General features: G+C 55.6%; 4 protein-coding genes across 9 annotated transcripts in view; 2 read left to right on the top strand and 2 right to left on the bottom strand.

The window, feature by feature from the left end:
- Positions 1-5,265: 5,265 nt before the first annotated feature.
- LOC311192742 (uncharacterized protein) lies at positions 5,266-12,439 on the bottom strand. 5 transcript variants are annotated; one of them, XM_084265310.1, is made up of 10 exons: positions 12,291-12,439; positions 12,006-12,202; positions 9,890-9,945; positions 9,545-9,675; positions 8,760-8,835; positions 8,149-8,221; positions 7,189-7,285; positions 6,563-6,647; positions 5,832-5,927; positions 5,266-5,579 (listed from the first exon to the last, which is right to left on the bottom strand). In XM_084265310.1, exons 4-10 carry the CDS (start codon positions 9,574-9,576, stop codon positions 5,517-5,519), a joined length of 522 nt encoding a protein of 173 aa, XP_084121436.1. In that variant the 5' UTR covers positions 9,577-9,675; positions 9,890-9,945; positions 12,006-12,202; positions 12,291-12,439; the 3' UTR covers positions 5,266-5,516. The 5 variants fall into 5 exon arrangements, with proteins under 5 accessions (XP_084121436.1, XP_084121432.1, XP_084121434.1 ...); XM_084265306.1 differs by having other exon boundaries at positions 7,189-7,501; XM_084265308.1 differs by lacking the exon at positions 9,890-9,945 and having other exon boundaries at positions 7,189-7,501.
- A 240-nt stretch (positions 12,440-12,679) lies between these two features.
- LOC311192147 (endoribonuclease YbeY-like) lies at positions 12,680-13,381 on the top strand (the record flags this gene model as incomplete). Its single annotated transcript, XM_084264571.1, is given in 3 exon segments — positions 12,680-12,739; positions 12,742-13,077; positions 13,292-13,381. Coding segments are annotated over 3 exon segments (486 nt in total).
- Positions 13,382-21,751: 8,370 nt separating this feature from the next.
- Positions 21,752-36,200, bottom strand: LOC311192148 (lanosterol synthase-like; the record flags this gene model as incomplete). Its single annotated transcript, XM_084264572.1, is given in 18 exon segments — positions 21,752-22,247; positions 23,090-23,726; positions 30,127-30,239; positions 30,518-30,598; positions 31,020-31,085; positions 31,637-31,742; positions 31,943-31,985; positions 31,989-32,039; positions 32,371-32,520; positions 32,648-32,698; positions 33,364-33,435; positions 33,886-33,913; positions 34,050-34,147; positions 34,575-34,693; positions 34,995-35,103; positions 35,310-35,514; positions 35,724-35,870; positions 36,088-36,200. Coding segments are annotated over 18 exon segments (2,685 nt in total).
- A 28,307-nt stretch (positions 36,201-64,507) lies between these two features.
- The window catches only part of POFUT2 (protein O-fucosyltransferase 2), a gene marked incomplete at its 5' end in the record, with an annotated part of 12,220 nt that continues 8,035 nt past the window's right edge, over positions 64,508-68,692 (top strand). Inside the window, 6 exons of one of the 2 annotated variants that reach the window (XM_084264680.1) lie at positions 64,508-64,846; positions 65,186-65,254; positions 65,353-65,744; positions 66,234-66,484; positions 66,699-66,843; positions 67,952-68,062. In XM_084264680.1, coding sequence (XP_084120806.1) covers positions 64,508-64,846; positions 65,186-65,254; positions 65,353-65,744; positions 66,234-66,484; positions 66,699-66,843; positions 67,952-68,062 — 1,307 coding nt within the window. Of the gene's footprint in view, positions 64,847-65,185; positions 65,255-65,352; positions 65,745-66,233; positions 66,485-66,698; positions 66,844-67,951; positions 68,063-68,692 lie in introns of those variants that run through there. The other variant, XR_014617324.1, reaches the window with a different exon arrangement.

A 68,692-nucleotide genomic window follows, 5' to 3' on the forward strand; every position in this document is an offset into this window, starting at 1 on the left:
ACAGGATCCTGGGGCTGGGGCTCCTGGTGCCATTATGCGCAGCGGCTGCCCTGCGCTCTGGGTCAGTGTTTGTGTCCGTCTTGCAGTTTTGTGTGGCTGGGTCCTGGTGAAAGGGTGGCTGCAGAGCTGGCTTCTGCAAGGAGCAGCCAGAAGCTCTATACAGGCCCTACAGAGCAAACACCAGCCAACTGAAGGCCGGAGTCGCTGCTGACCAAGGCCGAGCCCATCAGCGATGGTCACAGCGCCTCTGGGAGTCACAGTGAGGAAAGAAAAAAAACATTAGCAGCTGCATTTGGCCCCCACAGAAGGGAGTGAGAAGGTGTAGGAAGCCATGCAGACACCAAGGCCAGAGAAGAAGTTGGAGGGGTGTGGGGAGGCGGGAAGAATGAGGTGCTCCAGGTGCTGGAGAAAGTGATTCCCCTGCAGCCTGTGAAGAAAGCATGGTGAAGCAGGCTCTCCCCCTGCAACCCATGGATAATGAGGGGGCAGGGGCGTGGGCAGAGATTCCAGCTACAGCCTGGTGAGACCAACCCACGCCGCAGCCGGGTTGCTGGGGGACTTGTGTGTGACTCTGGGGGGGACCAGGCTGGGGGAGTCTGGGCCTGAAGGTCAGCACCCCATGGAAGGAGCCGTGCTGAGGCACGTGGTGAGGAGATGACCCGCCAGAGAGGACTCACACTGGAGAAGTTGGTGAAGGACTGTCTCCTGTGCGTGGGTGGGACCCCACGGTACAGCAGGGGAGAGGGGTGAGGAATGCCCCACTGGGCTAAGAAGGAAAACACCTGGTGAGGCGCTAACCCAAACCCCCATTCCCCCAGTCTCTGCCCCTCCCCGCTCCACACTGGGGGGCAGAAGGGAGTGAAATGCTGCCTAAAGGTCAGTCTGCTGAGAAGGGAGGGGTGGGGGGAGCTGCTTTAAGCTCCCGGTGTCACTGGGGGTGCAGGGCCGGGCCCTCAGAGAGTCTCTGTCCTTTACCCCGTGCTGAGTCTGTCCTGCCCGTGCCGCTGACTGCGGGATGGGCTCTCCCTGCCCTTATCTCACTCCTCATTCTCAGTATCTATTTCCTCCCCTGTCCGGTTGGAAAGGGCAGTGGCAGAGCGGCTTTGGTGGGCGTCTGGCCTCCAGTCGGGGCCAAACCACCGCAGTCGGTTCCGACAGAGCCCGGCGGGTCGGGAGAGGCCGCCCACCTGCCCGCAGCTCCCGGCGAAGAGCAGGAGGCGGCGCCGCCGTCCCTGGCGCCCGGCCGAAGGGCTGCAGACCCCGCGCTGGGGGCGAGGGCCGGGCGCGGGCGGGCAGGGCCGGGGCGGAGGAGCGAGCGCGGGGCAGCCCGGGGCCGGACGGCCCAGCCAGCTGGGCCAGGGGACGCAGAGATGTCTCGGCAAGCCCTGTCCCTTCTACTCTCCCGCTGGCACCTGCCACCGCTTACTGTCAGAGATCAGATCCCAGAGCAGAAGCGTTGGCCCCCAGCCAGCATGGATAATCCTACACAAAGTAACATTAGCTACATACAAAGGCGGCATGAACCGAGGCCTAAAAACTGACAACCTCTGTCTCAACCCAAAAGAAGGCTGGCTATAAAGACCAAGACACAGCAGCTCCATGGACTAGCTGAGCACTCAGTCGGCGAGGAAGGCTTTAGGCAGGCAGTCAAAACATAACCCTCCTACATAGTGCAAAGAAAAAAGTCAACCAGCTCATTGCCAGTGCTTCGTACCTGTGTGCCCTCAAAGCCTTCTGCATGCTTGTTATTTGCTGTTGATCTCCCTGGGATGGCACTGAGCCAGTACCAGCCTGGAAGAACCAGGAGATGGTACAGAGCACAGGGCAGGATGTGCGAGCAGGCCAGCGGCTGCTCACCTTTGGGACCTCTATTTCCCAGCTAAGCAAGTCGGGCTTGCTGGAGATTTCTTCAGGCTTTGAGTTCTGGCGAGTCACCGTCTTCCGCACGGCACAGCCACTGCCTGCAAAATCCATGGTTTTGACTGCCTCTCTCGCCTCAACGCTCGCTGCTGGGGCTTCTTCCTGCTGCTCTTCAGTGGCTGTTTCTTCTTCTCCACTAGAGCTGTCAGACTTTTTCCTTTGGGAGTACAGCCACCAGCAGCCAGCAAGTGCCAGCACTCCAGCTATGGCACACAGGAGGACTCTGTGGAAGCGCCCAGCCATTTTACACAGTCTCAGCTCTTACAGCTGGGAGGAGAAACAAGGAAGCACCTTACAATCGTCACCGGGAAAGTAACACAAAGGCTGAAGTTTCCTAAATGCCTGAAGGGGTTTCTATGAGCACCAAGAGGGTCGTTTTCCAGCCGCCCCTTAAATTCACGTCCCTACCAGAGAGCACACAACAAGTTCCTCACCTAAGACTGGGGATATCTGGACATTTTGCACCACTAGACTTCTGGATGTTACCTGACTTCACCTTTACAGTTCAAACAATTTCACCAGGCAGAATCAAGGAAGACTAGAAAGCCCTGGGGGCGGCAGTGCAAAACACTGGTGCCCAAGTTGGCTTTTCCTCCTTTTTCTGAACTGGCTGGGAAATCTCACACCTCTCAACTCCTGGCTACACGGTTGGTACTAAGGCCAGGGGTTTGGCTTTGACGACAAGGGGATGTTCTTTGGTGACTCCAACCCGTTGGAGAGGCACAGGATCCACCTGTCTGGGAGGGGCCCTCAGGAATCCCAGACCCAGGAGGTAGGATAAAGTCTGGAGAAAGGGAGGACTGAGTAAATACTGGCTTTACCATCTCTACCATCACCCAGCTGAGCCATCAAAGAGAAGACTTAAGAAATGAAGAAGATAAGAAAAGGAAATTCCTCCCAGCCACCCCCAGCCACCCAGTATTAGAAAGGGCAAAACCAGTTAGGATTAAACAATGCCCCATTAAACCCGAGGCAAAACAGGGAATTAAAAAGTTGATCGATAAATTTCTGAAAGATAGGATTTTAGCAGAGTGTGAATCAAAATATAACACACCTATAGATTGGTACAGGATCTAAGAGCAGCTGTACCTTGCACCCAGTAGTGACAAATCCTTATACTTTGCTGACTGCCCTGAAGAAGTATCACTGGTTTACAGTGCTTGATTGAAAAGATGCTTTTTTGCCTACCCCTGGAAAAAGACTTGTAAAGTATTTGCTTTTGAGTGGTAGAATCCACACAGGGTGCAAGGTACAGCTGACACGGACACGGCTGCCCCAAGGATTTAAAAACAGCCTGACCAACTTTGGCAGCCAACCTGCAAAGGAACTGGAGACCTGGCAAACGAGAAGACAGTGACTCTGCACCCAGAACAGCTGCTCATGCAATACCTGGATGGTATTCTAATAGCTACCGAAGAGAAGTCGGCCTGGATACAGGTAACCAGTGGACTGTTAAACTCTGGGGGGCTTCATGGGTACAAAGTATCCAAGAAGAAAGCTCAAACTGCAAGTGAAACTATAATATATTTGGGCTTGGAGATTTCACAAGGACAACAAAGGCTGGGACAGACTGAAAAGAGGCAATTTGTGGTGTTCCAGAGCCTCGGACTGTCCGTGAGCTGACAGCATTTCTGGGAATAGCAGGATGGTGTCAGCACTGGATCATGCATTATGGCCTAACAGCCAAACCACTGTATGAAGCCCAGGAGTCTCCCCCTTTTATATGTAACAGACACCAACAAAAGGCTTTTTGGAAACTTAAACTAGCCTTGGTGACAGCACCAGCCTTGGGATTACCAGGCTTAACTAAAGACTTCCACTTGTTTGTCCACAAACGGCAACATCTGGCTTTGGGAGCTCTGACACAGAGAATGGGAAGCTGGGAAAGACCAGTGGGATGCTTCTCCAAGCAACTGGACTCGGTAAGCAAAGGATGACCCTCTTGCCTGCAGGAGTGACAAGAACCATCACGGTCAGTGTTCCACATATGGTGGTCCCAGTGTTGGAACAAAAGGGGACACACTGGCTATCCCCTAGAAGGAGAATGAAATACCAGGTAGCTCTTACAGAAGAAGATGATGTAACCTTGAAAACAACTAACCTTGTGAATCCTGCAGTTTTCTTGAGTGCTTCACAGGAAGAAGAACAACCTAAACATGACTGTATCGCAACCACTGAACATACATACTCCAGGTGAGAGGATTTGAAGGCTGTTCCCGATGAGGTTGCTGAATGGGAGCTGTTTACAGGTGGCACAACTCTGTTCAGAGTGGAACTCGCCACGTCGGATCTGCAGTAACAACTGAGAATCTGGTAACAGAAGCAAACACATCACCCAGTACAGCTGCTGCACAGAAAGCACAACTGATTGCAGGGACACCAGCACTGGGATGGAGTAAAGGAAAGAAAGTAAATATATGGACAGACTCAAAACATGCCTTTGGGGTAGTCCTTGTCCATGGAGCCCAATGGAAAGAAGGACTACTGTCCTGGTGGGGCAAATATTAAGCATCAAAAGGAAATTTCACAGTTCTTGTTGGCGGTTCAAGAACTGCTCCAAGCAGCAATCCTGCCCTGTAAAGCACATCAGACTGGAAATGTAAAAATCGCAAAAGGAAAAGTTCTGAAGGATGGTGAAAAACTCTCAAGAGTCAGGTAATATTGCCTCCCTTAATCATGGGGGAAATACTGCAGATAAGACATCAAGAATGGCACTGGGGTGCAGAGGCCCTGGTGATGTTCCTAAAAAGGCACTTAGTGCCAGTGTGAATGCTAGAAATGGCCAAGTCAGTAACGGCAAAGTGTGAGGGGTGTTTAAAAATCCAGTAGTACAAAAGAAAATTCAAATGGGTAAGTTAAAAACAGGGGCAAATCCGGGAAATTATTGGCAACTTGATTTTGTAGAGTTACCTAAATGTAATGACTATAAGTATTTTTTGGTTGAGGCTGACACTTACTCTGGATGGACAGAAACCTTTCCCTGCCATAGAAGTCAAGCCAAGGAAACAGTTAATTGGCTCCTACAGGAGATTATCCCTAGATTTGGAATACATTTTGGGATGCCATCTGATAGAGGACCACATTTTGTGGCTACAGTGGTACAGAACGTGTGCAAAGTTCTAGAAATGCCCTGGGATTTGCATGTCTCCTGAAGACCACAGTCTAGTGGGAAAGTGGAGGGGTGCAGCCAGAGAGAAGCAAACCATTAAAAAAAAAAAGCCCCAAAACCAAACCCCCTTCACGGGCCCAAGTAAAGGAAAAGGTAAAAAGGTTTTATAAAAACAATTATAAAAAAGAAAAAGAAAAAAAAGAAAAAATCCCAAAACCCCAAAATGATTGTTGAAATATTGTTTATTGGGTCAATGCTGCTCTGGTCCCAAACAAACAGCTTCATGCCAGCACGCTCTTTTTATATATAATTAAAATATTTATTGTAATAAAATAAATAAATATTTATCTTTTCACAAGTAACAAACAGACAAAAACAGAACAAAAAAACCAACCCCAGGTTGCAGGGACCTGGTCAAATGTCAGAAGAGAAACTAAACCAAGAGTCAGCCTAAGGGGATCACAGGGTGACTGCTGTAGTGCCTGTCTCACAGCAGCAGCTGGTGGGTTATTTCCCGCACCACCTCCCTGCAGAAGTGAGGCACGTGACTCTGGAAAGAGAAGGAAAGAGAAAGCCGTTAACGTAGGAAGTCAGGGCAGCAAGGAGGCACAAACACCCAGGTCATTAGGGACAGGGAATGCAGCTCTGGCCTGCTGAGGCCACCCTGAAGTGCCAACCCCAGCAAGCGCGCGCCCAAGGAGACGTACAAACCCTCAGCCCCTGCCCCAGGCTGCTGCCTTAACTCCCCCGGCTCTTTTATCTGGGGCAAAAAGCTCTGGAGCTGCTGACAACCTTCGCTCACCTGAGGAAAGGTGATGGGTTCGTCTCCGCAGATACCGTCTGCGTATTCGCAGGCGAAAACCCCGCAGCCACTGCCGTTCTTTTGCTGAGGCATCTCCTAATGAAGGCAGAAGAAGGCAGAGGATGTTCCCTTACCTCAGAGGACGAGCAGCAGGTGTTACCCACAACCAGCCCTGCGCTAACCAGACCCAACTCATGATGCACTTCCCACACCCGCAGGCTTGGAGGTTCCCACCCAGGTCTTGGCACACCCAGCTCTGCACAGCGCCATGCCTCTGCAATCAAGGCTTGAGGCCTTGCCTTCCCCTGTGAGGGAACTTCCAGAGAAACACTGGCGCCAGCCCCTGCTCTGTCACACACCGGGCTCTGTGCTCCAAGGCAGAAGAAATCACCATCTCAGAGCTGAGTTTTGCAGCCTACATTCTCTGACAATGGCTCAACAGACCCTTAAACCGTGCAGAATGGGGGCAAAGCCAGATTCACCTTCACAGGGCAGACTAATTAAACAAACCCCAACCCCTCAAACAGCAAAGAGAGCACTGGGCCAGTGAGAAGAGGCTTTGCTTGGAGAGTTCAACCCAGCGTGGCTTCCCACTCCACTCACAGCTGGAGGTGGTGCCATAAAAACAGGAGAAGCTTCGGGCTAATGACTTGGACTGAACTCAGACAGGTACAGACCCTCGCCACAAGGAGCCACAGTTCAAATTCCAAACCCAAGCAGTGCTCACTTACGTGAGGCTCCACGCTGTGAAGAGCCCACTGCAAACAATCCAGCTCCACCCTTCTTTTTTCCCAGCTTTCTTCTTGCAGGAATTTGCTGTTTAAACCAAAAGAGAACAAAAGATCCTCTTTATCTCCATCATTTAGTCCCACAAAAAGCCAGCTGCTGAAGGAGACTCCCACAAAAGCAGAAGCTCATTTAGGAACTGCCCAAACCACATGTTGTCAGAGGAGGAACAGGAGAACCAAGCAAGGAACTGCAATGCCCAGCATGTACCCACATAGCGGGTGCACCTCCAGGAAGAGGAAATACAAAAGCTTTTGGGCGGAGGAAGTTCCCTGGCCGGGGTTTGGGACAGTACAAGGTGTCTGCTCTCCAACACATGCTATTACAACCACCAGCTTACATGGATTCGAAGCTCTGCTGTCACAGAGAGAGTCACCAATAGCATGAAAAAAGGACCAAAGAGCACCACATAACCACAAGCCTGAGTTAAGTAGCGGGCACCCAAGGGGGTGCAGTAATGTGTCACCCTCCACAAGTCCAGACAACCAGATACTACGTTGTCATCCTGCTGTGTGGTGCAGCTACAGTCTACCTACCAAGTGGGACAGATACGGATCATGGGGATACTCACCGGTCTTTTGTGTCCCAGATGGAAAAGGATCTCCTCCATATTTTTGTTTGTCCAGGTGATAATAGTTGGCACTGGTTCACTGGAGAAGTTTGGAAGGCTGGACAAGGAGGGAAGATGGAGCAAGGATGGAACACCAGAGTAGGATGGAATACCAGAGTAGGATGGCACGCCGCAGTAGGTTGGCACACTGGGGTGTGTTTTAACTTCAGAGTCGATTGGAGCAATGGAGTAGATCGGAGGAGGGGACAAGTCTGGAGCAGGAGGGAAGGATGAAGCATTGGAGAAGACTGGAGCAGTCGAGGAGGCCGGAGCACTTTGGTGCAGGAAAAAACAATAGAGAAGAACCACAGTGTTTATAAGCACGGCATTTGTTATTGACACGTATCAGTGCACCGGAAAGGAGACAGTTTATTCCTACACAACTGTTTACATGCGAGTGGGGAGCCACAGCTCAAGCAATAGAAATACCCAAAGTACAACCTGACTGTCAAATCCCTGGATGGAAACATCCTGCACTGGTGTCACGACAAAACACAGTGGGCATTTCTGTGTAGAGGCCCTTCATACTCAGCTGGGCAACTCTGAACTCAGGCAGACCAGAGGGGAAGGAGTCAAATTTGTTACCTTAGAGTACCCCAAAGAGAAAACTTCCTCTAAGTTTTGCGAGAAGGACCAGGGGAGGAGGAAAGGAAGAGAGAAAATCCTGGCATTCCCTGTGTTTACATTACATTTCACGTTCCCAGATTAAAAAAAAAAAAGCATCTTCTCTAGTTGGGAGGAGAGGAAGGAAACATAAAAAGCTACCGAAGACCTCCCTTAGGATAGCGGCCCAGGAAACCTTGGAAAAACATCTCTGTGCAGACACAGAGACAAATGTTGAGCAGCACGGAAGAAGTTCAGGAGTGAAATGGAAAGCAAACCTTTCAGAGAAGAAAGTCCAAGCAAACAGAAGGGTTTTACCTGGCACAAGGAGCTGTCTTGTCCCAAAGAGAGAGTGTTCTGTTGCCCAAGGGAGTCCCACAAGGCATTTGATCTATGAGAGAAGAGTGTGAGCCATCAGTCACTGGAAAAGGGAACTGAGGAGGTTGATGAGGTTATGGTGAAGAGCTTCACCAAAGGTCAATGTTTCCTTTCTCCCCTACGTCCCCACATTCCCTGTGTTCTGTTACTTTAGAACAGTCTCAGATTTTCTTATTGGCAACTGCAGCAAGTTGCGCTTGGCACGAGGTATCGCCAGGCTGAACCCCAAATTCAAACCCAAAAAGGGTTCTGGGGATCTAACACCTCAAACCAAACCAATTTCCTTCTGGCCAGCTGGCAGCAGCTGTATCACAGCTGGAGCTGGCTGCATCCAAGGCAGCTCTGGTACTGAGATGCTGAGCTAAACGCCCGGCCCCGACCCAGCAGCAGCGCAGGGATGCAGGGAAGAAACTGAGTTCCCACTCCAGCACTGCCAGGCGCTACCGAGGTGCGATGCTGCCACAACCCGTACGTGAGCCGAGGGGGAGAGTTGCACCACACGCCAGGAAGAGCACAGAAGAAACAAGCTCACGCCTTGACGTCAGCCTTACCAGTCTGCACCATTTCTTCTCCTGGCACAGAAATTCTTGGTCTTTTCGCTGGAGGCTGAGAAGAAAGGGATTGAGTCTGAAACAGAAACAAACAAAGCACCACCCTGAGTTTAACCTGAACATGAGCCCAAGCCAGCAGAAACTTCCAGAAAGGGAGGCAGTTCTGGTCCGACTTAGGGACTGGGATTTGCTGGCTCAGAGCGCGGCAGAAGGATCTTTGCAGGATCTCTGACCAGCACACTGCCCTTTGGGTTTGATTGTTAATAGGGGCTCTCCTAGGCACAGGCTTCCTGCCCAGTTCCCCTCGGGCAGCTCCTCAGCATTCCAGAGTTCAGCTCTGACTCTGGCTCTGGCTCGGGGAGACCTGAGCCCCTCAGAAAGGTGTTTTGTACAAACAAAGAGTCAACAGTGCTCTCAGGGACAAATAAAAGAGCACGATGGTTTCTTATTCCTCTCACCCTACGGGGCAGTAAGAAAAATAACACTGCACCACCCAACCAAACTACGGGGTCAAGCAGCTCGGGACTCGTTTTTACAGAGCCAAAGTCCTAGGGGAATCTTCTCCCAGCCTGGTGGACACCGAACCGAGCAGAGAGGGCTTTATCCAGAGGAAGCAGGCGATTGTTCTTGCAAGGTCATGTATTTTGGGTGCTCCTTCCTCAGTTCCATGTGCCAGAGCAGAGCACGAAAACCCCAGTGAGGAAAACCCAGCACACAAGAGGCACCTGCTGTCAAGGGAAAAGAAGAGCCTATGGCTGCACAGGTTCAGGAAAGTTGCTGCTAACCTCTCCTGCAGACTCTGCTTCTGGAGCAGCATCGCTGCCCGAAGCCCAGTGTTTCCTTGCTGCCCTGGCTGGTATCTTCACTGCAGCAGAAACCTCTTCAGCCTTCTCTTCACGCCCAGAGATGGCATCATCTAAACAACAAAGGCAGGCCACGTGACAGCGTGACTAAAGAGGGGGTTAGGACTGCCATTTGCATGGAAGCCCACCTCCTTGATCCCACCCAAAGCAGTGGGATTCCTTCCAAGCTGCACGTCCTTCTGCAGTTTCAGACACCCCTCAGTTTTCGAAGGGACGCCAAACCTCACAAGAACCGGGGCTGTGAACTACCTCTGTCATGGGCGGTACCTGGTTGTAGCTTTGGCAGTTCCTGCCAGTCAGGATGTTCCGCTGGCGGCTGAGGGCTGAGGAAAGAAGACACAGAACAGGGATTTACAACCCTGGGTGAGCTTTGCACAAGCAAACTTCCAGAGCTAATTGCTGTAGTTCCCCTTCCAAGCCCCCCCCCGGATCATCTCAGACTCACACACAGCAACTGCAGAGCATCCCCCACCTCTCCCAGCCAAGGCACCGCTAATTATCCTGCAACAGTGGGATAATTCCCTTCTATTGATGCTTCTTCATGTGTTACACTTGTTCCCAGCACCAAACAAATGGCTTCGGCTAACGTGGAACGGGCTATTTTTTACTCTGCACAGGTTACCCCCCACCCCCACTGCCCTTCAGCAAGGCAATGCCCGTGTACACAACGCTGAGTTACTCTCCCCGGGGGTTTCACCACCCACACCCGCAGTTTTTCCTCTTTCTCCCATGGGAAACCTCAAGGGGCAGAAATAACGACCAGCCTGCGGCTGAGAGTTCCGTGCAAGTACTCCCACAGGGGACCGGGGAACACCTTCGCCCGTCCCAGCCAGCGCTGCTGGAAAACCTCTTTGCAGCGGGAGTGCAGCTGAAGCCACCTAACGCGGTTTCCCTGGCACCACTTTGCCCGCCATTCCCAGCGATGGGTCGCCGAGGGAAACCGGGTCTCCCGCTCACATCGTGCCACAACAGCCAGCAGCGCCTGCAAAGGCACCTTCCTCCCCTGGGAATGTGCTCTGCACGGCGGATGGGAACTTGGGAACTGCTCCAGCGTCTCTCTCCACAAGACGCTCCCTCTCCTCAGGGACACAGAAGCCACAGGCACGGCATGGCCATCGCTGCCCATAGCAGCGGAGCTGGAACAAGATGGATCTCTAAGGGCCCTTCCAACCCCACAACCATCTGTTACTGGGAGCTCTGGGACACTGGCACCGGTTAACACCTGGGAAGGCGTCCCCGTTTCTCCACAAGTCCTACGCCGGAACTCCCCTCCACCCGCTGCACCCCCCTCACACACACAGAAAGCCCTTTACTCCTACCCCACGCACGCTCCCAGGGCCCGTTTCTTTTAAGACTCCCCGCTGGCCTGGCCTGCCCTGGTCCGGCCCGGCCCGTCCGCCCCTCCCAGGGGTGTGGGGGGCAGCCCCTCCATTGGCTCCTACCGCTGCCTGTCTGGGGAGGGAGAGCCCAGGGAGCTGAGGGGCGGCTCTCTCCTCTCTCTCCGCCCTCCCACCGCAGGCTCCGCGGCCCGAGGGACGGAGGTGGGTGGGGAGAGGCCGGCGGCCCGGCCCCTGGGCAGGTTACCCCTCCGATCTCCTCCCCCCGGCTCAGCGGGTGAAAGTACGGATGCTCCCGGGACTTACCGAGCCCTTTCTTCATCGTACTCCCGGAGCTCGGTGCCTGTCTCCGCTCCCGCTGCCGCAGTAGCGACCGGCTCAGCCATGGCCGAAGGCACGACTGAGCGAGAGCGGCGGGTGGGCAGGACGCGGTGCCCCGGGAAACGGAGCGGGGAGTTGGGAAACGTTCAACGGCCGCCCGGGACTGGCCGCACCGGCTGCCCGGGCAACGGCGACGCGCAACCGGCCGCCGAACCCACCAAGGCAAAACTCATCAGCGTCAAACAAGAGGAAGATCAATTCCTTTGAACGGTGCCCACAGGACGACAATTGTTGCTTTCCCAAGAGCTGCAGCAAGCTGAACGGCACTCGAGACCGACGTTTCTAAGCACAGAACAGGGCCAGACCCCGCGGTCTCTGAACTGGCTCCCCAGTACACCTCAGCACCGATGCAGCAGCGGGATGCCCAACCCAAGCAGGAACGCAGCCACGGACGCAGCTCAGGGGTGGGTGATGTGAGTCAACAAACGGGCAAGACCCGCTTGGATTTGGGGCTGGAGGCCAACATCCCAACCGGAGCCAGGCAGAGCTCGGGCAGCTGGCACGCCTCAGGGGCGGCTCAGCACCCTGCTATCCCTGGCCGACACGGGGCTCACGACAGCTTCTGCCCAGGGCATAAACACACGGTGCTACCAAACGGGTGGAGCTCTCGCCCCAAAACGCCCAGCTCTGCGGCTGCTCACCCGCGGGTCGCTGCCGATACTCACATGATCAAAGAAGTGGAGAATGGCCATTTTCTTGCTGCGCCTGGTCATGACCCGCTGGACTTTCACGACCTGGCTGAAGTGCTTCTCCAGCACCGTCCTGTCGCTGAGGTCATCGGGGATGTTCTTGCACTGGATGGCCACCAGCTCGCCGGGCAACAGGGCCCCCGGCCCCTCCATGCTCTCGCTGCCCCGAGTGCCTGCCAAGAGAGGGGAGGCAGTCACTTCGGGCCGTGGGGTGACACCCGGCTCCCCCGGCCCAGCCTGCCTTCCCGGGGCAGCTCCCACCGTGGCGACCGCTCCCGTTCCTCCTTCCTCTTCAGGCCTCCTCGAAGAGCGGCCGCGGGCCCTTCTCCTCCGGGCGGCCCAGGGCGGCGGCAGGACGCGAGAAGGAGAAAGGACCCCCCACCACCGCCGCCTCCGGGCCCTCGCCCTGCCCTGGGAAGCCGCCCAGGTCGGTGTGGGGCTTGAAGCTGAACCCCGCGTCGCCTGCCGGGGCCCCCTGCTGCCCGAAGGCGGCGGCGGCCCGCCCGAAACGCAGAGGCGGGGGAAAGGCGGGCGGCCCGCGGAACCCGCCCGCGCTGTCCAAGGGGGCGGCACCACCTCTCCCCCGCGAGTGACGCCGCGCAGCCGCGGGCGACAAGGGGCGGGACGGAGAGATGCGGGGCTCCGCCGCTATGAGCGTGGCGCTGCGGAACGCCCAGCGGGCCGTGTTGGTGCCCCCTGCGGGCCGTGTTGGTGCCCCCTGCGGGCCGCCCTGGGCGCCTCCCGCTTCGACGTGGGGGTGGTGTGCGCCGGGGACGGGCTGATGCGGCGTCTCAACGGCGCGTATCGGCAGCGCCCAGAGCCCACCGACGTCCTCTCCTTCCCCTTCCACCGGCTGGCGGCGGGGGAGCTGCCGCGGCCGAGCAGCCGGGACGAGTACGACCTGGGGGACATCTTCCTAGGGGTGGAGTACATCCACCCGCAGTGCTGCGCCACCGGGGATCGGTTCGGATCCCGTGGTCGGAGTTCTTCGATCTCCCAAGCCTCAACAAGAACATCCCTGTCATTGAGTACGAGCAGTTCCTTGCAGGTGAGAGCATGGAATGGTGTGAGCTACAGCTGGCTAAGTACCTGGGGTGGTTTCTTCACAGTCTTTATCCATATTTATGAAACAAAAAAAGGTTAAAGGTGACAGAAGGAGGGATGGAAAGAATTCTGCTGGGGTGAAATAACCCAAATATTTGGCACCTTCATCCTGTGGGGTTTTTCATGCTCAGGAATGCTTTGCTTTGCTTCCTATTCAGAGTCAGGTGGACCCTTTGTTGAACAGATTTACATCCTACAAGGCTACGCAGAAGGATGGAAAGAAGGAACATGGGAAGAAAAATAGATGAAAGACCGTGCATTGATCAGCTTATGTACTCCAGAGACAAACATGGCTACTACAGGTAACCCCCAGCAGTCCTTTCAGGCATCTTTTCAGTTGCGTTCAACGAGGCATTTGCCTGCTCTAACAGAGCAGACTCGTGTGGTGATTGTAGTGCTGCCTGTGACTCTCTCCATGCTCGGGGGTCACTTTGCTTCTAAAACCCATCGGTGATAAAGTGTTAGATTGGTGCTGGATCCAATTTGAGAACGTTGTTGCTTCACACAAAGCCATTACATCGCAGTCGCCCGCCGCATGAAGTTTAACAGGGCGAGTGCCGGATCCTGCCCCTGGGAAGGGGCAGCCCTGGCTGCACCCCCAGCCTGGGGGGTCAGGCGCTGGTGACCAGGGATAGAACCTGAGGGAACTGTGTGAAGCTGCACCAGAGGAGGTTCAGGCTGAGTGTCAGGAAGAGGTTCTGTGCTGAGGGGGGAGTTGAGCGCTGGCACAGGCTCCCCAGGAAAGGGATCACAGCTCTGAGCTGGGCTGAGGACAAGAAGCTTCTGGACGATGTGCTCAGTGCCATCGCTGACTGGGCTGGGCTGTGTGGAGCCAGGAGTGGAACTCCATGGCCCTGTTGTGTCCCTCCCAGCTCAGGAGATTCTAGGATTCTAAAGGAGCTGGCTGGTGTATTTACATTTATGATCCTTTCCAGGGGATGATTCTGGGGCTATGAGGAAACACGGGGCATGAATGTCTCTTGTCTGTATGTCCAAGGATCTGCCTCTATCGTGGCTCCCATCCTTCTGAGGAACACTTCAGCACAGTGAGTTGCCTTGTGTTACTATTTATCGTTGCATCGTGTGGCCACACAACACAACTATTGCTGGGGGGAAGGGCAGGGAGAACTTGCAGGCTGTGTCCCACTGCTTCAGTCCTTCATCACCGAGCTACTGTAACCCATTAAAATCATTGCAGAAGGAATGTAGGCTAAGGAACACCTCATTGAGATTGATGCTGCAGTGCTAGAAACAAAGAGGGAATAGCGCTGAGCTCCTTCGTGTTCTTTCTCATGTGGCTGTATGTCCTCATCACCCAGAGGCTACCTTTTCCTTCCTTTCCCTTTTGGTGCTGGATCGTGAGGGAACAGAGTGGAATCAGGGTTTCATAGAACCCCAGACTGGCTTGGGTGGGGACATACTCAGAAGTCCTCAAAGTGCTCCCCTGCCATGGGCAGGGACACCCCTACCAGCCCAGATTGCCCCAAGCCCCATCCAACCTGGTCTTGAACCCTGCCAGGAAGACAGGGGCAGCCCCAGCTTCTCTGGGCACCCTATGCCAGGGCCTCCCCCACCCAGGAAGGATTTCTGTCTCCCAGCCCCTCTCCAGCTGCCCTCCTGCAGCAAAAGGCCATTCCCCTGGGCCATGCCTTTTGTTTGGGAGCATTTGGTAGAGGTTTAGCATTTTTGAAAGGCAGACACTGGTGGAGCTGGAATATGACATAGGACACAGTATAGGATATTGTCCTCATTTCAGAAAGCCCTGTGCTCCAGGGCCAGAGGGCTGCTTGTGGGCTGCATGGGGGGTTCCAGGCCAGTTGCATGATTCAGTGCTCATACGTTTCTTCTGGGAGTTACTGCTGGACATTCAGCACTTTGGAAGGTGGACGCTTGTAGAGCTGGGAAATGAGGTGGGGCACTGTTAGGACATTGTCCTGGGTTAGGAGAGTGCAGAGTCCCAAGGTCAGTGAGGCTGCTTGTGGGCTGCCTGGGCAGGGGAGGTTCCAGGCCAGGAGCATCTTTCAGTCCCTACTGCCTGTGGCATTCTCAAGTGGCAGCTAGAGTGTGCCGGAGGCAGGGAAATGTCCCTCCTTCCTTGTTTCCCCGAGTGTTTCAGCCAGGAGGTGTTCTGCCTCAGTCGTCCCCAGGATCGATGGGTTTCTGAGGGAGTTTTAAGGCTCTCGTGGCCAAGCTCAGCTGGCAGTTGAGGTCTGTGTGTACCTTTCCCATTCCTACTCTGTGGGCTGGCTGAAAGCGCCGTGTTTGTGACCCCCAGGCTGAAAAGCTCTTCCCCTTGCTGCCCTTCCCAGGAAGCTGCTGCTGGATCAGCGCTGTCGGAGCTCGCTCTGCCCCACGGGGAACTCCCAGGAAGAAGGAGCTGCGCGGCTGCTTGGGGTAGAAAGCAGCGACGCTCTCTGGCAGCGGCAGGAGAGGAGGACAAGGAACAGGATGGTACCTTCAGTTGGTGGAGATAACTAAAGCTTTCAGTCCAGGCTCCATCTGCTCCTCCTGGTGTCCACGCAAAGGCCTCCAGCGTGCCACCAAACAGGAGGAGTGGGGCAAAGCAGCGCTCTCTGGCACTGAAGCAGCAGGTACGTTCTGACTCTGAGCTTTGCCCGCCTGGCTCTTGTGATCTCCTTCCCTTGGCTGTGGCTCCCCACCCAGCCCTCTGCCAGGGCTGGCTGGCTGCCCTCCCTGTCTGTCCTGCGGCCTGTGGCAGCTGTTTGGGTTTGGTGCTCAGCAGGGGGGAGGGAAAGGTGCGTGGTTTGTTTCAGGCTTGTGGTTTCTGCTGGGTTTTGGAGGTATTGAGGTTCTGTAGGGGGTTGTGTTGGGCCTGGGGTTAGTGGGGTCAGTGCAGGACTGTGGGGTTGTTTTAGTTGGATATGGGTGGTTGGTGGGGCTTGTAGGGTTTTTGGAATGTCAGGGCTCCAGGGGTGTCTGTGGGGTTTGGGATTTTTTTGTGTGTTTTTGTGTCTCTGATTGCAGCTTGTGGGTTTTCTGGCTTGTGGGGTTGTTTAGGCACAGGAGGGCTTTGGGGTTCTGTTGTGGGTTTTGTGGTGTCTGGGCTTTCCGGGTTGGTTGTTTGGTTTTTCAGTTGGGATTTTGAGGTTTATCGGTGGGCTTGGGCATTCGATGGATTTTTATTTATTTAGCACACTGAAAATGGAGTGCAGATTCTGCTCTGCCTTTTGCTTCCTTATCAGCAAACACCTGCAGGCTCAGCTAGTGTCACACATGGGCCTTAGAGAGCAGGTTTTGTGCTCCAGTGTCTCCTTTGGGAACGGTGACGTTGATACCGCCTCTGATGGAGAGGAGGGGCTCAGCTGGGCTTGTGCTTTGCCCTGGCAGATGCCACCCTGGAGAAGGCCGTGCACAAGCACCCAAAACCTATTGAGAGAGAAACTACCTATATGAAGAATCACCAACTAAGGCACAGAGCACTGTTGCCCCCATGGACAAGGAACCTAAGCAGTGGGACAGGAATCCTACCGAGATGGACAACTATCAGCTTCGACAACCATCAGATCAGGGACACATTTCATTTCATTATCCACCACTCCCACCCACACCTCATCAATCCCCATCAAACTCATCAATACATCACTGTCTCCTGACGCCCGAGACACTCTGCAGAGGCTGCTCGTCCCAGCCTGGGTGCGTAAGATGGCGTCAGAATGGGAAAAAGGGTGACATCAGGGTATTTTGATTCCTACTCACTTGCGGGACTTACTGGGGAAAAGTTCATGTGGGAATGAGCGGGTGGTGGAGAGAGTTACTAGTGGGCCGCTGGGAGGTCAGCAGCCGACACCACTGACACCATGCTGCGCAGCCAAGTGCCTTGCCAGAATTGCCGTAGAAGTGGGAGAACTGCCCCCCACACACCCGCCACCCACCCACCCACACGGACTGGATGTGACAACTCGCGTCTTGCAGTGTCGTTTGTTTGAGGACTTGCTTTGCAGTGTTTGTTTGTATGTGCTGCGGGTTCAGAGATGCGTTTATCCACTGAGAGCAAGGTTCCTTACTTAGCAGAAGGATTTTTGATAGCGATCATTGAACTTGGAGATCTTACTTTAGAAATTTGACCTGGAAAACAGAAAATCCCCGTTTGGGCCGATTAATGGCTACTTGCTTGGAAAAAAAATTGCCCATTTGCAACGTTTAATACAGGAGTAACTGACTCCGGGGCTTCCACAAGGCATAAAAATTCACCAACTCTGTGCCAGGCTTATGTAGCCTAGGCACTTGCTCCAGTATCAAAAACGCATCCTGGTCTAATCTTTTATCATTACATGGATGAGAATTTGATTTCAGAAAAAAGCTTGGACATTGGAAGTTTGATTCATGAGTTACCAGCGCAAAGGGATTAGAGATTACTGTGTTTTCTGGCAGTGGGAGCTACTGCACAAACGGGAGAATCCAGTAAGTGTGCTCTGCTATAGCAGCATTACACTACCCCGTTAAATCAAACTGGACAACAGCTCAGAATATATGGCACGAACATTGCCTGTGTTACAGGGACACCACGTTTGTCTACAGGCAAAGCCATGGTAAAACATATGAATCAAACTCTCACAAAGCTCTTTATATTTTGAACTAGTTATGTCACTCACAGAACAGTTTGGTAGCTCCAGTGGTGAACCGTGCAGTAGGTTTCAAACAAGGTTTGAAAAAAAAAAAATGGGGGGGGGGGAGGAGAGAGAAAAGTCAATGTCAAGTGTTACTAAGAACACAGATTGCAGTCAGTGCCTGCAGGAAAACTTGAGGCTGATGTTATCTGCACTTCTGACACTCCTGATTGGCAAAGCAAACAAATGCAACAGCAAAGGTATCAAGGCACTTACAATTGGTTTCATGACTGGGGAATCTCAGGATGGATATTGTCAATGGTCAAATTTGGATTATTGGATGTGGTAATTATGGTACTTGTCTTACATTTACTGTCATGTTCATTGAGCTTTCTGCAAAGGGCCCTTGCAGAGACCTCAAAAAGCAGTTTTTGTAACACAGATATTAAAAAGGAAGAAATTGGCAAGGAGGACAGTGGGCCTGCCGGCGGCCTAGCTCTCCTCACAGAAGACAATATCCTTGAATTCCCGTAAGACAGGAAAATTACTCATGCTGAGAGGTATTTGGTAATTACATTCTCAAACATAGTGACGATTAGCTATAAGATATGCTTCTCAAAACTCGTGATAAGTACTAATTAATCACTTTGGTGTGAGCAGTATGTGTAGCCAATTAGCAGTTTTTAGCTTGCCACGCTTTACAGAATGGTTTTCTGTTTATGGGATGGTTTTTAGATTCAGTTAAATAAGGGCTTATGTTTTTGTCAGTTATTTTTGCCTTAGCGTTATTTTTGCCGTGTATGTCACAGTATTTCCCAGACTGTGTAGCCTCAACCAATTATTAGCAATAGTGAGACAGATGAACAGAGCATCTAACCAACAGCAATGTAATGTCACTTGTATACTGATACAGAAACATATATAAGTTCTGTGTGTGTTCCAATGAAGGAGCTCACTTGATCGTATTGATCCGAGTTGATTCCACTAACCAGGCGCTGCTTGTATAAAAAGAAAAAGGGGGAATTGTTGCAGAATGGCTTGAGAAGCAAGGCCATGAGCCTGTGGAGCAGTTGTCCAAGCAGCCGCCTGTGTAGCTTAGTAAGACCGGGCCCCACGCCGTCTTGGTGGGAACAGAAGGGTCAACAATACCTCTTGCCCCGGCCCAAGAGGTAGTAGGGGCAGGGGAACCAAACAGTCCATTCTCACCTGTTGTGGTATGTGTGCTGCATATTGGCGAACGCTTCCAGACCAAACCAGGTGCCATAGGTGAAACAAACCTCCCAGCTCCTAGGAAGAAGGGGACAGCAGTACTGTCACGGGGGCAAGGCCCCAGGTAGAGGCAGGCTGCCATGTGCCCATGTTCACACCAAGAACAGAGTCAGGCAGAGAGCTGCAGCCTGCCTTCCCCTACAGCGCTGGCAAGAACCTCTGAGCCACACACTGCCAACCTCTCCCTTGGGCACGCTTTTCCCACAAAGGGACCTGGGCCAAAGCCAGGCACCCGCTGGGCACACAGCAAGGCCAGTCCCCTGTGCCTCTTGCGGGGGTGAGCCAGCCCCACTCAGTTCCCCTTACCAAACACCTCTGAGGGGTTCAGCAGCTCCAGGAAGTGGCCTCCTCATTTGGTTTCATACGTGGCAAAGCCTCCATCCAAGTTCCTCATGCTCAGCAACTGCCCAGACAAGCAGAGGTTGGGGAGGGTGGGGATGGTGGGACTGGCTCTCAGGCAGTACCAGCCCAATGTGGCCCCAAGTCCAGAGCAAGGACAAAGTCAGACCCAGGAGGCCACAGCGTTGGCAGGCAACCAAAGTCCCAAACAGCACTGACAGGCAGGCACAACCTGGAGCATCACATACGTAGTTTTCTATCACAGTAAACACAGTGTTGCCATGCCAGGCTATGGGCCTTGTACTAGCTTAGTAATACCAGATCTAACAACCACTCGGGTGCTGGCTTCTCTTACCTTAGCTTGAGTTATCTGCCCGTATTTGTGCTCCACTCACCACATTCACAGCATCAAAGAGGCGCTCAGGTGGGACAAGCTTGTCTATGAAGGGGCATTTCTCCTGCAGCAGCATAACTGACTTCAGCCCCTCTGCCGTGCAGTCTGCCACGATCCAGCCACAGTCTCGGGTACTGAAGGGGAAGCCATCCTGGAAAGGGGTCAGGAGAGCTCAGCACCTTCCCCAAACCTGTTCTGTTCTTCTGAGGGGGAAAGATGCAGTCCTGTCCACGTGTCAGTCAGAGGACTCAGGTGTGCACATGTTCCAGCCATCATACCTCATTCATACGGCGGTAATATTTCTCGTAGTTGGGTGGGTTCTCTGGGATCTGCAGGAGACAAGAAACAAATGAGGGCAGGCACGAGGTGCCTGGCTGCAAGAACCATGGGCTGAAACCACTGCACGTGCAGAACTGTTTGGGACTGAGCACCACCTGTCTTCTAGTGAGGCAGGTGGACAGGGAGGGAGGTCAGCTCTGGAGCAGGGAGTGCTGAAATCACAGTTTGGACTGGTTTCAGCAAGTGCTGCTAAAGTCCCCTCTCTGAGCACTTTCCTGCCAGGGAGCCACCTGCTTCCAACACTCCCATTCGCAGCAAGACCTATGACTGCATCTGCACCACGCTGCTGGTGGTGGCAATCGCCAGCAGGAACTGAGCTCACATGGTCACTAACCAAGGACACTGGGTTTCCCAGAAGTCTGCCTCAAATGTGTGGGATCCAGAGAGGAGGAAAGGCAAAGGAGCCTAAGCCCTCGGTGTTCCGGCCTCTCTTAGCCCAGGCAACCCACCCAGAACACCCCTGGGCCTGGCCAAGGTCCTCTCCTCAAGCTGCACACATGGCTTCTAGCAATGGGGAGCAGAAAACAGGAGACAGTTCTTAGGACTTTGCTAGTTCAGCCCTTCAGAAGGCACCAGATGCATCCAAGAGGGCTCTGAGAAGCAGCCAAGTCTGCCTAGCCAGCACGTGAGACAGCACACAACAGGCTCTGCTCACCTGGGTGAACCGGAGGATCTCGCAGGCGTTTTGCAGGCAGGAGGTGAATTCAGGCATCTCCTGGGCTTCTGCCTAGAAACAGAGGTGCTTGGTCATCTGTCAGGAAGGAGTTGTGGCCACCAAACATGCCCCTCAGGGAGAACTGGATGTGCTGGGACCTTTCTGACCTGCTGATCTCAGTGCCATTAATGTCCATCCCTTCATACAGCCCTTTCTGTAGGTCTGCATTCCTACTTCATGGAGTTTCCACCACACAACTGGACAGTGAGAACTGAAGCAACAACTCTTGCTGGCATCACTGAGAGACCACATCAGGGGCTTACGTGGGTAATTCCCCTCAAAAAAGCATGCCCACCATAGTTGGCTATGCACCCCAGCAGCCAGCAACACCCTGCCCCAGGAACACCCCGTCCCTGTCTGCCCCCCCAGCCTGCAGGCACCTCGCACCCTGAGTCCCTCCTGCCTTCAGTCTCCTGTGTCCCTTCAACCTTCACAGGCGTCACCTCTCGCTGTGCAGAGACTTTGCTGCGGATCTCTGGGCTCAGTTCCAGCCTGGACATTTCTCAGGTGCTGCAGCATCAGGCCAGTCTGTGCCCACCAGGTCAGCCTCAGCCCTGCCTTGGGTGACAGCGAAGGTGGTCCGGAGGCCGGTGCCTTCCTTTGTCCTACCGCCTCCAGCTCCGGGCCACATCCTTAAAGCCAGACCCCAGCGCTCACAGGATCTTCCTCCCACTCCAGTGCACCATCCGGAGAGAGACTGGTGGGGAGTAGTCTGAGGAGGTGCTGGGTGTTGTGCTGGCTGTCTGGGGTGTGCCGGGCAGGGTGCTGTCCTGTGGGGCACCCCTCAATCTGATGGGCCCTCCGCGCCAAGCGGGGCCATGCGGGACCACAGCCTCCCTGCGTGGCGGACCCTGCGCAGGGTCTCAGGCAGGAACGAGGCCATGGGCCTGTGGATCTTTGTGGGTGCCGGGCCTGATGGGCTGGAGGCCACCGGGGAGGCGTGGGGTGCCTTGTGCTGCTTCAGCACAGCCTGCTCTGGCTGGGCTTTGAGGTGCTAGACGTCGGCACGGTCCGTCTGCAGGCAGCCAGTGCTGGTCGACGGGCCTTTGGTCAGTGGCTGATGCAGCATTTTCATGGACTGTGTCACTGCCAGGGGGAAGCTCCGCAGCCTCATCTCCAGGCATCGCCTTGCAGTGTGCACCCAGAGTTTGCTGCGGATCTTTGGGCTCAGCTCCAGCCTCGAGACTCTGGCAGTAGCTGCAGCAGCAGCAGGCCAGTCTGCACCTGCCAGGTCAGCCTCAGGCCTGCCTTGGGTGGTAGCGAAGGTGGTCCAAAGGCCGGTGCCTTCCTTTCGCAGGACTGAAGCTGCAGCTGCAGGTCCCATTGCTGGTTTCGCTGCCTCCTTGTCCAGGCTGGGAAGGGCTGTCTGGGCCAGGGATAAAGCAGGAGGCCTCGGGAAGTCCTGCCTCTGTGGTAGCCTCTTATTAGGGAGGATGCTGTCATGGAAGATCATCCTCCGCACTGGTGGCTGGCAGTCAGAGCTGACGTTGCTGTTCACAGAATCACAGAATCACAAGGTTGGAAAAGACCTTTAAGATCATCAAGTCCAACCATTCCCATCCTAAGTTAAACCATATCCCTGAGCACCTCATCTACCCTTTTTTTAAACACATCCAGGTGTGGGGACTCAGCACCCTCCCTGGGCAGCCTGTGCCAGGCCCTGACAGCTCTCTCAGGGAAGAACTTTTCCCTCACAGCTGAGCTGACCCTGCCCTGGCACAGCTTGACCCCACTTCCCCTTGTCCCACCTCCTGTCCCCTGGCTGAAGAGACCATCGCCCACCTCTCTGCACCCTCCTGGCAGGTACTTGTAAGCAGTGAGAAGGTCTCTCCCCAGCCTCCTCTTCTCCAGGCTGAGCACCCCCAGCTCCCTCAGCCGCTCCTCAGAGGATTTGCCCTCCAGCCCCTTCCCCAGCCTGGCTGCCCTTCTCTGGACACGCTCCAGGACCTCCATGTCCTTCCTCCCAGTTTAGTGTCATCTGCAAACTTACTGAGGGAGAATTCAATCCCTTCATCGAGGTCATTGATAAAGATACTGGACAAAACTGGGCCCAGGACTGAGCCCTGGGGGATGCCATTTGTGTCTGGCCTCCAGCTGGATTTAGTTCCATTCACCACCACTCTTTGGGCCCGGCCATCCAGACAGTTTTTAACCCAGCTGAGGGTCCACCTGTCCAGGCCAGTGGCAGCCAGTTTCTCAGTCAGAATGCTGTGAGAAACCGTGTCAAAGGCTCTACTGAAGTCCAGGTAGACCGTACCCACAGCCTTCCCCTCATCCATTAAGCAGGTCACCTTGTCACAGAAGGTGATCAGGTTAGTTTGACAGCATCTACCTTTTGTTGGCACGCCGTGAAGCACCCAGCTGCTTGTTGCTCACACAAAGGTCCGTGAGAGATGTCTGTGTGGCGGCCATCTTCGTGCACAGGGGTGGAGGAGACAGTACAGGCTCCCGAGAGCTGTGCTGGCTGCGAGGCTCCTGCTGTGTGTGCGGTGGCAAGGGCTGTCTCTGTCCTGGCTGGCTGAACTTCGGCAGGACGTGGTGGCCCTGCTGCTGCGCTCCTTGCTCCAGGGACAGACGCACTGGCAGGGGCAGGGCCCGCAGCTGCACCTCCAGTCTTTTCCTGGCCACATGCATACTGAGAGCCGACCAGGCTGCGCCAGCATGCACGGGGCCGAGGGAGCAGACGCATCCCAGCTCGGCCAGGGCTGCTCTGTCCGGGATCCAGTCGATGTTTTCCAGGCTCTCAGCAGTGCTGAGGCTCTTGGAGGAAATGGAGTTGTAGCTGTGGCAGGCGCAGCAGCAACGCTTCACCTGATGCTGCCACGGCGCCTGCCCTATGTGAGGGCCCAGCGTGGTCGAGGAGCCGGGGCCTGATGAAGTCCTGAACCAGGGCCGCGCCAACAGCACCGGTCGCTGCTGGGCAGCTCCACCACAGCGGGGGCAGCGCTGGTCTGCCTGCACTTTGGCATCTGCAAGACAGGGAGGGGTGCCTGAGCTACAGAGCTGGGGACACTGGTGGGTGCCCCCCAGAGACTGTCCCCCTGGCTGCTCCAGGGGCCAAGCCCAGTCCTGGGGACATTCCCAGGTACACCCAGGCCACAGAGTGGACCTGCAGGGACTTACCAGGCTTCAGCACTGCTGCTCGCTACCACCACCTCCAGCATCGCTGGCTCAATCTGCTAAGCTGTGGGCAGAGAAGCAGAGTATAGCATGCACCCAGCAAGGGCCAGCCCCTGTCCCCACCAGCCTCCAGTGGTCCCCTTGGCCCCAGGTGGCCTTGTACCTGCTGGTATAGACTGCTGAGAATTAGGAACGCGCAGCCCCGGCAAGAACGTGGAGCGCTTCACCTGCCCAAGGAGGCAGGAACGCTGCCATGTCAGGCGGTGAGGAACCAGCCCGGGCTGACTCACCTCACCTGTGCCTGCTGCTCAGGGAGCGGAACTCTGGGCTGGCTGGAGCCAGGACAGACAGCATGTGCTTGCTGGAAGGACCTGGCCACAAACATGATGCCAAGCCCCCAGGCTGTGAGAGAAGCCCAAATAGAAAATAATCTTAGAGCTGAAAACTCAGCTCATCTCTTCAGCAGAGCACAGTTACAAACACCAGCCAGCGAAGCCTCGCCTCATTCCCAATGGCAGCACACACGTAATGCAGGGACACCGTGGCCTGGCAGCGCTGCCAGCATGCCTGTGGCAGTGTGGCTTTGCCATTAGAAAATGCTACTCGGCCAGCGGCACTCCTCATGCAACTGACATCACAGACACCCCAAGCCACCGAGAGCAGGAGCCAGCATGCACTCAGGTGAGGCTCCAGGCAGCTGAGGGGCTGTGACCTCACGCTGTGGCAGGTACGGCACAGCCTCCGAGCCTGGTCCTGTCACCCGTCCAAGAGCACAGCATGAAGTAGCTGGCTTAACACTGGTGGTGACAAACTTCACCTGACAGACCCAGACAGCCCAGGAAGTATTTGCCACCTCTCGACTCGACCTCTCAGTGCCTCAGTTACCTGCCAGCGGCCTTTGCGTCTGCCCCTTCCAAACACTTGACTCTAACCAAACCCAACCAAGCCCCAAACCCAACATGTGAGCACCAAACACTGCTCCTGGCCTGCGACCCCCCACGGAGCCCACAAGCACCTCTCTGACCCTGGGGCTCAGAGCTTTCCTAGCCCAGGAACAGGCCTAACAGTGCCCTCTGGCCTCTCCAGGCCCCACCAGCACAGCAGCCCAAGGCCAGCCAGTCGCTAACACACCAACGGTGTGAGGACCCAACGCTGCTCCTGGCCTGGAACCACACATGAGAAAACCCACAGCTCACGCGGGGCAGAATGCCCACATCCCCCAGAGACCCACTCAGCCCCGCACACCGCCTGCTAACGACCGCACAGTGCCTGCACCAAACCCCTCCCGCTCGGAACCAGCCTGCGCCCCGCATAGCTACGCTCAGGGATCTGGTTTAGCTTAGGACGGGAACGGTTGGACTTGATCTTAAAGGTCTTTTCCAACCTTGTGATTCTGTGGGATTCTGTGTCTATGGTTCTTCTATGACGCTAGACCCCAGCAAATACATCATTTTGCCCACAGGATGCAATAATCCCATGCTGTGGCACAGGCTGGCCAGCTGCCTGGCCAAGAGCTTTGCAAAAGAATGGACTAGGGCTCCTGGTAGGCAACGAGCCCAAGAGAGCTCAGCCAACGGCACACAGGGTTATTTGGGTTGGTATAAGCATCAGATGGAGGGAAGTGGTCGTTCCCTCAGCAGCAGTCAGCTGCTTCCTTGATTATATTCTTCTGAGGCCAAAGGCAAAGGGCAAAGCAGTTGTAGGCCTCAAGCCTGGCTTGCTTGTTGGTGGAGACGGTGACCGTACCAGTGAGGACAGGTGACCCAAGCCAGGTTACCGCATGCTGCTGTGCAAGCAGTGTGGGGCACACACCGGGGCAGGTTACAGGGAGACCAACACACAGTCAAGTTTCATTTGCAACACTGTTAGCCATTTATTAACCCACCAGTCCACACCACTTCCAGCTGACACCAAAATGTGAAATACCATAGCTGGAACCTTAGAGGCAGCCTGCTGCACTGGGAGAAGGCCAAGAGCTCAAGGGATCCAGGCTGCGCCCTGACGCTCACTGTCTCAGGGCTTTCTGCTTCAGTTTCTCCTTTTTCAAAGTGGGAATGATGCTGGTTACTTCACCTGGCAGCCTACGGGAAGCTGGATGCCACCAGCTGGGGAATAGGACAGTAAGGAACCTGAGCAGAGCACTCCTCTTTCCCAGCTGTGGGGGAGAATGGGTGCCCTTCTCCTCCCAGCACAGGCTCCAGAGCAGACAGCACTTCAGAGACGATCAGTGACTCACAGCACAGCAAGGATTGTGCAGCGCACCCATCAGAATGCTGGGTACAGGCTAGGCCCCAAATCCCACACTCTTGCCCCAGGCAGCCAAGCTGGACAGCACGAGGGGAAGATAAAGGCAGCTTGGCAGCTTTCTCTTCTCAGATCACCAAACTGGTTGGAAAAGGCACTTCACTGCCTGCCCCAGGAGGCAGAATACACCTGGGGAAAACCCTTCTGTCCTAGTTTTGTGTGGCTGGGTCCTAGTGGAGGAGGGGGGGCTGCAGGAGTGGCTGCTGCAAGGAGCAGCCAGAAGCTCTCTGCAGGCCCCACAGAGCAAATACCAGCCAGCTGAAGGCCGGAGTTGCTGCTGCCCAAGGCCGAGCCAATCAGGGATGGTCACAGTGCCTCTGGGAGTCACAGTGAGGAGAGAAAAACCCATCTGCAGCTGCTTTGTGCCCCCAGAGAAGGTGTGAGGAGCTGTGCCGGCACCAAGGGCAGTGAAAGGGGGTCGGGGGGGAGAAGGTGCCCTAGGTGCTGGAGAGAAAGATGCCCCAGCAGCCCCTGGAGGAACCCATGGTTGTGCAGGTGTCCCCCCACAGCCCATGGAAAAGGCCCAGACCCCACCTGCAGCCTGTGGAGAGGCCCCACACTGGAACAGGGGGAGAGAGACAGGAGGTGCTGTGACCCATGTTAGAGCAAGCCCCTGCCAGCACTTGCAGCCCATGGAGAGAGAGATGAAAGAGAGAGAGGAGAGATACGAGAGAGAAAGACAGAGAGAGAGAGAGATCCACAGAGGAGCAGGTTGGCTGGGGGGGACAGCTTGATTAAAAATTATGAAAAGTCTTTAAAACCCCTCCTTTTTGTGGAGCAAAGAAAGAAAACTGATAGCAAGCCTTGACAACGCTTTTGATTTACCTACTTGGGAAGCTATTGGAGCTCAAAGCTAAGTCGTTACTAACTCTCTGGAAATTAAATAAAAGGACTTTAGCGGAATGTGTTGTTGCTACTTCAGCCTTTGCAGCTTTAGCACCAGTTCTGGTTTCTACAGAACCCATTTAAAAAGGGAAAAAATCTACTATGGAGAATGTGTTTTTGTTTCTGGGTGCTTTTTCACCTACCCCAGTTACTATGCTAAGTAATAATGCCGTGTTATCAGAGCAAAGTGATAAATCTGTCAGAACTGACCGGGAAGGGGAGCGGGTAGTGCGCGTAAATCTGCCACCACGGCCTGTGCCCCCCCCACTACTATACCTTTGGAAGGAAAAATGTGGAAACAAACGTACAACCGACTGCCTAACTTTTACTGAGCCTAAAACACCCCATGACGCAGTTGAAAATGTTGACTGGCATCAAAAACTTCAGCCTGTCCTCAAAAAGCAACAGCATGCCCTGCTGTGGAAGGGTTTGCAGAACTGCCCACTCACCCAAAACCTACTGAGAGAGAAACTACCTATATGAAGAATCACCAACTAAGGCACAGAGCACTGTTGCCCCCATGGACAAGGAACCTAAGCAGTGGGACAGGAATCCTACCGAGATGGACAACTATCAGCTTCGACAACCATCAGATCAGGGACACATTTCATTTCAATATCCACCACTCCCACCCACACCTCAATAATCCCCAGCAAACTCATCAATACATCACTGTCTCCTGACGCCCGAGACACTCTGCAGAGGCTGCTCGTCCCAGCCTGGGTGCGTAAGATGGCGTCAGAACGGGAAAAAGGGTGACATCAGGGTATTTTGATTCCTACTCACTTGCGGGACTGGGGAAAAGTTCATGTGGGAATGAGCGGGTGGTGGAGAGAGTTACTAGTGGGCCGCTGGGAGGTCAGCAGCCGACACCACTGACACCATGCTGCGCAGCCAAGTGCCTTGCCAGAATTGCCGTAGAAGTGGGAGAACTGCCCCCCACACACCCGCCACCCACCCACCCACACGGACTGGATGTGACAACTCGCGTCTTGCAGTGTCGTTTGTTTGAGGACTTGCTTTGCAGCGTTTGTTTGTATGTGCTGCGGGTTCAGAGATGCGTTTATCCACTGAGAGCAAGGTTCCTTACTTAGCAGAAGGATTTTTGATAGCGATCATTGAACTTGGAGATCTTACTTTAGAAATTTGACCTGGAAAACAGAAAATCCCCATTTGGGCCGATTAATGGCTACTTGCTTGGAAAAAAAATGCCCATTTGCAACGTTTAATACAGGAGTAACTGACTCCGAGGCTTCCACAAGGCATAAAAATTCACCAACTCTGTGCCAGGCTTATGTAGCCTAGGCACTTGCTCCAGTATCAAAAACGCATCCTGGTCTAATCTTTTATCATTACATGGATGAGAATTTGATTTCAGAAAAAAGCTTGGACATTGCAAGTTTGATTCATGAGTTACCAGCGCAAAGGGATTAGAGATTACTGTGTTTTCTGGCAGTGGGAGCTACTGCACAAACGGGAGAATCCAGTAAGTGTGCTCTGCTATAGCAGCATTACACTACCCCGTTAAATCAAACTGGACAACAGCTCAGAATATATGGCATGAACATTGCCTATGTTACAGGGACACCACGTTTGTCTACAGGCAAAGCCATGGTAAAACATATGAATCAAACTCTCACAAAGCTCTTTATATTTTGAACTAGTTATGTCACTCACAGAACAGTTTGGTAGCTCCAGTGGTGAACCGTGCAGTAGGTTTCAAACAAGGTTTGAAAAAAAAAAATGGGGGGGGGAGGAGAGAGAAAAGTCAATGTCAAGTGTTACTAAGAACACAGATTGCAATCAGTGCCTGCAGGAAAACTTGAGGCTGATGTTATCTGCACTTCTGACACTCCTGATTGGCAAAGCAAACAAATGCAACAGCAAAGGTATCAAGGCACTTACAATTGGTTTCATGACTGGGGAATTTCAGGATGGATATTGTCAATGGTCAAATTTGGATTATTGGATGTGGTAATTATGGTATTTGTCTTACATTTACTGTCATGTTCATTGAGCTTTCTGCAAAGGGCCCTTGCAGAGACCTCAAAAAGCAGTTTTTGTAACACAGATATTAAAAAGGAAGAAATTGGCAAGGAGGACAGTGGGCCTGCCGGCGGCCTAGCTCTCCTCACAGAAGACAATATCCTTGAATTCCCATAAGACAGGAAAATTACTCATGCTGACAGGTATTTGGTAATTACATTCTCAAACATAGTGACGATTAGCTATAAGATATGCTTCTCAAAACTCGTGATAAGTACTAATTAATCACTTTGGTGTGAGCAGTATGTGTAGCCAATTAGCAGTTTTTAGCTTGCTACGCTTTACAGAATGGTTTTCTGTTTATGGGATGGTTTTTAGATTCAGTTAAATAAGGGCTTATGTTTTTGTCAGTTATTTTTGCCTTAGCGTTATTTTTGCCGTGTATGTCACAGTATTTCCCAGACTGTGTAGCCTCAACCAATTATTAGCAATAGTGAGACAGATGAACAGAGCATCTAACCAACAGCAATGTAATGTCACTTGTATACTGATACAGAAACATATATAAGTTCTGTGTGTGTTCCAATGAAGGAGCTCACTTGATCGTATTGATCCGAGCTGAGTCCACTAACCAGGCGCTGCTTGTATAAAAAGAAAAAGGGGGAATTGTTGCAGAATGGCTTGAGAAGCAAGGCCATGAGCCTGTGGAGCAGTTGTCCAAGCAGCCGCCTGTGTAGCTTAGTAAGACCGGGCCCCACGCCGTCTTGGTGGGAACAGAAGGGTCAACAATCGGTCAGCGTATTCTTGTGTATCATAGAGCATGGTCACAAGATGTGGGAGCAGGAGGTGTGATGAGGATTCAGTGGTCCTGGGACTGAGAAAGAGACAGGATTCCCAGGCTACAAGATGGGTGGAGTATTTATTGTAAATGTAACTTCTGGTTAAGAGCCAATTAATATACAGTAAGTATAACACGTGGTAGGAACAGTGTAAAAGGAAGTCTGTGCTTGCAATAAGTTGAAGTGCTTTATCAATCCCATTGATTGGCAGCAGTCTTCCCTCTCGTCGCGGCACTCTGCACGTATGTGCGCTGCTCGCATGATTCCAAGTCCTCTCCCCACCCGCCATCTGCCATCTGCTTGGAGAGGAGGAACTGGCAGGCCCGGGCCACCTCTTGGCATGCAGTCCTGCGTGGACAGGGCAGAGAATCAGACAGGGCTGGGGTGAGGGATCATTTGCATGCCCATGTCTCCCAGCCACACACAGGAGCTGTGCTCTGCCCTGCCCTCAGCTTGAGGCTCAGGCAGGGAGTAGCCCCATCGTATTGCAGGTATGGGATTTGTGAAGAGCAGTACCTGGTGCAGAGAGCCCATGTGCAGCCAGGACATCCACCCAGCCCCACCATGGACTCTTGCCCCGGCCCAAGAGGTAGCAGGGGCAGGGGAACCAAACAGTCCATTCTCACCTGTTGTGGTATGTGTGCTGCATACTGGCGAACGCTTCCAGACCAAACCAGGTGCCATAGGTGAAACAAACCCCCCAGCTCCTAGGAAGAAGGGGACAGCAGTACTGTCATGGGGGCAAGGCCCCAGGTAGAGGCAGGCTGCCATGTGCCCATGTTCACACCAAGAACAGAGTCAGGCAGAGAGCTGTAGCCTGCCTTCCCCTACAGCGCCCCCACCACCATCTAGTCCCAGCTCCCTCAGGCATCAGCACATCACCTGGGGACAAGGGGAGCTGGAGCCACCCTAGACTCCAGGCCTTGTCTGGGTCTTGTGCAATGCACAAGGTGCTTGCTCTGACTGGAGTGGAGGGAGAGGAAAGGGGAGCAAAGAACAGGAGCTACAGAAGGGATCAGCCCGTACTTGCCCTTCCCACAGATCCTGCCAGCCAGGAATGCTGGCCATCAGGGTCCCTGTCACACTAGGGCAGGTGGGGAAAAGCTGGGCACTGGGAACACTGCTTACCCTTCCCATGACCCATCAGCTCGCTGCTTCTTACGACAGTAGTCCAGGCCCTTCTGCAGAGTCTCCCTGGTCAGCAAAAGGCACCCACTTCAAAAGCAGATCAGACTCAGTGCCTGCTTCATCGCGGGCATCCATGAGCCCCTCTGGGGCTGTGATGGATCCCATTATTAGAGGGTTCAAGAGGCAAGGCCATCCAGACAGGCTGCCACGTTGTTAGGAACTGGGAGTCAAGTCAAGCACCAGTTGGCTGCTTTTCTGCCTCGTGCCAGCATGCAAAGCAGAGGACCCAGCCTCTAGCCAGCTGCAAGATCAAGGCAACTGCAAAGTCAAGAGGCAGGCAGATCTCCAGTCATTTCCCCCTGCCTGGTCCCAAACAGCCTATGCCCTGCTCTCTGAGAGAGGCTGGGTCCCAGCTTCTTGTGCGGGGCTCTGCTTAGGAGAAGTTGCCAGCATGCCAGCTGTGCACACCCCAGGGGCCACCAGAGGGACTGCTCCATGGCAATGCAGAGGTCCAGGCAAGACCCACAACGATGGTCAGCATGGGCTGTGCCAACAGACGCCCTGGCAGGCACCGTGGGACATTGCAGGCCTGCCCACTTCTCAGTGCAGCGCCTCACCTGATCTCCAGGGCTCTGTGCTCAGGAACCTTGTCATGGAAGTGTCTCAGTGCCTGCATGACAGCCGACGTGCACTCCACATAGGTGTAGTCAATCATGATGTCACCTGCCAGCAGGGGAAGGGCATCAGTGCAAGAGCCCTTCTGCTGGCAAGAGCCTCAGAGCCACACGCTGCCAACCTCTCCCTTGGGCACGCTTTTCCCACAAAGGGACCTGGGCCAAAGCCAGGCACCCTCTGGGCACACAGCAAGGCCAGTCCCCTGTGCCTCTTGCGGGGGTGAGCCAGCCCCACCCAGTTCCCCTTACCAAACACCTCTGAGGGGTTCAGCAGCTCCAGGAAGTGGCCTCCTCATTTGGTTTCATACGTGGCAAAGCCTCCATCCAAGTTCCTCATGCTCAGCAACTGCCCAGACAAGCAGAGGTTGGGGAGGGTGGGGATGGTGGGACTGGCTCTCAGGCAGTACCAGCCCAATGTGGCCCCAAGTCCAGAGCAAGGACAAAGTCAGACCCAGGAGGCCACAGCGTTGGCAGGCAACCAAAGTCCCAAACAGCACTGACAGGCAGGCACAACCTGGAGCATCACATATGTAGTTTTCTATCACAGTAAACACAGTGTTGCCATGCCAGGCTATGGGCCTTGTACTAGCTTAGTAATACCAGATCTAACAACCACTCGGGTGCTGGCTTCTCTTACCTTAGCTTGAGTTATCTGCCCGTATTTGTGCTCCACTCACCACATTCACAGCATCAAAGAGGCGCTCAGGTGGGACAAGCTTGTCTATGAAGGGGCATTTCTCCTGCAGCAGCATAACTGACTTCAGCCCCTCTGCCGTGCAGTCTGCCACGATCCAGCCACAGTCTCGGGTACTGAAGGGGAAGCCACCCTGGAAAGGGGTCAGGAGAGCTCAGCACCTTCCCCAAACCTGTTCTGTTCTTCTGAGGGGGAAAGATGCAGTCCTGTCCACGTGTCAGTCAGAGGACTCAGGTGTGCACATGTTCCAGCCATCATACCTCATTCATACGGCGGTAATATTTCTCGTAGTTGGGTGGGTTCTCTGGGATCTGCAGGAGACAAGAAACAAATGAGGGCAGGCACGAGGTGCCTGGCTGCAAGAACCATGGGCTGAAACCACTGCACGTGCAGAACTGTTTGGGACTGAGCACCACCTGTCTTCTAGTGAGGCAGGTGGACAGGGAGGGAGGTCAGCTCTGGAGCAGGGAGTGCTGAAATCACAGTTTGGACTGGTTTCAGCAAGTGCTGCTAAAGTCCCCTCTCTGAGCTCTTTCCTGCCAGGGAGCCACCTGCTTCCAACACTCCCATTCGCAGCAAGACCTATGACTGCATCTGCACCACGCTGCTGGTGGTGGCAATCGCCAGCAGGAACTGAGCTCACATGGTCACTAACCAAGGACACTGGGTTTCCCAGAAGTCTGCCTCAAATGTGTGGGATCCAGAGAGGAGGAAAGGCAAAGGAGCCTAAGCCCTCGGTGTTCCGGCCTCTCTTAGCCCAGGCAACCCACCCAAAACACCCCTGGGCCTGGCCAAGGTCCTCTCCTCAAGCTGCACACATGGCTTCTAGCAATGGGGAGCAGAAAACAGGAGGCAGTTCCTAGGACTTTGCTAGTTCAGCCCTTCAGAAGGCACCAGATGCATCCAAGAGGGCTCTGAGAAGCAGCCAAGTCTGCCTAGCCAGCACGTGAGACAGCACACAACAGGCTCTGCTCACCTGGGTGAACCGGAGGAACTCGCAGGCGTTTTGCAGGCAGGAGGTGAATTCAGGCATCTCCTGGGCTTCTGCCTAGAAACAGAGGTGCTTGGTCATCTGTCAGGAAGGAGTTGTGGCCACCAAACATGCCCCTCAGGGAGAACTGGATGTGCTGGGACCTTTCTGACCTGCTGATCTCAGTGCCATTAATGTCCATCCCTTCATACAGCCCTTTCTGTAGGTCTGCATTCCTACTTCATGGAGTTTCCACCACACAACTGGACAGTGAGAACTGAAGCAACAACTCTTGCTGGCATCACCGAGAGATATTTGCATGACCACATCAGGGGCTTAAATGGGTAATTACCCTCAACAAAGCATGCCCACCATAGTTGTCTCTGCACCAATGCAGGAAACAGCTGCACGCTGTCCTGATGCTGGAGCTCAGGCCCATAGCGACACCGAGCTATCCCATTATTCCATGGGCTGCCCCAGTATGCCAGGGTCCCTCTGAGTCACAGCTGAACTCCTACAGCACTTCACCTGCATCTTCATGCCGTCAAGGCCCAGCCTGTGGCAGAAGAGAGCACAGTGCTGCAGTGCAGGCACAGCCAGAGTGCCAGGAAGTGGGTTGGGAGCCCCAGCGTGCTCACTGGACAGGGATCAGAGCCCTACACTGTCCCATGTGGGTGGCGCTCAGCCCTTACCAGAGGTAGGCAGGGGTCCTGGAAACGTGCTCTTGAAAAGCTGAGGAGTCCTTCCCATCCACAAACCAGCGAACCAGCATGTTGATGGTCTTGGAAATCTGCCGAGAGCAGCACTGTCACTGCTTTGGAGACAGCTTCTTCCAGCCCCAGGGACATATCTCTCTCCCATCCAGCATTAAGGCATGTGGAAGTGGTCCCAGGCTTGACCTCAACGGCTCCATCTGTGGCATCACTCAGCACAGCTAAGTTAATGGGCAGGTGCCATGAGATTATTCCAGAGGTTCACCTCAGATATTTCCCGGGACCACAAGAAGTACCCCTCACCAGGGCCACAGCTATCTGCGTGCCTTCCATGCCCCGTGAGCATTAGCTCTCCAGCATTAGGAGCGGCAGGAGCTGTGCTGCAGCAAGATGTGGTGATTACAGTTCCATGCTACAGTTGCAAAGGACTGGGGGAGGGGGCACAAGCTGGTCCCTAAAGAGCAAAGTGAAAGACCTTTAGCAGATCACCAGCAAGTGTCCTACCGGCCCAATGCTGATGCACTTGGTGAACCTGTCATCAGCTCTGATGTGGTCGTACAGCTCTGTGATGGCTCGCTGCCACAGGTGAGTGCTGTGGTTGGCTTCATGCGCATTCATAATGGCTACAGGAGAAGACAGGGACCAGATTCACTTGCTGTGGCAGGGTGCACCTCTGCTCATGTGACGACCAGTGAGGAAAGCATGGGAACTGCTCTGTCCCAGACATGGCCACAAGGCCCTGCTGCTCTCAAGGGGGAAGAAGCCCAAGTTTCATGCAATCCACATCCCCATCCCAGCTCCAGGATGTACACCAGTATTTGGCAGTAGATCCTAAAGAGCCCCCACAATACAAGGCAGCTTCAGTCCCAGCACCACCAGCTCACCTGGCAAGGGCCCTGCCACCCCTGTCAACATCGTTCTCACCATAGGCAATGCCCAGCAGCCAGCCGTGCGGGGTGTACACACCACAGGCAGCAACGTTGTTTCTCTGGGCTGGCCAGTCTATGCTGGCATAGTCTTGCACGCACAGCTCCTGGTGTAAGACAGCAATGGGTGTCAGCCTGGCAAGCTGGGAGCAAGCAGCCACAGGCAGCTTACTGTTGGAAGCTGGCTCCACTCCCTGGACAGAGGGACTGTGCACGTATGAGAGCTGTCACTTCACACTGACTGGCCCACAAGGACATGGCTGGCAGGGCAGGTGCTCCTTACTGGGGAGCCCCACCAGGGTCAGCTCCTTACCTGCCGCAAGCTCTGTATGAGCTCGTCCTCTTCTGCTGACAGGTGCCTGGCGTAACAGTAGCTCATGGGGAGGTAAACGTGGCGGCAGTGACACCAGAGCCGGGACGGGTGGGCTGGGAACCACGTAGGAAGCAGCCTGTTTGCGACAGAGAAGGTGCTACTGTGATGAACAAGGAGGGCAAAGGTGGCATGAAGAGATGATGTGCTGACAGGGCAATGCCTGGAGCAGGGCATGTCTTTCCCTATCCCCTTGTAGAGCTGCAGGAGAAAAGAAAGAAATAGCCTTCCCAACAGGGTTGCTCCCTCCTGACCAGGACCAGCAGACACCGCTCCTGGCTCAGCTGACACAGGGCAGGGAGGATCCCAGACTCAGAGAGGAGGGAGGGGGGAAGTCAGTTCAGGGGACTTCTCTATTCCCCTTTGCTGTGCAGGTTGACACGAGCCCGCACAACATCAGGGTCATCTGGTCCAACTCCCAGGATCCTCAGGGCTACGTAGTTGAGCGCTGTACCAAACACTGTCGATTTGTCTTCCACATGCCCTTTCTGTAGGTCTGCATTCCTACTTCATGGAGTTTCCACCACACAACTGGACAGTGAGAACTGAAGCAACAACTCTTGCTGGCATCACTGAGAGACCACATCAGGGGCTTACGTGGGTAATTCCCCTCAAAAAAGCATGCCCACCATAGTTGGCTATGCACCCCAGCAGCCAGCAACACCCTGCCCCAGGAACACCCCGTCCCTGTCTGCCCCCCCAGCCTGCAGGCACCTCGCACCCTGAGTCCCTCCTGCCTTCAGTCTCCTGTGTCCCTTCAACCTTCACAGGCATCACCTCTTGCTGTGCAGAGACTTTGCTGCGGATCTCTGGGCTCAGTTCCACCCTGGACATTTCTCAGGTGCTTCAGCATCAGGCCAGTCTGTGCCCACCAGGTCAGCCTCAGCCCTGCCGTGGGTCACAGCGAAGGTGGTCCGGAGGCCGGTGCCTTCCTTTGTCCTACCGCCTCCAGCTCCGGGCCACGTCCTTAAAGCCAGACCCCAGCGCTCACAGGATCTTCCTCCCACTCCAGTGCACCATCCGGAGAGAGACTGGTGGGGAGTAGTCTGAGGAGGTGCTGGGTGTTGTGCTGGCTGTCTGGGGTGTGCCGGGCAGGGTGATGTCCTGTGGGGCACCCCTCAATCTGATGGGCCCTCCGCGCCAAGCGGGGCCATGCGGGACCACAGCCTCCCTGCGTGGCGGACCCTGCGCAGGGTCTCAGGCAGGAACGAGGCCATGGGCCTGTGGATCTTTGTGGGTGCTGGGCCTGATGGGGTGGAGGCCACCGGGGAGGCGTGGGGTGCCTTGTGCTGCTTCAGCACAGCCTGCTCTGGCTGGGCTTTGAGGTGCTAGACGTTGGCACGGTCCGTCTGCGGGCAGCCAGTGCTGGTCGACGGGCCTTTGGTCAGTGGCTGATGCAGCATTTTCATGGACTCTGTCACTGCCAGGGGGAAGCTCCGCAGCCTCATCTCCAGGCATCGCCTTGCAGTGTGCACCCAGAGTTTGCTGCGGATATTTGGGCTCAGCTCCAGCCTGGAGACTCTGGCAGTAGCTGCAGCAGCAGCAGGCCAGTCTGCACCTGCCAGGTCAGCCTCAGGCCTGCCTTGGGTGGTAGCAAAGGTGGTCCAAAGGCCGGTGCCTTCCTTTCGCAGGACTGAAGCTGCAGCTGCAGGTCCCGTTGCTGGTTTCGCTGCCTCCTTGTCCAGGCTGGGAAGGGCTGTCTGGGCCAGGGATAAAGCAGGAGGCCTCGGGAAGTCCTGCCTCTGTGGTAGCCTCTTATTAGGGAGGATGCTGTCATGGAAGATCATCCTCCGCACTGGTGGCTGGCAGTCAGAGCTGACGTTGCTGTTCACAGAATCACAGAATCACAAGGTTGGAAAAGACCTTTAAGATCATCAAGTCCAACCATTCCCATCCTAAGTTAAACCATATCCCTGAGCACCTCATCTACCCTTTTTTTAAACACATCCAGGTGTGGGGACTCAGCGCCCTCCCTGGGCAGCCTGTGCCAGGCCCTGACAGCTCTCTCAGGGAAGAACTTTTCCCTCACAGCTGAGCTGACCCTGCCCTGGCACAGCTTGACCCCACTTCCTCTTGTCCCACCTCCTGTCCCCTGGCTGAAGAGACCATCGCCCACCTCTCTGCACCCTCCTTGCAGGTACTTGTAAGCAGTGAGAAGGTCTCTCCCCAGCCTCCTCTTCTCCAGGCTGAGCACCCCCAGCTCCCTCAGCCGCTCCTCAGAGGATTTGCCCTCCAGCCCCTTCCCCAGCCTGGCTGCCCTTCTCTGGACACGCTCCAGGACCTCCATGTCCTTCCTCCCAGTTTAGTGTCATCTGCAAACTTACTGAGGGAGCATTCAATCCCTTCATCGAGGTCATTGATAAAGATACTGAACAAAACTGGGCCCAGGATTGAGCCCTGGGGACGCCACTCGCGACCGGCCTCCAGCTGGATTTAGTTCCATTCAGCACAACCCTTTGGGCCCGGCCATCCAGCCAGTTTTTAACCCAGCTGAGGGTCCACCTGTCCAGGCCAGTGGCAGCCAGTTTCTCAGTCAGAATGCTGTGAGAAACCGTGTCAAAGGCTCTACTGAAGTCCAGGTAGACCGTACCCACAGCCTTCCCCTCATCCATTAAGCAGGTCACCTTGTCACAGAAGGTGATCAGGTTAGTTTGACAGCATCTACCTTTTGTTGGCACGCCGTGAAGCACCCAGCTGCTTGTTGCTCACACAAAGGTCCGTGAGAGATGTCTGTGTGGCGGCCATCTTCGTGCACAGGGGTGGAGGAGACAGTACAGGCTCCCGAGAGCTGTGCTGGCTGCGAGGCTCCTGCTGTGTGTGCCGTGGCAAGGGCTGTCTCTGTCCTGGCTGGCTGAACTTCGGCAGGACGTGGCGGCGCTGCTGCTGCGCTCCTTGCTCCAGGGACAGACGCACTGGCAGGGGCAGGGCCCGCAGCTGCACCTCCAGTCTTTTCCTGGCCACATGCATACTGAGAGCCGACCAGGCTGCGCCAGCACGCACGGGGCCGAGGGAGCAGACGCATCCCAGCTCGGCCAGGGCTGCTCTGTCCGGGATCCAGTCGATGTTTTCCAGGCTCTCAGCAGTGCTGAGGCTCTTGGAGGAAATGGAGTTGTAGCTGTGGCAGGCGCAGCAGCAACGCTTCACCTGATGCTGCCACGGCGCCTGCCCTATGTGAGGGCCCAGCGTGGTCGAGGAGCCGGGGCCTGATGAAGTCCTGAACCAGGGCCGCGCCAACAGCACCGGTCGCTGCTGGGCAGCTCCACCACAGCGGGGGCAGCGCTGGTCTGCCTGCACTTTGGCATCTGCAAGACAGGGAGGGGTGCCTGAGCTACAGAGCTGGGGACACTGGTGGGTGCCCCCCAGAGACTGTCCCCCTGGCTGCTCCAGGGGCCAAGCCCAGTCCTGGGGACATTCCCAGGTACACCCGGGCCACAGAGTGGACCTGCAGGGACTTACCAGGCTTCAGCACTGCTGCTCGCTGCCACCACCTCCAGCATCGCTGGCTCAATCTGCTAAGCTGTGGGCAGAGAAGCAGAGTATAGCATGCACCCAGCAAGGGCCAGCCCCTGTCCCCACCAGCCTCCAGTGGTCCCCTTGGCCCCAGGTGGCCTTGTACCTGCTGGTATAGACTGCTGAGAATTAGGAACGTCCCAGCAGTCAAGAGCAGGATGTCAACATAGTAGAAGAAGCTGCTGTTGTTCACGAAGTAGAGTACGTCATTAAGACACATGATGCAGATGGGCTGGCAGTGTCAGGGGGAATCCAGGCGGTCAAGGGAGACTTGCCTCTGGCCACCTCACGCTGAGCACTGTCTCTCTGCCAAGTGGCTTCTTCTCACCAGAGAGCCACTGAAACCTCTGTGACATCACCCACTTACAAACAGGGACAGCCCTGCCGGGGCTCAGTGCTGTCCTCATCTGCGGCGAGTGAGTGTCTGCAGGTGAGGGGAGACAGAGGAACCCCCACCTGACAGGCTCGCTGCGCAGGGCGGAGAGAAGATCTGCGAGACGGGGACATGAGCAGGCCCAGGATAACTTGACCCGACCTGCTACGCCCCAACATCTGTGCTGCCAGCCCCAGCCAGGAGCTGCAGGCCGCACCACTGGCCTTGCAGAGCTCCCCCTGCCCAAATCCTCAGGACCCCACCAACACCGGGACGTGCACGAGCCAGTACAGGCACTGTTGCTGCATTTCCTGCGTAGAGGAGTGGGCCCACAAAGAATCTGTGTGCCCACACTGCCGGCCATCTTTGCAGCACACCTTCCCAGAGCTGGTAGCCCGGCACCATGGGGCGTCCCGTGAGCACTGAACGCTGCTCCTGGCCTGAAACTTCCCCATGTAGCCCACAAGCAGCCCCTCCGATTTTGGGGCTCTGCAATTTCTAAGCTGAAGGAATGCTCTTAATAATGCCCTACTGCAGAGATTGGCGATGGGCAACACACAATTTGATATGAATTTTAGGTGAAGCCATTTATTGGGTGAAATCACACACGTTATGGACATTTCTTACTGCAAACGTGGCAAGCTAAAGAACTGCTAATTGGCTACATACACTGTTCACCCCCCACTGCTTGGTTAGTGATTATAACGAGTTCCGATAACATATATCTTATAGCTAAATAACGTTAGTTTACCTTTGATGCCTAAAAGCATCCACACACCTGCTGTTTGACCATCTTATTATGGCTGGTTCTTAACATGTTCCATTACTCCCAAGTACCTTCCCATGGCTCCTTCTTGGTTTAGGGCAGTCTGTATCCCTGTCTTCAATGCCGCTGTGTTTTGAGAATGTGATTACTAAATCCTCTCAGCATGAGTAACTTTTCCTGTCTCACAGGAACACGAGGCTATTGTCAGGGCCTGTGTCTTCGGTGAAGAGAGTCAGGCTGCTGGCAGGCCTGCTGCCTTCCCCGACACCCTACATCACTTCTTTAGGTCTATAAGTGTGCTCAGCTCTAAGGAAAAGAAAGGACAGGACACTTTATCTTCTCCACACAGCAATGATGGATCCAGACATTCCATCCCATACTTGTTCTCAGTTTCTGGCTCAGCAGATCACAGCGGGCCAGCACGACAAGAAGTCGTCGGCTCCACAAAGACTCCCTGGGTCGAAGGGAACATGGGCAGTGAGAGACAGACAAACCGCCCTTTCTCTGCCACATGCCACTCGCTCGCTCCCGCAGAAGCAGCGGGAGCTCCCAGAGCTGGGGACAAGGACAGTTACTGACAAGAAATCCTAGACAGCGCAGCCCCGGCAAGAACGTGGAGCGCTTCACCTGCCCAATGAGGCAGGAACGCTGCCATGTCAGGCGGTGAGGAACCAGCCCAGGCTGACTCACCTCACCTGTGCCTGCTGCTCAGGGAGCGGAACTCTGGTCTGGCTCGAGCCAGGACAGACAGCATGTGCTTGCTGGAGGGACCTGGCCACAAACATGATGCCAAGCCTGTGAGAGAAGCCCAAATAGAAAATAATCTTAGAGCTGAAAATTCAGCTCATCTCTTCAGCAGAGCACAGTTACAAACACCAGCCAGCGAAGCCTCGCCTCATTCCCAATGGCAGCACACATGTAATGCGGGGACACTGTGGCCTGGCAGCGCTGCCAGCATGCCTGTGGCAGTGTGGCTTTGCCGTTAGAAAATGCTACTCGGCCAGCGGCACTCCTCATGCAACTGACATCACAGACACCACAAGCCACCGAGAGCAGAAGCCAGCAGCTGAGGGGCTGTGACCTCACGCTGTGGCAGGTACGGCACAGCCTCCGAGCCTGGTCCTGTCACCCGTCCAAGAGCACAGCATGAATCATAGAATCGTAGCTGGCTCAACGCTGGTGGTGACAAACTTCACCTGACAGACCCAGACAGCCCAGGGAGCATTTGCCACCTCTCTACTCGACCTCTCAGTGCCTCAGTTACCTGCCGGTGGCCTTTGCGTCGGGGGTCGGGGGGGAGAAGGTGCCCCCGGTGCTGGAGAGAAAGATGCCCCAGCAGCTACTGGAAGAATCCGTAGTGGCACAGATGTCCCCCGACAGCCCATGGAAAAGGCCCAGACCCCACCTGTGTTATCAGAGCAAAGTGATAAATCTGTCAGAACTGACCGGGAAGGGGAGCGGGTAGTGCGCGTAAATCTGCCACCACGGCCTGCACACACACACACACACCCCCCACTACTATACCTTTGGAAGGAAAAATGTGGAAACAAACGTACAACTGACTGCTTAACTTTTACTGAGCCTAAAACACCCCATGACGCAGTTGAAAATGTTGACTGGCATCAACAACTTCAGCCTGTCCTTGAAAAGCTGAAAAAAGCAGAGTGGGTGATGGCATGCCCTGCTGTGAAAGGGTCTGTAGAACTGCCCACCACATTCTGCAGCCCTTGAAGCGATGTTGGAAGAGTTTCATGCTGCAGATCAGCTAAAGGAAAACCTACGGTGGGTGTGGAAGAGGAATCCTCAGGAACTGGGCATGTTTGTTTTCCCACCAGAGAAGATTCAGGCCAAGCTCATGACCGTGCAGAAGACTTATTTGCTGGGAATAAAAGTCCCGCTACTGCTGAGAGTCTGCAGACTGATTTAGGCAGCTCTGGAGAATGAGCCAGGTACGGTGCTTCTCATGGCTCGAGTTCCCCAACGCTCCAGACCTGGGGTTGCCTTTCAGTGGAGGAAACAAGGCTGCCTGATTCTGCAGGGATGTCTTCATCTCCCGGGGCTCTCGTGGCGTCTCTTTGCCCTTCTTAGAGGAGTTCTTTCTTTCTGCTTCTTTCCTGACATCTCTGATGTGTTTGGCAGCGCTGTAGAAATGGAGGGTGAATCAGAGCTGTGAAGCAGCTTAGAAACAGACAGGCTCTGCTCGCCTGTCGGCCTTTGCAGTTGGCTGTGGGAAAGGCCGTCTGTCCCGTGGGGCTGGGATCTGATGCCGGCTCTGAGTGACTGGAGGTGACAGCTGGGATTGAGCTGCAGCTCAGGAACGTGTGTGTGGCAGGACAGCTGCCAGGGACGCTGTTAATGAGGGGGGCGAAGCAGCCTCTGGCCCGGTGCTTGTGGCTGGCTGTGCCTCTCTCTGTGTGTGCTCGTTTGGGTACTTGTACTGGTTGCTTTTGTGCCAGGCGAATTTCTGACGTTGGGATCCAGCGTGCTCGACTGACTGAGAGTACAGAGGTGGGTGCCACTGACAGATGTAGCAATGGGCAAGGTGGGCGTCAGGTCTGTGAGTCATGGGGGTGAGTTTCAGGATGGGGACAGGGAGAGGCTTGCTGTCAGGTGCCAATGCTTCAGCTGCCAGGGGGTGAGGTTTGGGTTTTCGAGCTGCTGCTGTGTGTTTTGTCATTCTACAGAACTGCCTTCTTCGCGTTGTGCTCCAGGAGGTTGACTGTTGATGCAGAGGAAAGACCTGACCGGTGAGACCACACGTCCCTGCCAAAGGCGCCCATCAGCTCTGCGCTGAACAGCTGAAGGCGGACAAGGTATTCTGTCAGCGATAGAGAATTCTCTGATCCTGTGTGTTATGCTAGCATTTCAGACACAGGAATATTAATCACAGCAAGTGGTCTGGCAGAAAGTAATCCTTACCAAACATGTATCTATTAAATGGAAGCCTCAACTGTGAAAAGTGAGAATAATAGCAAGACAGCTAAAGGAAGAATCTGTAAGATGAAGAAGGTGAAGCAGAAGCAAATGATGGTTCTTGATCATTAGAAAGAGTTACTAATTAACAATGGAGACCTATTCAGCTATAAAGAGAGTCCAGATAAATATGCTAGAACCAAACCAAAAAAAATCTGTGCTGTGTGTAGAAACACAAATGATTAATGAGGTATGGGCCTTTCTATTAGCTAACATGTATTAATAAAGCCTGGCTGGTTTTAGAGCATGGCATTAAAAGTCTCGGCAGTTTCTCTCCTTTCCCTGCCACAGGTGAGCTCTCAGGAGCTCGTGTTCCTGTGGGAAGGTCGCACAGGATCCTGGGGCTGGGGCTCCTGGTGCCATTATGCGCAGCGGCTGCCCTGCGCTCTGGGTCAGTGTTTGTGTCCGTCTTGCAGTTTTGTGTGGCTGGGTCCTGGTGAAAGGGTGGCTGCAGAGCTGGCTTCTGCAAGGAGCAGCCAGAAGCTCTATACAGGCCCTACAGAGCAAACACCAGCCAACTGAAGGCCGGAGTCGCTGCTGACCAAGGCCGAGCCCATCAGCGATGGTCACAGCGCCTCTGGGAGTCACAGTGAGGAAAGAAAAAAAACATTAGCAGCTGCATTTGGCCCCCACAGAAGGGAGTGAGAAGGTGTAGGAAGCCATGCAGACACCAAGGCCAGAGAAGAAGTTGGAGGGGTGTGGGGAGGCGGGAAGAATGAGGTGCTCCAGGTGCTGGAGAAAGTGATTCCCCTGCAGCCTGTGAAGAAAGCATGGTGAAGCAGGCTCTCCCCCTGCAACCCATGGATAATGAGGGGGCAGGGGCGTGGGCAGAGATTCCAGCTACAGCCTGGTGAGACCAACCCACGCCGCAGCCGGGTTGCTGGGGGACTTGTGTGTGACTCTGGGGGGGACCAGGCTGGGGGAGTCTGGGCCTGAAGGTCAGCACCCCATGGAAGGAGCCGTGCTGAGGCACGTGGTGAGGAGATGACCCGCCAGAGAGGACTCACACTGGAGAAGTTGGTGAAGGACTGTCTCCTGTGCGTGGGTGGGACCCCACGGTACAGCAGGGGAGAGGGGTGAGGAATGCCCCACTGGGCTAAGAAGGAAAACACCTGGTGAGGCGCTAACCCAAACCCCCATTCCCCCAGTCTCTGCCCCTCCCCGCTCCACACTGGGGGGCAGAAGGGAGTGAAATGCTGCCTAAAGGTCAGTCTGCTGAGAAGGGAGGGGTGGGGGGAGCTGCTTTAAGCTCCCGGTGTCACTGGGGGTGCAGGGCCGGGCCCTCAGAGAGTCTCTGTCCTTTACCCCGTGCTGAGTCTGTCCTGCCCGTGCCGCTGACTGCGGGATGGGCTCTCCCTGCCCTTATCTCACTCCTCATTCTCAGTATCTATTTCCTCCCCTGTCCGGTTGGAAAGGGCAGTGGCAGAGCGGCTTTGGTGGGCGTCTGGCCTCCAGTCGGGGCCAAACCACCGCAGTCGGTTCCGACAGAGCCCGGCGGGTCGGGAGAGGCCGCCCACCTGCCCGCAGCTCCCGGCGAAGAGCAGGAGGCGGCGCCGCCGTCCCTGGCGCCCGGCCGAAGGGCTGCAGACCCCGCGCTGGGGGCGAGGGCCGGGCGCGGGCGGGCAGGGCCGGGGCGGAGGAGCGAGCGCGGGGCAGCCCGGGGCCGGACGGCCCAGCCAGCTGGGCCAGGGGACGCAGAGATGTCTCGGCAAGCCCTGTCCCTTCTACTCTCCCGCTGGCACCTGCCACCGCTTACTGTCAGAGATCAGATCCCAGAGCAGAAGCGTTGGCCCCCAGCCAGCATGGATAATCCTACACAAAGTAACATTAGCTACATACAAAGGCGGCATGAACCGAGGCCTAAAAACTGACAACCTCTGTCTCAACCCAAAAGAAGGCTGGCTATAAAGACCAAGACACAGCAGCTCCATGGACTAGCTGAGCACTCAGTCGGCGAGGAAGGCTTTAGGCAGGCAGTCAAAACATAACCCTCCTACATAGTGCAAAGAAAAAAGTCAACCAGCTCATTGCCAGTGCTTCGTACCTGTGTGCCCTCAAAGCCTTCTGCATGCTTGTTATTTGCTGTTGATCTCCCTGGGATGGCACTGAGCCAGTACCAGCCTGGAAGAACCAGGAGATGGTACAGAGCACAGGGCAGGATGTGCGAGCAGGCCAGCGGCTGCTCACCTTTGGGACCTCTATTTCCCAGCTAAGCAAGTCGGGCTTGCTGGAGATTTCTTCAGGCTTTGAGTTCTGGCGAGTCACCGTCTTCCGCACGGCACAGCCACTGCCTGCAAAATCCATGGTTTTGATTGCCTCTCTCGCCTCAACGCTCGCTGCTGGGGCTTCTTCCTGCTGCTCTTCAGTGGCTGTTTCTTCTTCTCCACTAGAGCTGTCAGACTTTTTCCTTTGGGAGTACAGCCACCAGCAGCCAGCAAGTGCCAGCACTCCAGCTATGGCACACAGGAGGACTCTGTGGAAGCGCCCAGCCATTTTACACAGTCTCAGCTCTTACAGCTGGGAGGAGAAACAAGGAAGCACCTTACAATCGTCACCGGGAAAGTAACACAAAGGCTGACGTTTCCTAAATGCCTGAAGGGGTTTCTATGAGCACCAACAGGGTCGTTTTCTAGCCGCCCCTTAAATTCACGTCCCTACCAGAGAGCACACAACAAGTTCCTCACCTAAGACTGGGGATATCTGGACATTTTGCACCACTAGACTTCTGGATGTTACCTGACTTCACCTTTACAGTTCAAACAATTTCACCAGGCAGAATCAAGGAAGACTAGAAAGCCCTGGGGGCGGCAGTGCAAAACACTGGTGCCCAAGTTGGCTTTTCCTCCTTTTTCTGAACGGGCTGAGGCAGAAAACCAGGACACACGTCTTTCAGATGGGGACAAAGCCAGGACATTCAAGATCCTGTCAAACTCCAGAGTTTTATTAGTCCATCTGCAGCAGATACAGGACTCTTTTTTTTTTTTTTTTTAATTACTATTTTTTAAGAGGATAGGCATAGCAGTAAAGGAGGGGCTCCTGTTTCATCTAGAAATGTGAGGAAAAGGAGCTTCATCCCATTCCCAAGACTGTTTTTCCTCCTTTTCTTAAACGTGGGTCTGCCGGTACCTGACAGGGAATAATGTGCTTGCAGGGGTGGGAGCTGGGGAAGCCACCTCTCCTGCCCAGGGCTGATTCTCAGGTGTCAGGAGGTGACAGGGAGCTCAGGAAGGTGCAGTTGTTTGGTCCTAGCAGGGACAGCAGGGCCAAAGCGATAGCTTGCTGGGGACTGGCACGCACCAGACCAGGTTTTGTGGGACCTGAGCGCTGCCATTTCATCCTGGGTTCTGCCAGACTGGCTGGGAGGGTCAGGTTTGCAAAAGCTTTTTGTTCTGCTCAATCTGAGGGTGTGATTTTCCTCTTGCCTGTGCCACAGCCTCTGCGGCCAGGATGGATGCTGGGGCAAGCCTGGGTGCCCACAGCTCTGCTGCTCAAAAGGCAGGTCCTGGGGCAGCCCATGGCAGCGTGGCCAAACTTGGGCAAGGCTTGAAAATAGCCCTCAAAGTGCAGTGATTTCCCAGCTGCAGGCTGGTTGCTTTTCCCCTTTGACTCATCCCTGTTTTTCTCCTGAGTTGCCCCAAACTGTCACTCTCCTGCAGTCACGTTTCTGTGCTGGATAACTGTGTTTTGTGACTCTGCTGGTCTGAACGCATCAGTTCCAGGCAGCGGTGAAGCAAAACATCCCTTAGGTCACCTGTCCCTGTAACTAGAGGTGGGGAAAGGTGCAGTTTAATGAGTTGCACTGTCTGCTCATCACCCAGTGTAAACCGGCATGGCTGCATGAGGGTCCAGGGGCTGCGAGCATCTGGCATGGAAGAGGGTAAGGACCGAGGGGCAGGAACAGCAGCTCGCAGGCAGAGCCTGTCTGCCTCTCTCTCTTTCTCTCTCTCTGTGTCCCATCTGTGGCCTTTGGAGCTTTCCAGTGGGGACTTGACCAGGGCAGAGGGGAGGATCACCTCCTTTGACCTGCTGGCCACGCTCCTCTTGATGCACCCCAGGATCCCACTGGCCCTCTTAGCTCCCAGGGCACACTGCTGGCTCATGGCCAACCTGTCACCCACCAGGGTCTCTCTTTGAACATCCAGCCCAGCAGCAGCAGTCAGGATGCCAGGAGGAGCTGGGCTTCAGTCCCAATCACTTCTGAAGCAGCTCAAACCCCTTCACATGCTGACAGTGTTTCCTTTTCTGTTGGAGTGTAATGAGCCTGGCATCCTCTGTAGCCCCGACTCCAAAGCCCCAGCGCTCTGCCTCCAGTCTCCTCTGGTGCTGTCTGCCAGAGACTCCAAGTAGAGCCATTCTCCCAGGCTGCAGTGTAAAGTATGTTTTTTTACACCTGGCCCTGTGCAGACAGGTGCCAGGGCTACTGCATGGACTGTCCCGTTTGGTCTGTTTGAAAGTTTGTCGCTGCTTAGGGCCCCACTGGAAATCCTTCTTCTTCTGGGTTCCATGGTAGAGAGGGCTGCCAATGAGACTGTAGTTGGGGATATGCATTTGCCAGAAACCCACGGTGCCTAGGAAAGCTTGTGTCTCCTTTTTCTTGGTCGGAGGAGACATGGCTGCTATTTTATTAATAACGTCCGTGGGGACTTTATCCCCATGACCCTCAACGACCACCACCAAACAGCAGTGCGCAGGCACAGTTGGGAGGAGTTTATGGAAATCACTTCTTGGAACTCATTTTAATATGAAGCAGGACAGGTTATTAATATGTATAGGTGTATGAGGTAACCTAATGAATAAGTATCATTGAACTGTCTATAACAAAGAACTGCCATGTGAGCATGCACATCCGCAGTGGAGCAATGCCCCGTGCACCCAGCGCTGAACCATGGCAACCAGCAACTAATGGAATTCCCCACCTGATGTGAAGTCAATTCTGACTGATGGGATGCCTCAGCTCCGTGGTGGTAGATACTGCAAACTCTCTCTCTCTCTCACTCTCTTTCTCATTCTTCTTTCTTCCCCCCCTTCTCCCGCACACTTGTTGCAGGCTAAATAAACTGACTTAAACCTTGACTCCGTTTTGAGTCTTAATTCTGTTCCCGAGAATTGTGAAGACCTCCTCACGGTAAAGCACCTAATTGGACATTACTCAGGGGTTAAGCCCAGCCGCCCCCAGCCACCCAGAGCAATCTGAGGTCGGTTGGAACGCAAGGGGGTTTAACCTCTGCCAAAGCGTCTATCTGATTGTGGATTGTGACACTTCCAAGTGAAGGCGAACTGTGGCCTGCGCTCTGCCACCAAAGGAATGGAGAAGAAAGCATTTGCAATCTCCATTGTGGCGTACCACATGGCTGCTTTTGACTCCAGTTCGTACTGGAGTTCTAACATACCTAACACTTCAGCACTCATAAGGCGGCGGTAGAGAGCTCAGGCGAGGAGAGACTCGGCGTTGGAGCCTTCTGAAAGCGACAACCCCCGAGCATTAGTCCTCGAGGGCAAATAAAAGAACGTAAGAAGAAAAGGAGAGACCCCGCGACGCAGCCGCTGGCAGCCATTGCCTCCCGTTGAGACTGCACGTCGGCGTGACTCATCGGGGGCGGAGCTTAGCGCGGCAGCGGCAGTTTAAAAACCGGAGGAACTGCCACCGCAGTTTAGTTGCTGAGGTAGAGAGCTCAGGCGAGGGAGACTCGGCGTTGGAGCCTTCTGAAAGCGACAACCCCCGAGCATTAGTCCTCGAGGGCAAATAAAAGAACGTAAGAAGAAAAGGAGAGACCCCGCGACGCAGCCGCTGGCAGCCATTGCCTCCCGTTGAGACTGCACGTCGGCGTGACTCATCGGGGGCGGAGCTTAGCGCGGCAGCGGTAATCGGACTCCATACAAGAGGGGTCTCTGGGAGCGCCAGCGACCCGGAGCGCCGCGAACAGGACGGGCAAACAGGGCGTGGCGCGTCAGAAGGGCGTGGCGCGGCAGTTCGCGCAGGCAGGGCAAGCAGGCAGCGTGAGCCGCCCCTCCTAGCTCAGAGGGGTAATTGAGCGCACCAGCGCAGAGTACAGAGGTTGTGCCTAGGGTTCCCGGTTTCTTCTGTGTCCATACATTTGGACCATGGTGTCTACCAGGCGGAGACCTTCCCTCTCTAAATCTGGGGCAACCCCAATGGGGGATGTGCCTAGGGACGCCTCGGTCCAGGTCACTGGCTGCAGGGAATGTCTGAGTCTCTTGCTGCCAGGGGAAAGAGGCAAGGGCCTCACCTGTGTGAGGTGTGAGCAGGTGGATGACCTCCTCTGCTTAGTTGCCAATCTAGGGGAAGAGCTCGAAAGGCTGAAAGCCACCCGGGAAAGGGAGCGGGAAGAGCTCGTAAGGCTGAAAGCCACCCGGGAAAGGGAGTGGGAAGAGCTCGAAAGGCTGAAAGCCACCCGGGAAAGGGAGCGGGAAGAGCTCGAAAGGCTGAAAGCCACCCGGGAAAAGGAGCGGGAAGAGCTCGAAAGGCTGAAAGCCATTCGGGAATGCGAGATGGAGATTGATTGGTGGTGTAGCTCCCTGGCATCCAAGAGGGAAGAGTGCCAGGTAGATTCCACACTACTGAAGGCGGTCCCCCTGCCCAGCCCTAGCCAGGTAAATGGGAGTGACCCAAACCCTGTGGAGGTCTGGAAGGCAGTCCCTACTCGCTGCCGTAGGCACTCCCCCCGCCTACCTACCCCGCTCCCCCAGGTCCCCATATGCAACAGGTTTGGAGCCCTGGAAGTTGAAGAGGAGGTATGTGAGGAGACGAATACAGTCCCTCTACCTCAGAGGAAGCGAAAGCCCAGAGCGAGGCGAGTATCTGCACGCCTTGTGACTGCCTCAGCAAAGCAAGAAGAAAGAAGGGTAGTTGTGGTTGGGGATTCCCTCCTCAGTGGGACGGAGGGCCCCATATGTAGACCAGACCCTACACGTAGGGAGGTGTGCTGCCTTCCTGGAGCCAGGGTCAGGGACATTACCAGAAGGCTCCCAGGGCTGGTGAGTCACTCTGATTATTACCCACTGTTGATAGTTCAAGCAGGCAGGGATGCAATCACAAAGTGTAGCCTGCGCACTATCAAGAGTGAATTCCGTGACCTAGGGCGCTTTGTTGGGGGGACGGGTGCCCAAATAATATTTTCTTCTATCCCCACTTGTGGGAGGTGGGGTTCAGAGTGGGTCAGGAGAACACATGAATTGAATCAGTGGTTGAAAGGCTGGTGCCTGCACAAGAAGTTTGGGTTTTTTGACCAGGGGATGGTGTACTCTGCTCCGGACATGAGTACTGCTAATGGGGCTCGCCTGTCCCATAGAGGAAAGCGGATCCTAGCTCAGGAGATGGCAGGGCTCATTGATAGGGCTTTAAACTAGTTAGGAAGGGGGAAGGGGATATTACAAAGGCCGCTGGGGTAAGGCAGGTGCTTTGGGAGTCACAGCACGAGTTGATGGAGGAAATAGATAAATGCCAACAACACAATGGCAGACTTGGGGATGTTGCTCCACATGAGAGTAGGGATAAATCTGTGGATTACCCCGTGAACTCCTCAGTGGAGCCGCTTTTGCCCATCCCCTATCGAAAAACTCGCTGTGAGCTATTGGGGATATCTGCATCTGCTGCCCCACTAAAATGCCTTTATACAAACGCACGTAGCATGGGGAACAAACAAGAAGAATTGGAGATCTTTGTGCGGTCACGGGGCCACGATCTCATTGCAATCACTGAGACGTGGTGGGACAGCCTGGATGACTGGCATGCTACCATGGATGGCTACGTGCTTTTTAGGAAAGATAGGCTAGGGAGACAAGGTGGAGGAGTTGCTCTTTATGTTAGAGAGCACCTAGAGTGTATTGACCTCCAGCTGGGTAGGGACGAACCACTTGTCGAGAGCTTGTGGGTAAGAATTAAAAGGCAGGCCAGTATGTGTGATGTAGTCGTGGGCGTGTACTACAGGCCCCCTGATCAAGAGGAGTGGGTTGACAGTGCATTTTTCAAGCAATTGGAAGTAGCCTCAAGATCGCAGGCGCTGGTCATTATGGGGGATTTCAATTACCCAGATATTTGCTGGGCAAGCAATACGGCCAGTCGTATGCAGTCCAGGCAATTTCTGCGGCATATGGAAGACAACTTCCTGATACAGATGGTGCAGGAACCTACGAGGAGAGGGCGGGTGCTGGACCCGCAGAAGACCTATAAACTGTGGAAACAGGGTCTGGGATCATGGGATGAATATAAGGATGTTGCCAGGGCCTGCAGGGATGCAACTAGGAGGGCTAAAGCCTGCTTAGAAATTAAGCTGGCAAGGGACATAAAAGATAATAAAAAGAGTTTTTTCAGGTATGTGAATAGTAAAAGGATAACCAGGGATAATGTAGGTCCCTTGTTAAATGAGGCGGGTATCTTGGTAACGGGAGATGATGAGAAGGTGGAGATACTGAATGCCTTCTTTGCCTCGGTCTTTACTCCGAAGGCTTCTCGGGACCCACAGATACCAGACGAAAGTAGCAGTGGTTGGGGAATGAACGGCTCACCTCTAGTTGAGGTAGGGGTAGTCCAGGAGCGACTCAAAGGATTGGATGCACACAAATCCATGGGTCCAGATGGGATACACCCACGTGTGCTGAGAGAACTGGTGGAGGTGATTGCGGAGCCACTCTCTATCATCTTCAATAGGTCCTGGACTACAGGAGAAGTGCCTGAAGATTGGAGAATAGCCAATGTGACTCCAGTCTTTAAAAAAGGCAAGAAGGAGGATCCCAGTAACTACAGGCCAGTCAGCCTCACTTCTGTCCCTGGAAAGGTGATGGAACAGTTTGTTTTGGATGCCATCTCCAAACAACTGGAAGAGAAGAAGGTTATGAGGAGTAGTCAGCATGGATTCACCAAGGGGAAATCGTGCTCGACCAATCTCATAGCCTTCTATGATGTCATCACCAACTGGGTGGATGGAGGGAGAGCAGTGGATGTCGTCTACCTTGACTTTAGCAAAGCTTTCGATACTGTCTCCCACGACATCCTGATAGAGAAGCTGAGGGAACAAGGGTTAGATGAGTGGACAGTGAGGTGGGTCGAGAACTGGCTGTCGAACCGGGCTCAGAGGGTCGTGATCAGTGGAGTAGAATCTGAATGGAGGCCTATGACTAGCGGTGTTCCCCAGGGCTCGGTGTTGGGTCCAGTCCTGTTTAATATCTTCATTGACGACCTTGATGAGGGAATAGCATCCACCCTCAGCAAGTACGCCGATGATACAAAGCTGGGAGGATTGGCTGACACGCAGGAACACTGCGCTGCCATCCAGCGAGACCTTGACAGGCTGGAGAGCTGGGCTGGGAGAAACCAGATGAGGTTCAACAAGAGCAAGTGTAAAGTCTTGCACCTGGGGAGGAACAACCGACTGTATCAGTACAGGCTGGGGGATGACCTGCTGGAAAGGAGCTCTGTGGAGAAGGACCTGGGGGTCCTGGTTGATGACAGGTTGGCTATGAGCCAGCAGTGCGCACTGGTGGCGAAGAGAGCCAATGGGATCCTGGGATGCATCAGGAAGAGTATGTCCAGCAGGTCGAAGGAAGTGATCCTCCCCCTCTACTCTGCGTTGGTCAGGCCCCACCTGGAGTACTGTGTCCAGTTCTGGGCTCCATGGTATAAAAAAGACAGGGATCTCCTGGAGAGAGTCCAGAGAAGGGCCACGAAGATGATTAGGGGCCTGGAACATCTCCCTTATGAGGAAAGGCTGAGTAAGCTGGGTCTGTTCAGCCTTGAGAAAAGAAGGCTTAGGGGAGACCTAATTAGTGTTTATAAATATCTTAGACTTGGGACGCAGGGGGATTTGGCCAGCCCCTTTTCAGTGGTCTGTGGGGACAGGACTAGGGGCAATGGCTGTAAGCTGGAGCATAGGAAGTTCCGCACCAACATGCGGAAGAACTTTTTCACAGTGAGGGTGACGGAGCAGTGGAATAGGCTGCCCAGGGAGGTGGTTGAGTCTCCTTCTCTGGAGATATTCAAGTCTCGTCTGGATGCCTATCTGTGTAATATGAGATAGGGAGCCTGCTTTGGCAGGGGGGTTGGACCCGATGATCTCTTGAGGTCCCTTCCAACCCCTAAGATTCTGTGATTCTGTGATTCTGTGATTTGCAATCTCCATTGTGGCGTACCACATGGCTGCTTTTGACTCCAGTTCGTACTGGAGTTCTAACATACCTAACACTTCAGCACTCATAAGGCGGCGTGACTTCACTTAGGCCACAATAGCCCACTGTCAGCCTCTACTCTCCATTGGACTTCTTCACTCGCCACATTGTGAGCGGTTTCTACCAATCACTCCCTGACTCCCCAGTTATGAGTTAGCCCAGGCTAACTCAGCTCACCAGTGCTGGCTGCTTGGGGAGGTTAACTCTGGCCTGGCCAGAACCAAGGCACAGGCCTTGAGCCGGCTGGTGTTTGCTCTGTGGAGCCTGCAGAGAGCTTCTGGCTGCTCCTTGCAGCATCCACCCCTGCAGCCCCCCCACTCTCTGCCAGTACCCAGCTAGGCAAAGCTGCGACAGGCTGAGCCCCGAGTGCGGCTTGGAGCCCCAACAGGCAGGACTCTAGTCTCTGTTCCGAGCTCCAGGACTGGCCCCAGGATCTGGGTTTCAAGCCCCCGACATGCCAGACTTGGGCTCTGCTCTGAGCTCGCACACGTAGGGCCGGTCTCTGCCTCCCATGGGGTTGCCCCGACCCTGTGGGCCTGATCCCAGCCTCACCCCATGCAGCTGCTGTGCCCATTCCAACCCCACAAAGGACGGAGCAGCGACCTGGGGAAAAAGGGAGTCTGTGAGTCCCCTGCCCTGCTCCCTGCTGCCTGGCTGCCCTTCTGCCTGCAGCCCCAGGACGGCCCATGGCACCTGGGGACGGGCCAGCAGCTACAGTCTCCTCCTCCCTGAGGAAATCAGGCCCAGTGGTGGGATGCCCACACTGGGAAGTGATCTGCAGCAAAAAAGGGCCGGCAAAGAGCCCTCTTTGGGGCTTCTTGGGGCCTGGAGAAGCTGCGGGCCTGTGCCAGAAAGCAGCCGGTTGTTGGCAGCCTGCTGAGGTGGCACAGGGTGAGCCAGCATCACCTGCGGCTGATCTTAACGAGGTGCCAAGGCCCCATGGGCCCCTCGACTCGATCCCTCCACACCCCCACCCTCAAGGCGGCTTCTCAGACCCTTGCGCAGCGAGCTACACCCAGCAAAGGGGGCAGAGCGAGGCACCTGGGCCTGGTGCTGTGGTCTGAGCAGTCGGTCCTACAGGCTTGGCCATTCATGGCTGGAACCTGGGCCAAGCTGTCACCAGATGAATATGGCCGCCCAGAAATCAGAGGTGCCGTGCAGACATGGGTATCCAGGCCTCGGGCTGCCCAGCGTGCCAGAGCCTGGCACTTGTCATGGAGGGGGAGAGAGGCACAACGGCCATGTCACTGATGAGGGCAACAGAGACACCACGGCCGTGTATGGTGCTGTCAGGAGGCAACTGTGGTGATGATGCTTGCGACCAAATAAAATCCGGGAATCCTAGAATATACTGAGTGGGAAGGGACCCTTATGGATTATGGCTCCCAACTCCTGACTGCTCACAGGGCAAGCCAAGCTTTCCCCTTGCTTATTTCAAAAATATTTCTATCAGAAACATTTCTGGTGGTGATAACGAATAAGGCCTGTTGGGCCTTTACATTTTTATTACAATCAACACTGGAAAGAGTCACTCTACATCTAGTGTTCTTCCACCTTGCCCATCACAGCTTCTCTGCCAGCGAGTGCCTGAAGGGTGACAGTGTCACTTCCCCTTCAGGAGGGGGAGCAGGGGCAGGAGGGATGGGAGAGAAAGGCTCTACACCAGCCTTCATGGGAGCTGGGCACAGAGAGCAGGCACTTCTGCAATGCTGTCAGCATCTGGTGGTGGAGGGGAGCCCTGGCCTGGTGCTCTGGGTCCCGAAGACCTGTGCTGCAGGTGGATCCACCTCCATGGGCTGTTCTGGCTCTTCAAGGGGATCCACCTTCATGGGCTCTTCAGCCTCTCCGAGGGCATCCACCTCCATGGGTTCCACACCATAGTTCCCGTGTGCAATGCTCATTGTATTCTGGCCCCATCTCACCTTCACTGGTGACTGCAGCCGGTTCTGCTCTCCCTGAGTCACAGCAGGATGATCCCTCAAACTGCTGTCCTGAGAGCTCCTGGGGACCAGCACTGCTAGCACTGAAGCCACCAGTCATGAAACCAATTGTAAGTGCCTTGATACCTTTGCTGTTGCATTTGTTTGCTTTGCCAATCAGGAGTGTCAGAAGTGCAGGTAACATCAGCCTCACGTTTTCCTGCAGGCACTGATTGCAATCTGTGTTCTTAGTAACACTTGACATTGACTTTTCTCTCTCCTCCCCCCCCCCCCCATTTTTTTTTTTTTTTAAACCTTGTTTGAAACCTACTGCACGGTTCACCACTGGAGCTACCAAACTGTTCTGTGAGTGACATAACTAGTTCAAAATATAAAGAGCTTTGTGAGAGTTTGATTCATATGTTTTACCATGGCTTTGCCTGTAGACAAACGTGGTGTCCCTGTAACATAGGCAATGTTCGTGCCATATATTCTGAGCTGTTGTCCAGTTTGATTTAACGGGGTAGTGTAATGCTGCTACAGCAGAGCACACTTACTGGATTCTCCCGTTTGTGCAGGTGCTCCCACTGCCAGAAAACACAGTAATCTCTAATCCCTTTGCGCTGGTAACTCATGAATCAAACTTGCAATGTCCAAGCTTTTTTCTGAAATCAAATTCTCATCCATGTAATGATAAAAGATTAGACCAGGATGCGTTTTTGACACTGGAGCAAGTGCCTAGGCTACATAAGCCTGGCACAGAGTTGGTGAATTTTTATGCCTTGTGGAAGCCCCGGAGTCAGTTACTCCTGTATTAAACGTTGCAAATGGGCATTTTTTTTCCAAGCAAGTAGCCATTAATCGGCCCAAACGGGGATTTTCTGTTTTCCAGGTCAAATTTCTAAAGTAAGATCTCCAAGTTCAATGATCGCTATCAAAAATCCTTCTGCTAAGTAAGGAACCTTGCTCTCAGTGGATAAACGCATCTCTGAACCCGCAGCACATACAAACAAACGCTGCAAAGCAAGTCCTCAAACAAACGACACTGCAAGACGCGAGTTGTCACATCCAGTCCGTGTGGGTGGGTGGGTGGCGGGTGTGTGGGGGGCAGTTCTCCCACTTCTACGGCAATTCTGGCAAGGCACTTGGCTGCGCAGCATGGTGTCAGTGGTGTCGGCTGCTGGCCGCAGCGCCCTTCTCCCCGTCCTGTGAACCACAACGCGACCCCGACAGTCACCGGGGCCGAGCCCTGAGTGAGCACTAGGACCTGACTGAGCGCCAGGACCCGCCGCACAGTCTCCACAGTCTCTGTGTTCCATCCTCCTCCCAGCAGCCCACTAGTAACTCTCTCCACCACCCGCTCATTCCCACATGAACTTTTCCACAGTAAGTCCCGCAAGTGAGTAGGAATCAAAACACCCTGATGTCACCCTTTTTCCCGTTCTGACACCATCTTACGCACCCAGGCTGGGACGAGCAGCCTCTGCAGAGTGTCTTGGGCGTCAGGAGACAGTGATGTATTGATGAGTTTGATGGGGATTGATGAGGTGGGGGTGGGAGTGGTGGATATTGAAATGAAATGTGTCCCTGATCTGATGGTTGTCGAAGCTGATAGTTGTCCATCTCGGTAGGATTCTTGTCCCACTGCTTAGGTTCCTTGTCCATGGGGGCAACAGTGCCTTAGTTGGTGATTCTCTCTCAGTAGGTTTTGGGTGGGTGGGCAGTTCTGCAAACCCTTCCACAGCAGAGCATGCTGTCGCTTTTCAAGGACAGGCTGAAGTTGTTGATGTCAGTCAACATTTTTGACTGCATCATGGGGTGTTTTAGGCTCAGTAAAAGTTAGGCAGTCGGTTGTACGTTTGTTTCCACATTTTTCCTTCCAAAGGTATAGTAGTGGGGGGTGGGGGGGCGCAGGCCGTGGTGGCAGATTTACGCGCACTACTTGCTCCCCTTCCCGGTCAGTTCTGACAGATTTATCACTTTGCTCTGATAACACAGGTGGGGTCTGGGCCTTTTCCATGGGCTGTGGGGGGACATCTGCGCCACTATGGGTTCTTCCAGGAGCTGCTGGGGTTTCTTTCTCTCCAGCACCTGGGGCACCTTCTCCCCCCCGACCCCCTTTCACTGCCCTAGGTGCCTGCACAGCTCCTCACACTTTCTCTGGGGGCACAAAGCGGCTGCAGATGGGTTTTTCTCTCCTCACTGTGACTCCCAGAGGCACTGTGACCATCCCTGATTGGCTCGGCCTTGGGCAGCAGCAACTCCGGCCTTCAGCTGGCTGGTATTTGCTCTGTGGGGCCTGCAGAGAGCTTCTGGCTGCTCCTTGCAGCAGCCACTCCTGCAGCCCCCCCTCCTCCACTAGGACCCAGCCACACAAAACTAGGACAGAAGGGTTTTCCCCAGGTGTATTCTGCCTCCTGGGGCAGGCAGTGAAGTGCCTTTTCCAACCAGTTTGGTGATCTGAGAAGAGAAAGCTGCCAAGCTGCCTTTATCTTCCCCTCACGCTGTCCAGCTTGGCTGCCTGGGGCAAGAGTGTGGGATTTGGGGCCTAGCCTGTACCCAGCAATCTGATGGGTGCACTGCACAGTCCGTGCTGTGCTGTGAGTCACTGATCGTCTCTGAAGTGCTGTCTGCTCTGGAGCCTGTGCTGGGAGGAGAAGGGCACCCATTCTCCCCCACAGCTGGGAAAGAGGAGTGCTCTGCTCAGGTTCCTTACTGTCCTATTCCCCAGCTGGTGGCATCCAGCTTCCCGTAGGCTGCCAGGTGAAGTAACCAGCATCATTCCCACTTTGAAAAAGGAGAAACTGAAGCAGAAAGCCCTGAGACAGTGAGCGTCAGGGCGCAGCCTGGATCCCTTGAGCTCTTGGCCTTCTCCCAGTGCAGCAGGCTGCCTCTAAGGTTCCAGCTATGGTATTTCACATTTTGGTGTCAGCTGGAAGTGGTGTGGACTGGTGGGTTAATAAATGGCTAACAGTGTTGCAAATGAAACTTGACTGTGTGTTGGTCTCCCTGTAACCTGCCCCGGTGTGTGCCCCACACTGCTTGCACAGCAGTATGCTGTAACCTGGCTTGGGTCACCTGTCCTCACTGGTACGGTCACCGTCTCCACCAACAAGCAAGCCAGGCTTGAGGCCTACAACTGCTTTGCCCTTTGCCATTGGCCTCAGAAGAATATAATCAAGGAAGCAGCTGACTGCTGCTGAGGGAGCGACCACTTCCCTCCATCTGATGCTTATACCAACCCAAATAACCCTGTGTGCCGTTGGCTGAGCTCTCTTGGGCTCGTTGCCTACCAGGAGCCCTAGTCCATTCTTTTGCAAAGCTCTTGGCCAGGCAGCTGGCCAGCCTGTGCCACAGCATGGGATTATTGCATCCTGTGGGCAAAATGATGTATTTGCTGGGGTCTAGCGTCATAGAAGAACCATAGACACAGAATCCCACAGAATCACGAGGTTGGAAAACACCTTTAAGATCAAGTCCAACCGTTCCCGTCCTAAGCTAAACCAGATCCCTGAGCGTAGCTATGCGGGGCGCAGGCTGGTTCCGGGCAGGAGGGGTTTGGTGCAGGCACTGTGCGGTCGTTAGCAGGTGGTGTGCAGGGCTGAGTGGGTCTCTGGGGGATGTGGGCATTCTGCCCCGCGTGAGCTGTGGGTTTTCTCATGTGTGGTTCCAGGCCAGGAGCAGCGTTGGGTCCTCACACCGTTGGTGTGTTAGCGACTGGCTGGCCTTGGGCTGCTGTGCTGGTGGGGCCTGGAGAGGCCAGAGGGCGCTGTTAGGCCTGTTCCTGGGCTAGGAAAGCTCTGAGCCCCAGGGTCAGAGAGGTGCTTGTGGGCTCTGTGGGGGGTCGCAGGCCAGGAGCAGTGTTTGGTGCTCACATGTTGGGTTTGGGGCTTGGTTGGGTTTGGTTAGAGTCAAGTGTTTGGAAGGGGCAGACGCAAAGGCCGCTGGCAGGTAACTGAGGCACTGAGAGGTCGAGCCGAGAGGTGGCAAATACTTCCTGGGCTGTCTGGGTCTGTGAGGTGAAGTTTGTCACCACCAGTGTTGAGCCAGCTACTTCATGCTGTGCTCTTGGATGGGTGACAGGACCAGGCTCGGAGGCTGTGCCGTACCTGCCACAGCGTGAGGTCACAGCCCCTCAGCTGCCTGGAGCCTCACCTGAGTGCATGCTGGCTCCTGCTCTCGGTGGCTTGGGGTGTCTGTGATGTCAGTTGCATGAGGAGTGCTGCTGGCCGAGTAGCATTTTCTAACGGCAGAGTCACACTGCCACAGGCATGCTGGCAGCACTGCCAGGCCACGGTGTCCCTGCATTACGTGTGTGCTGCCATTGGGAATGAGGCGAGGCTTCGCTGGCTGGTGTTTGTAACTGTGCTCTGCTGAAGAGATGAGCTGAGTTTTCAGCTCTAAGATTATTTTCTATTTGGGCTTCTCTCACAGCCTGGGGGCTTGGCATCATGTTTGTGGCCAGGTCCCTCCAGCAAGCACATGCTGTCTGTCCTGGCTCCAGCCAGCCCAGAGTTCCGCTCCCTGAGCAGCAGGCACAGGTGAGGTGAGTCAGCCTGGGCTGGTTCCTCACCGCCTGACATGGCAGCGTTCCTGCCTCCTTGGGCAGGTGAAGCGCTCCACGTTCTTGCCGGGGCTGTGCTGTCTAGGATTTCTTGTCAGTAACTGTCCTTGTCCCCAGCCCTGGGAGCTCCCGCTGCTTCTGCGGGAGCGAGCGAGTGGCGTGTGGCAGAGAAAGGGCGGTTTGTCTCTCTGGCTCGTGCACGTCCCAGTGTTGGTGGGGTCCTGAGGATTTGGGCAGGGGGAGCTCTGCAAGGCCAGTGGTGCGGCCTGGAGCTCCTGGCTGGGGCTGGCAGCAAAGGAAGAGTTGCTGCATCCCAGCATGTCCTTCTCCGATGCCATCTCGAGCTGCAAAGCCAAGAGGCACAAAGCTGATGACCTGGCCTGGAGATGTGACCTGAGGGAGCAGCAAAGCCGCTGAAGAGGCGAGCGCTCGGCCTCAGGGCCGTGCTTGTGCTGCCACGAATGTCGGGGAGCATCCCGGGGCAGACCGCTGGGTGACACCAGGGCCACCTGTGTGTGCTCTGGCTCTCCAGGCAGGGTGGGAACTCCCCTCTCCAACACAACAGGCACAGGCAGCGATTGGGAAGGGAGGAATGGGGTTCCTGGCCTCTGGTCAGGGACAGCACAGACGCTGGGGCGCAGCAGGTTGGGTCAAGTTATCCTGGGCCTGCTCATGTCCCCGTCTGGCAGAGCTTCTCTCCGCCCTGCGCAGTGAGCCTGTCGGGTGGGGGGTTCCTCTGTCCCACCTCACATGCAGACACTCACTCGCCGCAGACGAGGACATCACTGAGCCCCGGCAGGGCTGTCCCTGTTTGTAAGTGGGTGATGTCACAGAGGTTTCAGTGGCTCTCTGGTGAGAAGAAGCCACTTGGCAGAGAGACAGTGCTCAGCGTGAGGTGGCCAGAGGCAAGTCTCCCTTGACCTCCAGCCCATCTGCATCATGTGTCTTAATGACATACTCTACTTCGTGAACAACAGCAGCTTCTTCTACTACGTTGACATCCTGGTCTTGACTGCTGGGACGTTCCTAATTCTCAGCAGTCTATACCAGCAGGTACAAGGCCACCTGGGGCCAAGGGGACCACTGGAGGCTGGTGGGGACAGGGGCTGGCCCTTGCTGGGTGCATGCTATACTCTGCTTCTCTGCCCACAGCTTAGCAGATTGAGCCAGCGATGCTGGAGGTGGTGGCAGCGAGCAGCAGTGCTGAAGCCTGGTAAGTCCCTGCAGGTCCACTCTGTGGCCCGGGTGTACCTGGGAATGTCCCCAGGACTGGGCTTGGCCCCTGGAGCAGCCAGGGGGACAGTCTCTGGGGGGCACCCACCAGTGTCCCCAGCTCTGTAGCTCAGGCACCCCTCCCTGTCTTGCAGATGCCAAAGCGCAGGCAGACCAGCGCTGCCCCCGCTGTGGTGGAGCTGCCCAGCAGCGACCGGTGCTGTTGGCGCGGCCCTGGTTCAGGACTTCATCAGGCCCCGGCTCCTCGACCACGCTGGGCCCTCACATAGGGCAGGCGCCGTGGCAGCATCAGGTGAAGCGTTGCTGCTGCGCCTGCCACAGCTACAACTCCATTTCCTCCAAGAGCCTCAGCACTGCTGAGAGCCTGGAAAACATCGACTGGATCCTGGACAGAGCAGCCCTGGCCGAGCTGGGATGCATCTGCTCCCTCGGCCCCGTGCGTGCTGGCACAGCCTGGTCAGCTCTCAGTATGCATGTGGCCAGGAAAAGACTGGAGGTGCAGCTGCGGGCCCTGCCCCTGCCAGTGCGTCTGTCCCTGGAGCAAGGAGCGCAGCAGCAGGGCCGCCACGTCCTGCCGAAGTTCAGCCAGCCAGGACAGAGACAGCCCTTGCCACGGCACACACAGCAGGAGCCTCGCAGCCAGCACAGCTCTCGGGAGGCTGTACTGTCTCCTCCACCCCTGAGCACGAAGATGGCCGCCACACAGACATCTCTCACGGACCTTTGTGTGAGCAACAAGCAGCTGGGTGCTTCACGGCGTGCCAACAAAAGGTAGATGCTGTCAAACTAACCTGATCACCTTCTGTGACAAGGTGACCTGCTTAATGGATGAAGGGAAGGCTGTGGGTACGGTCTACCTGGACTTCAGTAAAGCCTTTGACACGGTTTCTCACAGCATTCTGACTGAGAAACTGGCTGCCACTGGCCTGGACAGGTGGACCCTCAGCTGGGTTAAAAACTGGCTGGATGGCCGGGCCCAAAGGGTTGTGCTGAATGGAACTAAATCCAGCTGGAGGCCGGTCACGAGTGGCGTCCCCAGGGCTCAGTCCTGGGCCCAGTTTTGTTCAGTATCTTTATCAATGACCTCGATGAAGGGATTGAATGCTCCCTCAGTAAGTTTGCAGATGACACTAAACTGGGAGGAAGGACATGGAGGTCCTGGAGCGTGTCCAGAGAAGGGCAGCCAGGCTGGGGAAGGGGCTGGAGGGCAAATCCTCTGAGGAGCGGCTGAGGGAGCTGGGGGTGCTCAGCCTGGAGAAGAGGAGGCTGGGGAGAGACCTTCTCACTGCTTACAAATACCTGCCAGGAGGGTGCAGAGAGGTGGGCGATGGTCTCTTCAGCCAGGGGACAGGAGGTGGGACAAGGGGAAGTGGGGTCAAGCTGTGCCAGGGCAGGGTCAGCTCAGCTGTGAGGGAAAAGTTCTTCCCTGAGAGAGCTGTCAGGGCCTGGCACAGGCTGCCCAGGGAGGGCGCTGAGTCCCCACACCTGGATGTGTTTAAAAAAAGGGTAGATGAGGTGCTCAGGGATATGGTTTAACTTAGGATGGGAATGGTTGGACTTGATGATCTTAAAGGTCTTTTCCAACCTTGTGATTCTGTGAATCTGTAAACAGCAACGTCAGCTCTGACTGCCAGCCACCAGTGCGGAGGATGATCTTCCATGACAGCATCCTCCCTAATAAGAGGCTACCACAGAGGCAGGACTTCCCAAGGCCTCCTGCTTTATCCCTGGCCCAGACAGCCCTTCCCAGCCTGGACAAGGAGGCAGCGAAACCAGCAACGGGACCTGCAGCTGCAGCTTCAGTCCTGCGAAAGGAAGGCACCGGCCTTTGGACCACCTTCGCTACCACCCAAGGCAGGGCTGAGGCTGACCTGGTGGGCACAGACTGGCCTGATGCTGCAGCACCTGAGAAATGTCCAGGCTGGAACTGAGCCCAGAGATCCGCAGCAAAGTCTCTGCACAGCGAGAGGTGATGCCTGTGAAGGTTGAAGGGACACAGGAGACTGAAGGCGGGAGGGACTCAGGGTGCGAGGTGCCTGCAGGCTGGGGGGGCAGACAGGGACGGGGTGTTCCTGGGGCAGGGTGTTGCTGGTTTCTGGGGTGCCCCTGTGGGTGACACAGGCTGTTGCTCCTAGCCGTGGCCTCCTGCCCCTGCCTGTTGGAGACGATGGGCTTTTCTTGGATTTGAATAAAGCGTTTTACACCGTTTCCCACAGTGTTCTCCTGAAGAAGGTTTGGTTGGTCCTGCTCTTTGCCGCAGAAAGAACTGGCTGTATGGCCAGGCCCAGAGAGTCGGGGTGACTAGAGTGCAATGTAGTTGCTGGCCAGTCCCAAGCAGTGTTCCCCAGGGCTGGGTCCTGGGGCCAGCTCTCTCTCCTGTCTTGATCAGTGATCTGGATGAGGGGAGTGAGAGCCCCCTCAGTCACTTTGGCAGTGTTGATCTGCTTAAGGACAGGATGGCTCTGACACGGGATCTGGAATGGCTGGCTCCATGGGCCGAATCAACTGTGGGAGATTCAGCAAGGCTGGGGGCTGGGTGCTGCTCTTGGGCCACAACAAGCCCCAGCACCACTACAGGCATGGGGCAGAGTAGCTGGAGAGCTGCCTGGGAGAAAAGGGCACTGTTAGGACCGTTACTTTGGCTGTGTCCACGCAGCTGGCTAGAGCTTCTTGTGCTGCAGGTTCCTTCCTTCCAGGATACTGGTGTGATCCAGCACACCAACAACTTGAGTTTCCTGCTTCACATGGTCCCAGCTAGCTCTGCCCAGTGCCTGGCTTGTAGCTCCTTTTCTGTCAGCTCACCTGCAGTCGTGCTGGAGGCTCTGAAGCAGGTAAGTCCCCGGGGCAGAGCTGGGGAGGGCAGGCGGGTGAAGCTGGTGTAGCTGAGTGTGGTTTGCTCTTTTCCCCGGGGTTGGGTGGTGGGCAGGCCCATCTGAGCAGAAGCCGGTTTGCACGCCTTGCTAGGGGAGGGCATGGAGGGGGAACGATCTCTTGGGTCGGGCTGTACCCCGAGGTGTAGGGTAGGATGCACCCGTCTCGTTCCCCCGAACTCCCCGTCGCTGGGGACAGAGCCGACCGCACGGCGGCACGGTTGTCCCCTGGCTCCAGACCTCCCTCCCTGGGGGAGGTGACGACGAATGGGGCCGGCTCGGGCCCGCGGGGCTCCGAGCCCCGTCCCGAGCGGTCCTGCCCCGTCCGAGCGGGGGAGGGCCGCGGGCTCCGCGGGGCCAGCCCCCCCCCCCCCCCTCCACTTGCCGGGGCGGCTGCCGGGGAGCCCCAGCCCCGGGGCCTCGCTGGGGCCGGCCCTAGCCCTCTGCCCAGCGGCGCTGTCCCTGCAGCCCAGGGACACCTCGAGCCAGCTCTAGCTCGCACACGCTTCAACACAGCTCCCGCCCAGGTCGGTGTGAGGCTTGAAGCTGAACCCCGCGTCGCCTGCCGGGGCCCTCTGCTGCCCGAAAGCGGCGGCAGCCCGCCCGAAACGCAGAGGCGGGGGAAAAGGCGGGCGGCCCGCGGAACCCGCCCGCGCTGTTCAAGGGGGCGGCACCACCTCTGCTCCGCGAGCGACGCCGCGCAGCCGCGGGCGACAAGGGGCGGGACGGAGAGATCCGGGGCTCCGCCGCCATGAGCGTGGCGCTGCGGAACGCCCAGCGGGCCGTGTTGGTGCGCCGGGCCCCGCTCCGTCGCGCCGTGTGCGCCCTGCGGGCCGCCCTGGGCGCCTCCCGCTTCGACGTGGGGGTGGTGTGCGCCGGGGACGGGCTGATGCGGCGTCTCAACGGCGCGTATCGGCAGCGCCCAGAGCCCACCGACGTCCTCTCCTTCCCCTTCCATCGGCTGGCGGCGGGGGAGCTGCCGCGGCCGAGCAGCCGGGACGAGTACGACCTGGGGGACATCTTCCTAGGGGTGGAGTACATCCACCGGCAGTGCCGCGCCACCGGCGAGGACTTCGACAGCGTCCTGGCGGTGAGCCCCGCCGCGGGTGGCCGGCCTGCCCGGCTCCGCGCTGCAGGAAGGGCGGCCGCGGGGACGGGCGTCCCCCGGGGACAGGGGAGGGGGCGCCGCTTTCCTGGGCCAGCCGAGCCGAACGGGGAGGCTGCGGTCTCGCAGCTTACGCCGCGTTTTAAAGCCTGTTTATCTTAACCGGCCGCGTCGGACGCTGCCGGCGCTCTGTTGCTCGGCGGAGTACCGATGCCCGGCGCGGCGTTAGCCCCGGCCGCCCGTACGCCGCTGGAGCCGGGGCTGTCGGGGTTTCCTTCGCAGCCCGCGTCTCTGCAGCACCTCCGTTCTCGCCCCTTCGCGCAGGTGACGGCGGCCCACGGACTTTGCCATTTGCTCGGCTACCGGCACGACACAGAAACCGAGTGGCAGCAGGTAACGGCGGTGCCGCGCGGTCCGGGCGGGACGCGTCCCCCCTGCGCCGTGCGCGTCCCCCTCCCCGCGCTCGGGACCCCGCGGGGCCGGCTCCGCAGAGCCGCGCCGCGCGTTGCTGCCGGTCCCGCCGAGCGCGGCGCCGACCCCGGCTCTGCCCCGCTCCCGCAGATGCACCGGAAGGAGGCGGAGATCCTGGAGGAGCTGAACCGGCTCACCGGCGCCGGCCTCCGGCCCCTCACCTCGGGCCGCTTCTGAGGGAGCCGCTCCGGGGTCCTCGCGGCGCGCGCGTCCCGCCCCGCGCCGAGGGGCCGGGCCACCGCCGGGGCCGCCCCGGACGTGTCGCGGCGATGGCGGCGCGGGGCGCCGGCTGCGTCCTGCTGCGGCCGCTGCTGCTGGGCCTGGCCGCGCTCGCCCAGCCGCCGCCAGCCGCCCTCCGCGCCGGCCACGCCGCCTCCTCGCTGCCCGCCGCCGCCGCCGCCCCGCGCACCAGGTGAGGAGCGGCCCCCCGGGTTCGACCCCCGCTCGGAGCGTGGCCTGGGGACCGCCGCCCGTCTGCCCGGTGCCCTTGTTGCCCCCCATCGCCCCTCCCGAGCGCGCCCTCCCTCCCTCCCTCGTGTCCGGTCAGGGAATTGGCCCCCGTGACGTGCCGGTGTCACCCCTCTCGCCGCGCACCGCGTTACTCTCGGGAGGTGCGAGGTGTCCGAGGGGGTCGCTCCTTGCCCCCGCCACAGGAGAGGCTCCGGACATGCACCATCCTGGCGACGCCCTGCAAGGAGACCCCTGTGCCCCCCCAGACCCTGCAGCACACCCAGCTCTCCCTTGCCCTATTTGATCCCCATCCATCTCCTGGTACCACAGACTCACAGGAGAGGAACAGTTTCCATCCCATTGGAGCTGTGCCATGAGATTATGGGGTTAAAAATAAAGGTGTAAACGTTTTCAACTCTCTGGAGTAATTCTATTGCTTTGATCTCCCCAGATACCTGTTGTATGATGTCAATCCTCCTGAAGGCTTCAACCTTCGCAGAGATGTCTACGTTCGCATCGCTTCCCTTCTAAAGACCTTGCTGAAAAGTGAAAGCTGGGTGTTAGTTCTGCCTCCCTGGGGGCGTCTCTATCACTGGCAGAGCCCTGACATCCTTCAGGTCCGGATCCCATGGTCGGAGTTCTTCGATCTCCCAAGCCTCAACAAGAACATCCCTGTCATTGAGTACGAGCAGTTCCTTGCAGGTGAGAGCATGGAATGGTGTGAGCTACAGCTGGCTAAGTACCTGGGGTGGTTTCTTCACAGTCTTTATCCATATTTATGAAACAAAAAAAGGTTAAAGGTGACAGAAGGAGGGATGGAAAGAATTCTGCTGGGGTGAAATAACCCAAATATTTGGCACCTTCATCCTGTGGGGTTTTTCATGCTCAGGAATGCTTTGCTTTGCTTCCTATTCAGAGTCAGGTGGACCCTTTGTTGAACAGATTTACATCCTACAAGGCTACGCAGAAGGATGGAAAGAAGGAACATGGGAAGAAAAAATAGATGAAAGACCGTGCATTGATCAGCTTATGTACTCCAGAGACAAACATGGCTACTACAGGTAACCCCCAGCAGTCCTTTCAGGCATCTTTTCAGTTGCGTTCAACGAGGCATTTGCCTGCTCTAACAGAGCAGACTCGTGTGGTGATTGTAGTGCTGCCTGTGACTCTCTCCATGCTCGGGGGTCACTTTGCTTCTAAAACCCATCGGTGATAAAGTGTTAGATTGGTGCTGGATCCAATTTGAGAACGTTGTTGCTTCACACAAAGCCATTACATCGCAGTCGCCCGCCGCATGAAGTTTAACAGGGTGAGTGCCGGATCCTGCCCCTGGGAAGGGGCAGCCCTGGCTGCACCCCCAGCCTGGGGGGTCAGGTGCTGGAGGCTGGCTGTGTGAGAGTAGTTTGGGGGTCAGCAGCCAGTTACCCGCGAGCCAGCAGCGTGCCCAGGCGCCCAGGAGGCCCAACTGCATCCTGGGACGCATCAAGCAGGCACGGCCAGCTGGGCCAAGGAGGGAATTGTCCTGTTGTGCCCTGCGCTGGGTGGCCTCACCCCCCAGTCCTGCGGGCAGCTTTGGGCACCACAGCACAAGAGGGACATGTAACTATTGGAGAGTGTCCAGAGGAGGGCAGTGAGGATGGGGAAGGGTCTGGAGGGGAAGGCTCACGAGGAGAGGCTGAAGGCCCTGGGTTTGTTCAGCCTGGAGAAGAGGAGCCTGAGGGGAGACCTCACGGGGGTCTGTGGCTTCCTGCCAAGGGGGTGTGAAAGGGCAGGTGCCCATCTTCTCTTTGGGGACCAGGGACAGAATCTGAGGGAACAGCACGAAGCTGTGCCAGGGGAGATTTAGGCTGGGTGTCAGGAAGAGGTTCTGTACTGAGAGGGGGGGGTTGGGTGCTGGCACAGGCTCCCCAGGGAAGGGGTCACAGCCCCGAGCTGGGCTGAGGGCAAGAAGTGTCTGGATGATGGGCTCAGTCCCACGCTGTGCCTGTGCTGGGCCTGTGTGGAGTCAGGAGTTGGACTCCATGACCCTCATGGGTCAATTCCAACCCAGACATTCTAGGATTCTAAGGGAGCTGGCTGGTGTATTTCCATTGTGTGTCAGCTTTACAGGGTATAGTATTTGCTTGGCATGAATTTAAAACCCAAGTAGTACTTTGTGCTCCTTTCCAGGGGATGGTTCTGGGGCTATGAGGAAACACGGGGCCTGAATGTCTCTTGTCTGTCTGTCCAAGGATCTGCCTCTATCGTGGCTCCCATCCTTCTGAGGAACACTTCAGCACAGTGAGTTGCCTTGTGTTACTATTTATCGTTGCATCGTGTGGCCACACAACACAACTATTGCTGGTGGGAAGGGCAGGGGGAACTTGCAGGCTGTGTCCCACTGCTTCAGTCCTTCATCACCGAGCTACTGTAACCCATTAAAATCACTGCAGAAGGAATTTAGGCTAAGGAACACCTCGTTTAGATTGATGCTGCAGTGCTAAAAGCAAAGAGGGAATAGCGCTGAGCTCCTTCGTGTTCTTTCTCATGTGGCTGTATGTCCTCATCACCCAGAGGCTACCTTTTCCTTCCTTTCCCTTTTGGTGCTGGATCGTGAGGGAACAGAGTGGAATCAGGGTTTTGTAGAACCCCAGGCTGGTGTGGGTAGGGACACCCCCCCACCAGCCCAGGTGCCCAAAGCCCCATCCCTCGAACCCTGCCACAGAGCCAGGGGCCCTGGGCACCCTGTGCCAGGGCATCCCCCCATCCCTGGGAAGGAATTCTGCCTCCCAGCCCATCTCCAGCTGCCCTCCTGCAGCTGAAGGCCGTTCCCCTGGGCCTGGCCCTCCCTGCCCTGAGCACCAGCCCTTCTCCAGCTCTCCTAGAGCCCCTGGAGGGACAGGAATGGGCTCGGAGTTGTCCCCAGAAGCA

Source organism: Gallinula chloropus, assembly GCF_964237585.1.
Source record: "Gallinula chloropus genome assembly, chromosome: 5".
Classification (NCBI taxonomy): Eukaryota; Metazoa; Chordata; class Aves; order Gruiformes; family Rallidae; genus Gallinula; species Gallinula chloropus.

Excerpts from the sequence above, each read along its gene's own strand:
- LOC311192742 (XM_084265308.1), bottom strand. The coding sequence starts at position 9,576 with ATGCTGCTCCAGAAGCAGAGTCTGCAGGAGAG. Across the intron at positions 5,928-6,562 it reads TTCACAGCGTGGAGCCTCAC|GAGATGCCTCAGCAAAAGAA; the intron begins GTAAGTGAGCAC and ends TGCCTTCATTAG. Across the intron at positions 5,580-5,831 it reads AACCCATCACCTTTCCTCAG|AGTCACGTGCCTCACTTCTG; the intron begins GTGAGCGAAGGT and ends TTCTCTTTCCAG.